General features: G+C 51.0%; 1 protein-coding gene across 2 annotated transcripts; it reads right to left on the reverse strand.

The window, feature by feature from the left end:
• Positions 1-22,988: 22,988 nt before the first annotated feature.
• RPS6KA6 (ribosomal protein S6 kinase A6) lies at positions 22,989-58,188 on the reverse strand. Of its 2 annotated transcripts, none has more exons than XM_072125828.1 (22): positions 57,953-58,188; positions 50,860-50,919; positions 48,661-48,777; positions 48,193-48,274; positions 47,594-47,674; positions 47,153-47,232; positions 42,630-42,736; positions 42,005-42,042; positions 41,445-41,587; positions 41,120-41,190; positions 39,605-39,693; positions 37,334-37,398; positions 36,643-36,745; positions 36,217-36,341; positions 36,020-36,145; positions 35,038-35,127; positions 34,052-34,213; positions 28,445-28,606; positions 27,221-27,297; positions 25,656-25,773; positions 25,430-25,570; positions 22,989-25,335 (listed from the first exon to the last, which is right to left on the reverse strand). In XM_072125828.1, exons 1-22 carry the CDS (start codon positions 58,022-58,024, stop codon positions 25,210-25,212), a joined length of 2,235 nt encoding a protein of 744 aa, XP_071981929.1. In that variant the 5' UTR covers positions 58,025-58,188; the 3' UTR covers positions 22,989-25,209. The 2 variants fall into 2 exon arrangements, with proteins under 2 accessions (XP_071981929.1, XP_071981930.1); XM_072125829.1 differs by lacking the exon at positions 57,953-58,188 and adding an exon at positions 53,064-53,087.
• Positions 58,189-60,948: the final 2,760 nt, after the last annotated feature.

The raw sequence follows: 60,948 nt of genomic DNA on the forward strand, positions 1-60,948 counted from the left end.
CCAATATAGTCACAGTGCCACGACAGAAGCCAATAAAGTCACAGGGCAACATTTTATTCAATATTGTAACAAAAGCCCAACAGAAGCCAAAATAGTGACTGCGGCCCCACAGTAGCCAATATGGTAACAGTTCTCCTACAGTAGCCAAAAGTCATGGGTACCACAGTAGCCAATATAGTAACAGATCCCCAATGTAGCTGATATATTTACAAATATTGCACTGTAGCCATAACAGTAAATTGCCCCAAAAGAAGCCAGTATAGTCACTGGGACTACACAGTATCAAATAGCCATTGGGTCCCACAGTAGTCAATATTGTAACAGTGACCCACAGTAGCCAATACAAGCAGTGATGGTACTGTAGCAAATGCGGCAAACTCCCTGCAGCCAATACAGTAACAGTACCATACAGTATCCATAATTGATGGTGGGATACTGAGACTCCAGGGACAAGGTCCCTTTCATATTAAAAAGAATGTCTGGGCCGATGACAGCAGTCCCAGTACCCCCCCCCCCCTCCAAACAGCTGCTGTGACATCACACATTACACATGAGACTGCACACATCATACATGATAGTAGGAGGGGATCTCAGAGAATTATTTGTGGAAAGTTTTACATGGGAGAAGCTGTAGATCCACTAGTCTCAGCAGCCAAAATCATTGACAGTTCCTAAAATCAGCAAAATGTGAACATCTGCCAATATATCACCTCATATCCCAGCCGGGAGGAAAAGGCTGAGGGGGGTGGAGCAATTTGAGCGCAGAAAGATAAAGGAGACCTCCAAATATGTGTTGTCATCAGCAGCGATCAGTGATGGACTAATCAATAACCATCTATAGGACTAGAACACCAATCTAATGCAACTGATACATACAGATTATACACCACCACTAGGGGGAGTTAACTACATACAGATTATACACCACCACTAGGGGGAGATCACTACATACACATTATACAGCCACCACTAGGGGGAGCTCACTACATACAGATTATACAGTCACCACTAGGGGGAGATCACTACATACAGATTATACACCACCACTAGGGGGAGCTCACTACATATAGATTATACAACCACCACTAGGGGGAGTTCACTACATACAGATTATACACCACCACTAGGGGGAGATCACTACATACAGATTATACACCAGCACTAGGAGGAGCTCACTTCATACAGATTATACAGCCACCACTAGGGGGAGCTCACTACATACAGATTATACAGTCACCACTAGGGGGAGATCACTACATACAGATTATACACCACCACTAGGGGGAGCTCACTACATATAGATTATACAACCACCACTAGGGGGAGCTCACTACATACAGATTATACACCACCACTAGGGGGAGCTCACTACATACAGATTATACACCACCACTAGGGGGAGCTCACTACATACAGATTATACATCCACCACTAAGAGGAGCTCACTACATACAGATTATACACCACCACTAGGGGGAGATCACTACATACAGATTATACACCACCACTAGGGGTAGCTCACTACATACAGATTATACACCACCACTAGGGGTAGCTCACTACATACAGATTGTACACCACCACTAGAAGGAGCTCACTACATACTGATTATACATCACCACTAGGAGGAGATCACTACATATTGATTATACAGCCACCACTAGGGTGAGCTCACTACATACAGATTATACACCACCACTAGGGGAAACTCTCTACGTACAGATTATACACCACCACTAGGGTGAGCTCACTACATATAGATTATACAACCACCACTAGGGGGAGCTCACTACATACAGATTATACACCACCACTAGGGGGAGATCACTATATACAGATTATACACCACCACTAGGGGAAACTCTCTACGTACAGATTATACACCACCACTAGGGTGAGCTCACTACATATAGATTATACAACCACCACTAGGGGGAGCTCACTACATACAGATTATACACCACCACTAGGGGGAGCTCACTACATACAGATTATACACCAGCACTAGGGGGAGCTCACTACATACAGATTATACACCACCACTAGGGGGAGATCACTACATAGAGATTATACACCACCACTAGGGGGAGATCACTACATACCGATTATACAGCCACCACTAGGGAGAGGTCACTACATACAGATTATACACCACCACTAGGGGGAGCTCACTACATACAGATTATACATCCACCACTAAGAGGAGCTCACTACATACAGATTATACACCACCACTAGGGGGAGATCACTACCTACAGATTATACACCACCACTAGAGGGAGCTCACTACATACAGATTATACACCACTACTAGGGGAGATCACTACATACAGATTATACACCACCACGAGGAGGAGATCACTACATACAGATTATACACCACCTCTAGGAGTAGATCACTACATACAGATTATACAGCCACCACTGGGGGGGAGCTCACTAAATACACATTATACACCACCACTAGGAGGAGCTCACTACATACAGATTATACACCACCACTAGGGGGAGCTCGCTACATACAGATTATACACCACCACTAGGGGGAGCTCACTACATACAGATTGTACACCAGCACTAGGGGGAGATCACTACATACAGATCATACACCACCACTAGGGGGAGATCACTACATACAGATTGTACACCACCACTAGGGGGAGATCACTACATACAGAATATACACCACCACTAGGAGGAGATCACTACATACAGATTATACAGCCACCACTAGGGGGAGCTCACTACATACAGATTATACATCACCACTAGGAGGAGCTCAATACATACAGATTATACACCACCACTAGGAGGAGATCACTACATATTGATTATACATCACCACTAGGGTGAGCTCACTACATACAGATTATACACCACCACTAGGGGTAGCTCACTACATACAGATTGTACACCACCACTAGAAGGAGCTCACTACATACTGATTATACATCACCACTAGGAGGAGATCACTACATATTGATTATACAGCCACCACTAGGGTGAGCTCACTACATACAGATTATACACCACCACTAGGGGAAACTCTCTACGTACAGATTATACACCACCACTAGGGTGAGCTCACTACATATAGATTATACAACCACCACTAGGGGGAGCTCACTACATACAGATTATACACCACCACTAGGGGGAGATCACTATATACAGATTATACACCACCACTAGGGGAAACTCTCTACGTACAGATTATACACCACCACTAGGGTGAGCTCACTACATATAGATTATACAACCACCACTAGGGGGAGCTCACTACATACAGATTATACACCACCACTAGGGGGAGCTCACTACATACAGATTATACACCAGCACTAGGGGGAGCTCACTACATACAGATTATACACCACCACTAGGGGGAGATCACTACATAGAGATTATACACCACCACTAGGGGGAGATCACTACATACAGATTATACAGCCACCACTAGGGAGAGGTCACTACATACAGATTATACAGCCACCACTAGGGGGAGATCACTACATACAGATTATACACCACCACTAGGGGGGAATCACTACATACAGATTATACAGCCACCACTAGGGGGAGCTCACTACATACAGATTATACACCACCACTAGGGGGAGCTCACTACATACAGATTATACACCAACACTAGGGGGAGCTCACTACATACAGATTATACATCCACCACTAAGAGGAGCTCACTACATACAGATTATACACCACCACTAGGGGGAGATCACTACATACAGATTATACACCACCACTAGTGGGAGCTCACTACATACAGATTATAGATCCACCACTAGGGGGAGATTACTACGTACAGATTATACACCACCACTAGGGGGAGATCACTACGTACAGATTATACACCACCACTAGGAGGAGATCACTACATACAGATTATACACCACCTCTAGGAGGAGATCACTACATACGTATTGTACACCACCACTGGGGGGAGCTCACTAAATACAGATTATACACCACCACTAGGGGGAGCTCAATACATACAGATTATACATCCACCACTAGGGGGAGCTCACTACATACAGATTATACACCACCACTAGGAGGAGCTCACTACATACAGATTATACACCACCACTAGGGGGAGCTCACTACATACAGATTATACACCACCAGTAGGGGGAGCTCACTACATACAGATTATACACCACCACTAGGGGGAGCTCAATTCATACAGATTATACACCACCACTAGGGGGAGTTCACTACATACAGACTATACACCAGCACTAGGGTGAGCTCACTACATACAGATTATACACCACCACTAGGGGGAGATCACTACATACAGATTATACAGCCACCACTAGGGAGAGGTTACTACATACAGATTATACAGCCACCACTAGGGGGAGATCACTACATACAGATTATACACCACCACTAGGGGGGAATCACTACATACAGATTATACAGCCACCACTAGGGGGAGCTCACTACATACAGATTATACACCACCACTAGGGGGAGATCACTACATACAGATTATACACCACCACTAGGGGTAGATCACTACATACAGATTATACATCCACCACTAAGAGGAGCTCACTACATACAGATTATACACCACCACTAGGGGGAGATCACTACATACAGATTATACACCACCACTAGGGGGAGATCACTACATACAGATTATACACCACCACTAGAGGGAGCTCACTGCATACAGATTATACACCACCACTAGAGGGAGCTCACTACATACAGATTATACATCCACCACTAGGGGGAGATTACTACGTACAGATTATACACCACCACTAGGGGGAGATCACTAAGTACAGATTATACACCACCACTAGGAGGAGATCACTACATACAGATTATACACCACCTCTAGGAGGAGATCACTACATACAGATTATACACCACCACTAGGGGGAGATCACTACATACAGATCATACACCACCACTAGGAGGAGATCACATCATACAGATTGTACACCACTAGGGGGATATCACTACATACAGATTATACACCACCACTAGGAGGAGATCACTACATATAGATTGTACACCACCACTAGGGGGAGATCACTACATACAGATTATATACCACCACTAGGAGGAGCTCACTACATACAGATTATACACCACCACTAGGGGGAGCTCACTACATACAGATTATACACCACCACTAGGGGGAGATCACTATATACAGATTATACACTACCACTAGGGGGAGATCACTACATACAGATTATACACCACCACTAGGGGAAACTCTCTACATACAGATTATACACCACCACTAGGGTGAGCTCACTACATATAGATTATACAACCACCACTAGGGGGAGCTCACTACATACAGATTATACACCACCACTAGGGGGAGCTCACTACATTCCGATTATACATTACCACTAGGGGGAGCTCACTACATACAGATTATACAGCCACCACTAGGGGGAGATCACTACATACAGATTATACAGCCACCACTAGGGGGAGATCACTACATACAGATTATACACCACCACTAGGGGGGAATCACTACATTCAGATTATACAGCCACCACTAGGGGGAGCTCACTACATACAGATTATACACCACCACTAGGGGGAGCTCACTACATACAGATTATACACCACCACTAGGGGGAGCTCACTACATACAGATTATACACCACCACTAGGGGGAGCTCACTACATACAGACTATACACCACCACTAGGGGGAGCTCACTACATACAGATTATACACCACCACTAGGGGGAGCTCACTACATACATATTATACACCATCAATAGGAGGAGATCACTACATACAGATTATACACCACCACTAGGGGGAGCTCACTACATACAGATTATACACCACCACTAGGAGGAGATCACTACATACAGATTATACACCACCACTAGGGGAAGATCACTACATACAGATTATACACCACCACTAGGGGGAGATCACTACATACAGATTATACACCACCACTAGGGGAAGATCATTACATACAGATTATACACCACCACTAGGAGGAGATCACTACATACAGATTATATATCACCACTAGGGGAAGATCACTACATACAGATTATACACCACCTCTAGGAGGAGCTCACTGCATACAGATTATACAGCCGCCACTAGGGGGAGATCACTACATACAGATTATACACCACCACTAGGGGGAGATCACTACATACATATTATACAGCCACCACTAGGAGGAGATCACTACATACAGATTATACAGCCACCACTAGGGGAAGATCACTACATACAGATTATACACCACCACTAGGGGGAGCTCACTACATACAGATTATACACCACCACTAGGAGGAGATCACTACATACAGATTATACACCACCTCTAGGAGGAGCTCACTGCATACAGATTATACACCACCACTAGGGGGAGATCACTACATACAGATTATACACCACCACTAGGAGGAGCTCACTACATACAGAGTATACAGCCACCACTATGGGGAGATCCCTACATACAGATTATACACCACCACTAGGGGAAGATCACTACATACAGATTATACACCACCACTAGGGGGAGATCACTACATACAGATTATACACCACCACTAGGAGGAGATCACTACATACAGATTATACACCACCACTAGGGGGAGATCACTACATACAGATTATACATCACCACTAGGAGGAGCTCACTACATACAGATTATACACCACCACTAGGGGGAGCTCACTACAGATTGTACATCCTTCTATCTTTCAGTGCTCGCACCTCTCCTCAGATAAGAGCTATTAACAGCCCCTGGCAGATCTGAAATGTCTCAATGTTTCATACTGCAGCTAAAAAATATCGGCATCATACAGTGACTTTAAGGGAATTTCTGTGCATTAATGGCAGGTGGCGGGTGGATACTGAATGGTAACTCCTGGTGATATATATTAAGTCTCTGTTGCCATTTCTATGACCAGAATTGACTTATATCAGGTTCTGTCTGGAGTCCAGTGATGTTCTGGAAGGATTGGGCTCTGATGTGCATTGCTTAAATATTCACTTCAATAAAAAACTGTATGTGCAGATCAGAGGTTTATTCTACTCTAAAAGTCATTTATAGTCTCTCTTCGCTGCGGAAAACAACATTGTAGTATGTAAGGAGCCGCACGTCTCATGCAGCAGTGCTAGACGTCACCGGGGGTCCTGCTGTAGTCCTGCTGGGGTCCTCTGTGTGCTCCTTGTGGTTGTCACCAGTAGATGAGTCTTGTCAGATGTCGTCCCGATAGATTCTTCATCCCTGGTCATTGTACTAGTGACAGATAGGGGGCGACTCTGACCAGCTGTCCTAACGAGGAGGAAGAGTGATGCACCCTGCGATACAGGAGAACATGAGAACCTCCTATACAGATGCCTCATCATGTTATACCCCAAAGCACTCACTATTCTGCTGCTGGTGCAGTCACTATGTGCATACATGACATTACTTATCCTGTACTGATCTTGAGTTACATCCTGTATTATACCCCAGAGCTGCACTCACTATTCTGCTGCTGGTGCAGTCACTGTGTACATACATGACATTACTTATCCTGTACTGATCCTGAGTTACATCCTGTATTATATCTCAGAGCTGCACTCACTATTCTGCTGCTGGTGCAGTCACTGTGTACATACATGACATTATTTATCCTGTACTGATCCTGAGTTACATCCTGTATTATACCCCAGAGCTGCACTCACTATTCTGCTGCTGGTGCAGTCACTGTGTACATACATGACATTACTTATCCTGTACTGATCCTGAGTTACATCCTGTATTATACCCCAGAGCTGCACTCACTATTCTGCTGCTGGTGCAGTCACTGTGTACATACATGACATTACTCATCCTGTACTGATCCTGAGTTACATCCTGTATTATACCCCAGAGCTGCACTCACTATTCTGCTGCTGGTGCAGTCACTGTGTACATACATGACATTACTTATCCTGTACTGATCCTGAGTTACATCCTGTATTATACTCCAGAGCTGCACTCACTATTCTGCCGCTGGTGCAGTCACTGTGTACATACATGACATTACTTATCCTGTACTGATCCTGAGTTACATCCTGTATTATACTCCAGAGCTGCACTCACTATTCTGCTGGTGAAGTTCCATTTGGAATGTAATGATGTCACCAGTCAGCAGTATATGACATCAATTCCTGGATGTGTGTTAGATTCGAGTTGCAATCATGGAGTCTCAGCTGAGGTATCATTAAGTTTTGGGAGATATTTTTGAAGTTTGTGGGGGACACTCATGTGTCTAAGCCTTGTGTGATTTTGTAGATACCCCATGAAGCTCCAGGACATGAGAGCTTTTACCATTCATGTAGAGACATCTCGCTGTCTGCTGCTGCAGTCTTCACTGATACAATGTAACAAATACACAACATCAGCAATACTGAGTCTGAATGCAAACGTTTGACAGTCACTGACAGCAAACAGAGGTGTTGAATATGAAAAAAATTATATGAGGTTATAGATCAGACACAGACAGGTCACAATAATTACCATCCCTTTAAATATCCTAATTTGCCTTGAATTTTAAAGGGATTTTTCACCTTGTAGTGAGGACATCAGACTCGTCAAGGAGAAGGAGGACGAGGAGTTTTATGAGGCATCTGATGAGGGGATCGATGTCAGAGAAGATTTACCTGAAGAGAAGAAAGAGACGGCTGGTAAGTGTCATGTGACGCTGGTGATTATATTCCTGGGGGTCACTGCCCGGGTCATGTGATCACACCCCCCCCCCCCCCCACAGCATTAATTCTGTGGTGCTCAGTATTCTCACCCTCACGTTTTTAGTTGTAGACTCCATCTTTGGTTCTTTACTTACCGAACCCCTACTGACATATCACCTTAGCTTCAAAAGACCGAGAGGACCCAGGAAAAACCACAAACCTTCCAGAACCTTCCTCTCTGCAAACGAGTCATACCAGGTATGTACACAGTGACTGCACCAGCAGCAGAATAGTGAGTGCAGCTCTGGAGTATAATACAGGATGTAACTCAGGATCAGTACAGGATAAGTAATGTCATGTATGTACCCAGTGACTGCACCAGCAGCAGAATAGTGAGTGCAGCTCTGGAGTATAATACAGGATGTAACTCAGGATCAGTACAGGATAAGTAATGTCATGTATGTACACAGTGACTGCACCAGCAGCAGAATAGTGAGTGCAGCTCTGGAGTATAATACAGGATGTAACTCAGGATCTGTACAGGATAAGTAATGTCATGTATGTACACAGTGACTGCACCAGCAGCAGAATAGTGAGTGCAGCTCTGGGGTATAATACAGGATGTAACTCAGGATCAGTACAGGATAAGTAATGTCATTTATGTACACAGTGACTGCACCAGCAGAAGAATAGGGAGTGCAGCTCTGGAGTATAATACAGGATGTAACTCAGGATCAGTACAGGATAAGTAATGTCATGTATGTGCACAGTGACTGCACCAGCAGCAGAATAGTGAGTGCAGCTCTGGGGTATAATACAGGATCTAACTCAGGATCAGTACAGGATAAGTAATGTCATGTATGTACACAGTGACCGCACCAGCAGCAGAATAGTGAGTGCAGCTCTGCAGTATAATACAGGATGTAACTCAGGATCAGTACAGGATAAGTAATGTCATGTATGTACACAGTGACTGCACCAGCAGCAGAATAGTGAGTGCAGCTCTGGGGTATAATACAGGATGTAACTCAGGATCAGTACAGGATAAGTAATGTCATGTATGTACACAGTGACTGCACCAGCAGAATAGTGAGTGCAGCTCTGGAGTATAATACAGGATGTAACTCAGGATCAGTACAGGATAAGTAATGTCATGTATGTACACAGTGACTGCACCAGCAGCAGAATAATGAGTGCAGCTCTGGGATGTAATACAGGATGTAACTCAGGATCAGTACAGGATAAGTAATGTCATGTATGTACACAGTGACTGCACCAGCAGCAGAATAGTGAGTTCAGCTCTGGAGTATAATACAGGATGTAACTCAGGATCAGTACAGGATAAGTAATGTCATGTATGTACACAGTGACTGCACTAGCAGCAGAATAGTGAGTGCAGCTCTGGGATATAATACAGGATGTAACTCAGGATCAGTACAGGATAAGTAATGTCATGTATGTACACAGTGAGTGCACCAGCAGCAGAATAGTGAGTGCAGCTCTGTGGTATAATACAGGATGTAACTCAGGATCAGTACAGGATAAGTAATGTCATGTATGTACACAGTGACTGCACCAGCAGCAGAATAGTGAGGGCAGCTCTGGAGTATAATACAGGATGTAACTCAGGATCAGTACAGGATAAGTAATGTCATGTATGTACACAGTGACTGCACCAGCAGAAGAATAGTGAGTGCAGCTCTGGAGTATAATACAGGATGTAACTCAGGATCAGTACAGGATAAGTAATGTCATGTATGTACACAGTGACTGCACCAGCAGCAGAATAGTGAGTGCAGCTCTGGAGTATTATACAGGACAGGTAATCTGAGCATTAGGGTTGTGCTGTAATATCTACCCTCTGATGATTCTCCTTCTGTCGCAGTTTTCCCCTATGGAGACGCTGGAGCAGAGTGAAGAAGAGTCGGATGTGTCGGAGGAGATTTCTTCCCTTCACCTGGGGGACGAGAAGCCGATCTTCATGAGATTTGGGGGGATGCTGTCGTTGCCAATGCCAGTTTCTGGGCCCCTATTTACTGACTTGGAGGGAGAGAGATACGATCAGCGCAGGAGGTGTCACTGACCACAGTCCTAGATGTACACAATAAAACACTCTGCAGCACATCGCGACTTCCACCTCTGCTTATTCCCCATCTTCTGATCCCGAGATCATCTCTGAGATCTCTGCTTGCTGTCAGTGAATGCAAACACTTCGGTCCTTGTCAGATCTTGGCTATAGGGTCAGACATCTCACACGCTGGAGCTAAATGACTTCTATATATAGTGCCACAGAATGCAGCTTGAGTAGTGACTAGAGTATAAAACATGGGACTCCAGAAGAACTACGACTTGAACAATGGATATGATTTTAGAAGGGGCTTTATATGTGATTGGAGTATAAAACAGGACACAACAGTAGATTTACGTACGCAGCTCTGACTGTGAGTGGAGAAGGACGCAGAAGATCAATGTAGCAGCAGAATTATATATGTGATTGTAGCATAAAGCAGAATTATGAATACAGCTCTGGGTTAGACTAGAGTCTATAATATGATTACAGCTCTGGATGTACAACGTTATACATTGTATTTTCTGTAGAGGTTAAATTGTCAGCTCCTGTGGTTTTGGTTCTGATGATGCCCTGTAGTGATGCAATGGCGCCCCCTGCAGTGATGGAGATGCCTGTCGCCCTGTGATATCAGGGGGTTAAGGTGTTTAGCATGCGCTTCTGTCTCAGGTATAATGTGTTTCTTTTATGGCGGTATGCAGCGGCGGTAATTAGGTGTCTCCATCTGCGCAGCTTTCTTGTCGAGACACGAAACGCAATAAATTATTGTTAGGGTTCCACTTTGCGGCAGTAAAGATAAAACAAAACAGCAAATTTTCTCTCCATTTTTCTGCATTTTAATTGCTCGCCATATTTCAGGGTTTTTATGGGGGTTTTATGTCTATTTATGTAGCTGCATGGCGCCGTCACTGCCGAGGAACACAACGCGCCTCTACCCCGAAACGCTGACATATTCAGGAATCTCCATGTTTATGGGGCAAGTTTGGGGAAGAAAAAAAAAAAAGTATCCACAGCTGCAATTTACAAATCTTCATGTAAGACGTCTACAGAATGTCACAGGTTCTGGACGAAGTGAAGATGCATCGGGGGTTAATACAACCAAGATGGAGTTTGTCCACACTGGAAAAAATTTATAAAGTTATACAACTAGGAGATAGACTGTTGTAGATGATCTTCCCTCTATGCTGTGTTTTGATCTGCTGCAGAAGATCTTCCCTACAAACTGTGCTCTCATCTGCTGTAGATGATCTTCCCTCCATGCTGTGCTGTGCTCTGCTGTAGATGATCTTCCCCATAGACTGTGCTCTGATCTTCTGTAGATGATACCTTATATACACTGTGTCGACATCTGCTATAGATGGTCTTCCCCCTATGCTGTACTCTGATCTTCTATAGATGATCTTCATCATAGACTGTGCTCTGATCTTCTATAGATGATATTCACTCTTCACTGTGCCGTGATCTCATGCAGAAGATCTTCCCCATAAACTGTGCTTTGATCTTCTGTAGATGATCTTCCCTCTACATTGTGTTGTGATCTGCTTTAAATGATCTTTTCTCTTTGCTGTGATCTGCTTTAAATTATCTTTCCTCCATGCTGTAGATGATCTTCCCCATAGACTGTGCTGTGATCTTCTGTAGATAATATTCCATCTACACTGTGTTGAGATCTGCTGTAGATGAATTTCCTAGTATGTTGTACTGTGAACTGCTATAGATGATCTTCTCTCTATGCTGTACAGTAAACTTCTGTAGATGATCTCCCATCTACACTGTGCTGTGATCTTCCCCATCGACTGTGCTCTGATCTTCTGTAGCTGATATCCTTTTATACTGTGTTGAGATCTGCTGTAGATTAATTTCCTACTAGGCTGTGCTGTAATCTGCCGTAGACGATCTTCCCCATACACTGTGCTGTGATCTGCTGTAGATGATCTCCCATCTACACTATGGTGTGATCTATTTTAGATAGCTCTACACAGTTTTGTGATCCTCAGTAGATTATCTACCGCTGTTGACGATGAACCTCCCGCTATACAGTTCTGTGATCTGCTGTAGACAATCCTCCCTATACCCTGTGCTGTGATCTGCTGTAGATGAACCTACCTCTATACAGTTCTGTGATCTGCTGTAGATGATCTTTTCTCTCCTATGTGCTGTGATGTGCTGTAGATGATCTTTTCTCTCCTATGTGCTGTGATCTGCTGTAGATGAACCTACCTCTATACAGTTCTGTGATCTGCTGTAGATGAACCTACCTCTATACAGTTCTGTGATCTGCTGTAGATGAACCTACCTCTATACAGTTCTGTGATCTGCTGTAGATGATCTTTTCTCTCCTATGTGCTGTGATCTGCTGTAGATGATCTTTTCTCTCCTATGTGCTGTGATGTGCTGTAGATGATCTTTTCTCTCCTATGTGCTGTGATCTGCTGTAGATGAACCTACCTCTATACAGTTCTGTGATCTGCTGTAGATGAACCTACCTCTATACAGTTCTGTGATCTGCTGTAGATGATCTTTTCTCTCCTATGTGCTGTGATCTGCGGTAGATGATCTTTTCTCTCCTATGTGCTGTGATCTGCTGTAGATGAACCTACCTCTATACAGTTCTGTGATCTGCTGTAGATGAACCTACCTCTATACAGTTCTGTGATCTGCTGTAGATGATCTTTCCTCTCCTATGTGCTGTGATCTGCTGTAGATGATCTTTCCTCTCCTATGTGCTGTGATCTGCTGTAGATGATCTTTCCTCTCCTATGTGCTGTGATCTGCTGTAGATGATCTTTCCTCTCCTATGTGCTGTGATCTGCTGTAGATGATATTTTCTCTCCTATGTGCTGTGATCTGCTGTAGATGATCTTTCCTCTCCTATGTGCTGTGATCTGCTGTAGATGAACCTACCTCTATACAGTTCTGTGTTCTGCTGTAGACAATCCTCCCTATACCCTGTGCTGTGATCTGCTGTAGATGACTCTCCCTCTATACAGTTCTGTGATCTGCTGTAGATGATCTTTCCTCTCCTATGTGCTGTGATCTGCTGTAGATGATCTTTCCTCTCCTATGTGCTGTGATCTGCTGTAGATGATATTTTCTCTCCTATGTGCTGTGATCTGCTGTAGATGATCTTTCCTCTCCTATGTGCTGTGATCTGCTGTAGATGAACCTACCTCTATATAGTTCTGTGTTCTGCTGTAGACAATCCTCCCTATACCCTGTGCTGTGATCTGCTGTAGATGAACCTACCTCTATACAGTTCTGTGATCTGCTGTAGATGAACCTACCTCTATACAGTTCTGTGATCTGCTGTAGATGATCTTTCCTCTCCTATGTGCTGTGATCTGCTGTAGATGATCTTTCCTCTCCTATGTGCTGTGATCTGCTGTAGATGATCTTTCCTCTCCTATGTGCTGTGATCTGCTGTAGATAATCTTTCCTCTCCTATGTGCTGTGATCTGCTGTAGATAATCTTTCCTCTCCTATGTGCTGTGATCTGCTGTAGATGATATTTTCTCTCCTATGTGCTGTGATCTGCTGTAGATGATCTTTCCTCTCCTATGTGCTGTGATCTGCTGTAGATGATATTTTCTCTCCTATGTGCTGTGATCTGCTGTAGATGATCTTTCCTCTCCTATGTGCTGTGATCTGCTGTAGATGAACCTACCTCTATACAGTTCTGTGTTCTGCTGTAGACAATCCTCCCTATACCCTGTGCTGTGATCTGCTGTAGATGAACCTACCTCTATACAGTTCTGTGATCTGCTGTAGATGAACCTACCTCTATACAGTTCTGTGATCTGCTGTAGATGATCTTTCCTCTCCTATGTGCTGTGATCTGCTGTAGATGATCTTTCCTCTCCTATGTGCTGTGATCTGCTGTAGATGATCTTTCCTCTCCTATGTGCTGTGATCTGCTGTAGATGATATTTTCTCTCCTATGTGCTGTGATCTGCTGTAGATGATCTTTCCTCTCCTATGTGCTGTGATCTGCTGTAGATGAACCTACCTCTATACAGTTCTGTGTTCTGCTGTAGACAATCCTCCCTATACCCTGTGCTGTGATCTGCTGTAGATGAACCTACCTCTATACAGTTCTGTGATCTGCTGTAGATGAACCTACCTCTATACAGTTCTGTGATCTGCTGTAGATGATCTTTCCTCTCCTATGTGCTGTGATCTGCTGTAGATGATCTTTCCTCTCCTATGTGCTGTGATCTGCTGTAGATGATCTTTCCTCTCCTATGTGCTGTGATCTGCTGTAGATGATCTTTCCTCTCCTATGTGCTGTGATCTGCTGTAGATGATCTTTCCTCTCCTATGTGCTGTGATCTGCTGTAGATGATCTTTCCTCTCCTATGTGCTGTGATCTGCTGTAGATGATATTTTCTCTCCTATGTGCTGTGATCTGCTGTAGATGATCTTTCCTCTCCTATGTGCTGTGATCTGCTGTAGATGATCTTTCCTCTCCTATGTGCTGTGATCTGCTGTAGATGAACCTTCCTCTATACAGTTCTGTGTTCTGCTGTAGACAATCCTCCCTATACCCTGTGCTGTGATCTGCTGTAGATGAACCTACCTCTATACAGTTCTGTGATCTGCTGTAGATGAACCTACCTCTATACAGTTCTGTGATCTGCTGTAGATGATCTTTTCTCTCCTATGTGCTGTGATCTGCTGTAGATGATATTTTCTCTCCTATGTGCTGTGATCTGCTGTAGATGATCTTTCCTCTCCTATGTGCTGTGATCTGCTGTAGATGATCTTTCCTCTCCTATGTGCTGTGATCTGCTGTAGATGATCTTTCCTCTATGTGCTGTGATCTGCTGTAGATGATATTTTCTCTCCTATGTGCTGTGATCTGCTGTAGATGAACCTACCTCTATACAGTTCTGTGATGTGCTGTAGATGAACCTACCTCTATACAGTTCTGTGATGTGCTGTAGATGATCTTTTCTCTCCTATGTGCTGTGATCTGCTGTAGATGATCTTTTCTCTCCTATGTGCTGTGATGTGCTGTAGATGATCTTTTCTCTCCTATGTGCTGTGATCTGCTGTAGATGAACCTACCTCTATACAGTTCTGTGATCTGCTGTAGATGAACCTACCTCTATACAGTTCTGTGATCTGCTGTAGATGATCTTTTCTCTCCTATGTGCTGTGATCTGCTGTAGATGATCTTTTCTCTCCTATGTGCTGTGATCTGCTGTAGATGAACCTACCTCTATACAGTTCTGTGATCTGCTGTAGATGAACCTACCTCTATACAGTTCTGTGATCTGCTGTAGATGATCTTTCCTCTCCTATGTGCTGTGATCTGCTGTAGATGATCTTTCCTCTCCTATGTGCTGTGATCTGCTGTAGATGATCTTTCCTCTCCTATGTGCTGTGATCTGCTGTAGATGATCTTTCCTCTCCTATGTGCTGTGATCTGCTGTAGATGATCTTTCCTCTCCTATGTGCTGTGATCTGTTGTAGATGATCTTTCCTCTCCTATGTGCTGTGATCTGCTGTAGATGATCTTTCCTCTCCTATGTGCTGTGATCTGCTGTAGATGATCTTTCCTCTCCTATGTGCTGTGATCTGCTGTAGATGATCTTTCCTCTCCTATGTGCTGTGATCTGCTGTAGATGATCTTTCCTCTCCTATGTGCTGTGATCTGCTGTAGATGATATTTTCTCTCCTATGTGCTGTGATCTGCTGTAGATGATCTTTCCTCACCTATGTGCTGTGATCTGCTGTAGATGAACCTACCTCTATACAGTTCTGTGTTCTGCTGTAGACAATCCTCCCTATACCCTGTGCTGTGATCTGCTGTAGTTGACTCTCCCTCTATACAGTTCTGTGATCTGCTGTAGATGAACCTACCTCTATACAGTTCTGTGATCTGCTGTAGATGATCTTTCCTCTCCTATGTGCTGTGATCTGCTGTAGATGATCTTTCCTCTCCTATGTGCTGTGATCTGCTGTAGATGATCTTTCCTCTCCTATGTGCTGTGATCTGCTGTAGATGATCTTTTCTCTCCTATGTGCTGTGATCTGCTGTAGATGAACCTACCTCTATACAGTTCTGTGATCTGCTGTAGATGAACCTACCTCTATACAGTTCTGTGATCTGCTGTAGATGATCTTTTCTCTCCTATGTGCTGTGATCTGCTGTAGATGATCTTTCCTCTCCTATGTGCTGTGATCTGCTGTAGATGATCTTTCCTCTCCTATGTGCTGTGATCTGCTGTAGATGAACCTACCTCTATACAGTTCTGTGTTCTGCTGTAGACAATCCTCCCTATACCCTGTGCTGTGATCTGCTGTAGATGACTCTCCCTCTATACAGTTCTGTGATCTGCTGTAGATGATCTTTTCTCTCCTATGTGCTGTGATCTGCTGTAGATGATCTTTCCTCTCCTATGTGCTGTGATCTGCTGTAGATGATCTTTCCTCTCCTATGTGCTGTGATCTGCTGTAGATGAACCTACCTTTATACAGTTCTGTGATCTGCTGTAGACAATCCTCCCTATACCATGTGCTGGAATCTGCTGTAGATGATCTTTCCTCTCCTATATGCTGTGATCTGCTGTAAATAATCTTCCCCATAATCTGTGCTGTGGCCGATCCTCTCTACTGTTGTAATGTGCTGCTGCTGATCTTTCCTCTATAATGTGAGATCTGCTGTAGTTGGATAAAGTAGCTCTAAACAGTAACATTTCTAAAAAGAGAAAAAAAAGTTTTAAACTTTGCAATTAAACTCATCTGACAGAACTATGTGATAGCAGCTCAGCTGTATGTGCCAGTTGCAGGTCCATTGTGTAACTTCTCCACTGGTAGATGTGTTCTCTAATGCATTGGGGCTCATTTACTAAGGGTTGCACTGGTCAGTTTCGTCAGACTGTACACCTTTTTCAGGGATGTACATGGCCTGTACAGGTATTTAACAAGTGTCTGCACTAGGATTTTGGCGCATGCGAGCCTTTTGTGGCGCAGCAGTGCTGCTTCCATACGACGCAAAGTGGGGGGCGGTGATTTGGACTGAGCGCAGGATTTAACTTTAAAATTGTGTTGCAAGACAATGCACTTACATGCACCAGGAAGAAGAAGGTGAACTCCGGGGACCTGAGCGGGGAAGAGACACATGCAGGATATCGGGCGCACGATCTTAGTGAATCGCGGCACAGTGCATTATCGCTGGACATGAACTTTCAATGAACTCTGCGGGTCCGGGTAAGTAAATGTGCCCCAATGTCTGCTCTTTACTGGAATCACTTGATGCACTGTTGGAAACTGGAGAGTCCCATCTATAGTGATGCTAGGATCCACATAAAGAGTGGGCAGTAATGCAAACCTGAGCAACGTCACTGTCATCACTGAGTTACTGCAGCAGAGCGCCACCATCCTATCCAAAAAGCCAAGTGCACAGCAGTGTTAGGGTCCTGTCTGACTTACAAAGTGACCGCACTATTTGCACAGAACTCATCCCCCAATATATAATAGATATATTCTGCTGTGGTCAGTGTTGCGTCACAGTGTGTCAGTATTTACATCTTTATAACTATAGTGATGCTCAGAGGGGAGGATGTTGATTTTTCATGGTCATTGGCCATGAAGGGGTTAACAGGTTTGGCATTTGCCGCCCGGACACATTCCCAGATGGATAATGGATTTATTGAGCTCGGATCACGTCTTATCACAAGGGGACGTTGATGTGGCACACAGAGGCGGATTATGCGCAGTGCCAGGAGCACGGCCTCCGGAGCGCCCCCTGGGTTTTCCTAAACACTTCACATAGTCTTAGGAGAAGCTTCGAGCGGCAGAGCAGCAACTTAAAGGGGAAGTACACAACATGCGGCAAAACCCCTCCTGTATCCACTGGCACCTGGGCTGAATTTCACCACAGAAACGCATCCGGAATGGACAGAAAATCATGGAGCCAAGCAGCAGGAAGCGGGCACGGGGCGTCAGGAAGCAGGAGAGGGCAGCAGGAAGACGGACAAGGCAGCAGGAAGTGGGCGCGGGGTAGTAGGAAGCAGAACGGGCAGTAGGAACCAGGACAGGGAAGCGGGTGTGAGGTGTAGCAGGATGTGGGGCAGCAAGAAGCAGGACAGGGTAGCAGGAAGTGGGCGCAGGGCAGCAGGGCATGGGCAGCAGGAAGCAGGACCGGGCAGCAGGAAGCAGGACAGGGCAGCAGGAAGCAGGACCGGGCAGCAGGAAGCAGGACCGGGCAGCAGGAAGCAGGACAAGGCAGCAGGACAAGGCAGCAGGAAGCAGGACCGGGCAGCAGAAAGAAAATTAGAGGTGGAAGGGAAAGCAGAGGACAAGTACCCGAGTCCTGAGTTTTATAGGATTCTACAACCAATGATTAGGGGGAAATAAGGAGAATTTCTAATCAATATCGTGTTCTGCATTATACACATACATTATAGGGTCAGGGCTGATCTGTAGGATTGGATACATGTTTCATACATTATAGGGTCGGGCTGCTCTATAGCATTGGATACATGTTTCATACATTGTAGGGTCAGGCTGCTCTATAGGATTGGATACAGGTCGCACACATTATAGGGTCAGGGCTGCTCTATAGGATTGGATACAGGTCGCACACATTATAGGGTCAGGGCTGATCTGTAGGATTGGATACATGTTTCATACATTATAGGGTCGGGCTGCTCTATAGCATTGGATACATGTTTCATACATTGTAGGGTCAGGCTGCTCTATAGGATTGGATACAGGTCGCACACATTATAGGGTCAGGGCTGCTCTATAGGATTGGATACAGGTCGCACACATTATAGGGTCAGGGCTGATCTGTAGGATTGGATACATGTTTCATACATTATAGGGTCGGGCTGCTCTATAGCATTGGATACATGTTTCATACATTGTAGGGTCAGGCTGCTCTATAGGATTGGATACAGGTCGCACACATTATAGGGTCAGGGCTGCTCTATAGGATTGGATACAGGTCGCACACATTATAGGGTCAGGGCTGATCTGTAGGATCGGATCACATTTCATACATTATAGGGTCAGGCTGTTCTATAGGATTGGATACAGGTCGCACACATTAAAGGGTCAGGGCTGATCTGTAGGATTGGATACATGTTTCATACATTATAGGGTCGGGCTGCTCTATAGGATTGGATACAGGTCGCACACATTATAGGGTCAGGGCTGATCTGTAGGATCGGATAGTATTTGTGTCTGAAGCACTCGGTTCAGTGGATCCTGCCACAGGATCTAATTTCCGGTGATTTATTAGGACTGTGGTCCCGCTCCGTGTGTGCGCACATAATGCAGTCTCCGGGGTCTTGGGACGTGACGTCCATCACCTCCCCCCACTCTCGCCCGGTTTGCCCTTTCCGTGTAGCGGTGGCTTGTTTAGCGTCTGGTAATTAGCTGCTGATTATGTTGTCGGCTTTCCAGGCAGGAACAGGGTAAATATCTTAATGAAGTCGTTAGAATTTTGTTGGGATGAGGGGGCGGGGCCTGGCCGATTCTTTCATATTCACAATCCACGATTTCTCATCCGCAACTTGTTAATTAGACGATTGTGAGGCCGGAGGAGGGTGGGGGCTCCCTGCCTCATCTACAGCTACACATGCGACCATCGCCCTATGCAGAGCTGGCCTTTCGTCACAATGTACTATGCTCTAATAGGGGAACGATACAGAACATCCAGAGACGACTGTAGACTTAACAACCCAGATCTGTATGTGCCCCAAACAGAACCTGTCAGGAGGAGTGACCCCGAGACTGCTGCCAGTGTTATGTATTGTCCCCGGGGAGATGTGTAATAACAGCTAGGTGTAAGTTAGTAGCAGCAGGACTGTGATATATGAAGTTATATACCAGGGTTGTACTGGGGATGTGTCCTCACACTGCTGTGCTCTGTGCCTACAGTGTAAGGTAGTGTAGTTAGTGACATGTGTAATCAGACCTTTGTGTAAGATGTTAGTAGCAGCAGGACTGTGACGTATGGATTGATAGGACACTGGACTTGCTCATCCTGTAGCTGAAGAATCAGACATGGACCCAGCAGGGGCAGCAGAAGCTGTGAGCTCACTCAGCCTTGTATGGATGCAGCTCTGGATGTGACTGGAGTATGAAAATTAAGAGGCTGAGAATAAATCCCAATCACATAGAAAGTCTCCATATTTCAGAGGCGCTCGGGGTCATGACAGATGGTTGGAGGCGATGAGGCGGCAACACGAGGAAAGGTGAAGCGCAGAGTTTATCTATCCGGGGTAATGGCGCGTGTAGTAGGAGGAGGGATCAATCCATCACACCGCTAACCGCCATGTCCAGCTCCTCGGATACAGCGCAGTGGTGCAGCCCTTATACTGATCTGTGTCAGTCTTCACTGCAGTCCTGGCCTTCTATTCATACACCTAGACTACAGCTCCTACCTGACAGCTTTCGGGTAGACAGAAGCAGTGTCATACCGCCCCCTAGTGGTCACCCCCCTGCACAGGAGAGTCACAGACCTAAGCCGTGGCGCTGTATACACTGGAGTGCAGTGTGACCTCATGTCTGCAGAGGGGGTTAGTAGAGACACCTCCGCATTCACTTCATTTGATTAAAATTGCCTTTAAGGATAGTTAAAGAATCAAGTAAATTCTACTTCCTGCTCCTTGAGGCTCCGCGCCGCGATATCTGTACAGGAAAGTGGAAGATTGATGCAGCGACGGTGGAGAAACGCAAGATATTAATACTGTCGCCGGCGCTTTAACGCTTATTTCTGCTAATTTTCAGAAAATTATTTTTGAGCAACTCAGAAGGAAGCGGAACATGTAGGGAGCATCACCATATGCATCATATGGCTGTAATATCCACACTGTCCCCCAGAGAGAACTCGCGGTACAAGGCACCTCTACATTATGGGCTGCAGTATGCAGTATGTCCACCAGAGGGAGCTCTGGTATTTTATGCTCCTTACTACACATTGCACCTGCCTGCAGCATACACACTGCCCAGCAGATGGAGCTAGTGGTACAAGCCAATAATAAGGCAGTAACCACACTGTCCATGAGAGGGCGCTGCTGGTGGGTCTTTCATGGATATTGAAGACGTTGCAATGGACTAAATTTTGACAAATATGAATTGTAAAAAGTAAATCCACTATAAAAATCCATCCTGATAAACCAGGGACATTACTCATTACATACCTGTGTTATCTGAGGCCTCCATCCTTCTAAAATCAACTTTTACAATTATGCTAATGAACCTAGTTTTACCAGAGCCCCTCCATACTGTAGCGTCATAGGCTGTTACACTGTCTCATCGCCCCTGCTCCTTCAGCCTGATGTAATCTCACACAGTATGAAAGGGAAGTGCTGGTGCACAGTGTAACAGCCTGTGAAGCTGCAGTTCAGAGGGGCTCTGGTTACTACGTGACACTACTACCTGTGTCTGGAATATGCAGTAGAATGAGGGGGCATCAGTCACCCAGCGCTGCCGCTCTGGGCACATCTATTGGACGGATCAGCAGAACTATTTTGGGTTTCACTTTCACTTAGGAAAAATAATGGAAATCAAATACTTCTGATGAATTGGTGACTTTGCATTTACCATAATTTATGATCAGGTATTGAAGGTTTTCCTTATATTACAGCAGAAGTGCAGAGGACTCTCCTCCAGGACACAGCCAGATTCACGGGTTATCGTGTTTGGGCAATATCACAAGTGATGAGGGAGGAACATAATAGGACAGGAGATCGGGCTGTGGGGTCCACATTGTACCCCAGAATCATCAGTGCCCCCCTGTGTGCCCCAAAATCCACCAGCTTCTCCTTGTGGACTGAACCAAAAACAATAAAACCAAAGAGCAACAATGTATCAGGATAACACTGCCCTCTACAGGCCAGAGGGGACACTGCACCCAGGAATAATACACAGGATCTGCGGCATCAACCTCCTTATGACACTTACCTGTGCACTGGGCCACGTTGTACCGGACGGCACCAGACTAAAGTCATAGAAAAAGCACTGAGACCCGGGCGATGACTGGAGGACAGTGAAGAACTGGAAGACTTAAAGGAAAGTAACAACAATTATCACATAAGCCAAACTGACCGAGCACAGCCAGAGAACTGGACTTCTGCAGGATGTGTCCCCCTGCCCCCATCAGAGACCATGGGGAGGAAGGGGGACCGGGACTCTAGTAGAGCCCACAAGAGCGGAAATAAAGATGCTACATGTAACTTTTTTTTTAAATTATTTATTTTTTTAACAAAAATAATTTATGTTGCGTTATTTCCTGCCTCATGCACGAAAAAGGCCATAAAATAAAATAAAAAACACGCAGAGGTGTCCTCACTGCTCTATCACAAGACGTCTTTATACAAACATGGCACAAGTCGGGGGACGCTGCAGGGTTGGCGGGGTGGGCATGGCTGACACCAGCGAGCCGTCCCGTCCTCCAGCCAAGCGATGGCTGCCGCAGCTGAACGCCCCGGGGCGACGCTCTTCGCCAAACACGGAGCGTCTACAGACAACACAGAAGAATCTACCGTACAGGACAATGGAGGGGGGTGGCGAATCACCGGGCGACAACACGCAGGACAAGCAAATTCACTACACGGATAAACCGACCGCCGATACTCACAGTATTGAAGCCTCCGACACCCATCAGACCTACAGGCGGAGGCAGCCCTTAATGTATCGTTCAAGTATCACACGGAACAACAGGGGCAGCGCGGGGAATCTACAGCCGACAGCGCAGCAGGGACTGAAGGTTTCTTATCTTAGAACAATTATATCTGGGGAATTTTGCTACTTAAAGGGGAATTCCACCTTTATTTATTATAGTAAAACAACAGAGGCATCACAACAGTGGGGGGTGTAGGTGGGCGCTGGGTACGGAGCCTCAATATCTTGGCGAGGCAGGTTATAGTACAGGAGCCAGGCTGCAGTGACTCAGATCAGCCACTATGCAGAGAGTGGCACTGTCTGTACCCATCACATCTGACCTGTGGGGTGCTGGACCCCCAATAATATGATATTGAGGACCAATTCTATAGGTGGGTCATGGATTTAATCCTGGGAATGTATTGACCCATACAGCACCCATCAGGGTGCTGTATGGGTGCGTAGGGAGTCTCATCTCCGGGACTGCTCGTCCCTGCTGTGATAAAGGTGATATTCCCCTTTAAGACTCTATAGACCTGGGTTTCCTGCACTGATACACTGTAACAAGTCCATCAGCTGTGTGAGCAATGACCTAAAGGAAGCCATGCAGGGGTCAGGCCCATAGACACCTCAACCCCCAGGGGCCTATGGAATAACACTGCTGTAAATGGGGAGGATCTAACCCCGTGCCCCAACACATGAGAGGGTCCAATACCAGACACAGACCCTCAGCTCTACTACAATCTACCACCCCCTACGTGACACCAATGGTACTGCGGGGGCACAGACCGACACACAACGGGGTAACGCTCTGCTACATTATTATACAGGATAAATCCGGCTTATACTCCTACCACAGCCAAAGCTGCGCACACAAATCTCAGCCTCACCATAAAAACAAGCCAATAAGTGACCGCAGCTCTGGATGTGACTAGAGGGCCAGTGTTCATCACCAGCCATCTGATTGTTAGCTCCGGGTGACATTACTGCCCTTTAACAAAGTTTCTCCCGCTGTGGGGGGTGGAATCCGCCGCATGGGGGGGTCACCAGAGACCATGCATAGATTTAAAGGGGAGAGGTCTAACCAAAACGCATTGCAGCCGCTCTGCCCAAACCCCACAACTTCACCATAGGAAAACTCTGCGCCCCTTTAAGAATTAGTAGGGACTTTAAATTGGCACCTCCTAAGGCATTAATGAGCCACTGGGCGGGCGCCATTCCTTCCCCTTTAAGGGCTCCTCCGTGCAGCCGACAGGATTCCTTCTCTCTCTCATTATTATTTTGGTTTCTGATTTCTACAAAAATATATAAAACTTTCCCACCACGGTAAAACCCTCTCCCGGTACCGACAGAATAAAATAACATCAAAAAAGGAGGACAGAAATTTGTACAATCCCTAGAAACGGAGCGCGACACACACACACACACACGACCTATGTACAAGCCCCCCATAAATTAATGCACAGCAAATCCACAGCCAGGTCTTGTGCAGGGGTCCGGAGGGCGGGCCGGTGACTACCAGCAGCACAGGCCGATACCTTATATAAAGCACTTGTTGTTCTGGGTCCATCACTCCCGGGATCATCTACGACTGCAGCGAGGGGTGTACACAGTGACGAGACAAGATCAGGAGCGCAGCCCCCTCTATGGGGGGACCCCCTGCTCCCCTATATACACAGTCCTGGGAGCAGGCGCAGGTGAGGGGGTGCAGTGCCGTACCCTGATAATGAAGTAATGATGAAGCACAGGATGACCCTCTCCCCCCGGACACCTGTACACAATATTCAAGTAATTAAGCTCCTCCCTCCTCAGCTTCGCCCTACAAGTCCGTAGACGTTCGCTTTTTCATGCTTCGCCTTTGCGCCAGGTTAGAGGCCGCGACCGGCTCCAGGACCGGCTGAAAGGTCTTGTGATTGAGCGCAGAGTAGGTGGCGGCCATCGCTCCCTGCAACGGGAAAGAAGAGGAGGTTACAGCGCAAGCCGAGGACATCTACATCCGTCACAGAACAGGACCCTCTGATCGGGGTACGGGGCGTTACCTTAACCAGGTGGGGCGCGTCCTGTCTGTTGAGCTGGTAATGGGGCAGCTGGTCTCGGCAGGTGATCCAGGAATGCTTCAGCACCTTCTCTGCGGTGTAACGCTGATGCGGATCCACGTGGAGCATGTGTGACAGCAAATCCTGGAGAAACGGGAGAGATGGGAATGAGGATGGAGTTACTGAACTAAAACCTAACACACACAGGAAAGAGGAGGGGTGCACTTACTTTTGCAGCATCAGACACTGTATCCCAATTCCCCCCACTCAGTGAGAAGTTGCCGCTTCCTATTCGCAGTAGGATTTCCTCCGGAGTGTCATTGGGGCCATTGGCAAAAGGCGTGTACCTGTTATTATAGAGCAGAAGCGCCGGGCATCAGTGGTGGCATGCTCGGTGCAGTGTCTGGGGTGTGCGCTGGAGGGCGGCATGCTCGGTGCAGTGTCTGGGGTGTGCGCTGGAGGGCGGCATGCTCGGTGCAGTGTCTGGGGTGTGCGCTGGAGGGCGGCATGCTCGGTGCAGTGTCTGGGGTGTGCGCTGGAGGGCGGCATGCTCGGTGCAGTGTCTGGGGTGTGCGCTGGAGGGCGGCATGCTCGGTGCAGTGTCTGGGGTGTGCGCTGGAGGGCGGCATGCTCGGTGCAGTGTCTGGGGTGTGCGCTGGAGGGCGGCATGCTCGGTGCAGTGTCTGGGGTGTGCGCTGGAGGGCGGCATGCTCGGTGCAGTGTCTGGGGTGTGCGCTGGAGGGCGGCATGCTCGGTGCAGTGTCTGGGGTGTGCGCTGGAGGGCGGCATGCTCGGTGCAGTGTCTGGGGTGTGCGCTGGAGGGCGGCATGCTCGGTGCAGTGTCTGGGGTGTGCGCTGGAGGGCGGCATGCTCGGTGCAGTGTCTGGGGTGTGCGCTGGAGGGCGGCATGCTCGGTGCAGTGTCTGGGGTGTGCGCTGGAGGGCGGCATGCTCGGTGCAGTGTCTGGGGTGTGCGCTGGAGGGCGGCATGCTCGGTGCAGTGTCTGGGGTGTGCGCTGGAGGGCGGCATGCTCGGTGCAGTGTCTGGGGTGTGCGCTGGAGGGCGGCATGCTCGGTGCAGTGTCTGGGGTGTGCGCTGGAGGGCGGCATGCGCGGTGCAGTGTCTGGGGTGTGCGCTGGAGGGCGGCATGCGCGGTGCAGTGTCTGGGGTGTGCGCTGGAGGGCGGCATGCGCGGTGCAGTGTCTGGGGTGTGCGCTGGAGGGCGGCATGCGCGGTGCAGTGTCTGGGGTGTGCGCTGGAGGGCGGCATGCTCGGTGCAGTGTCTGGGTTGTGCGCTGGAGGGCGGCATGCTCGGTGCAGTGTCTGGGTTGTGCGCTGGAGGGCGGCATGCTCGGTGCAGTGTCTGGGTTGTGCGCTGGAGGGCGGCATGCTCGGTGCAGTGTCTGGGTTGTGCGCTGGAGGGCGGCATGCTCGGTGCAGTGTCTGGGGTGTGCGCTGGAGGGCGGCATGCTCGGTGCAGTGTCTGGGGTGTGCGCTGGAGGGCGGCATGCTCGGTGCAGTGTCTGGGGTGTGCGCTGGAGGGCGGCATGCTCGGTGCAGTGTCTGGGGTGTGCGCTGGAGGGTGGTATAAGGTGTCTTGGGTGTTACATGGTGGGGTTCCTTACTGTGACAGTGTGCAACTATAAGAAAACAATCCAGAGCCCCCTGTTGCAGGTGGAAAGTGCTGCTCCAGGATTACAGACGCTGGATGAGATTTGTAGTGGTGCAGTGCCCTCTAGTGTCTATAACTAGGATTACTAGTGTATGAGACTTGCTGGTGATGGGAGGTCTTACCCTGCAAGCATCGTGTAAAGGAGGACACCGAGACTCCAGATGTCACAGGCCGCGTCGTATCCCTGCCTCATCAGGACCTGCAAGAGGGCACAATGTCAGAAACATACAGACTACACTACTGAGAATAACGGGAAGACCCCTATATACAGGGGACCCCTACATACAGGGGGGTCATCAGAGTATAGTGGGGGACCTCTACATACAGGGGTGGGGGGAATCACAGAATAGTGGGGGGGGGGGGGGGGGAATCACAGAATAGTGGGGGGGGGGGATCACAGAATAGTGGGAGGGGGGATCACCAGAATAGTGGGGGGGGGGGGGGAATCACAGAATAGTGGGGGGGGGGAATCACAGAATAGTGTGGGGGGGGGAATCACAGAATAGTGTGGGGGGGGGGAAATCACAGAATAGTGTGGGGGGGGAATCACAGAATAGTGTGGGGGGGGGGAATCACAGAATAGTGTGGGGGGGGAATCACAGAATAGTGTGGGGGGGGGAAATCACAGAATAGTGTGGGGGGGAAAATCACAGAATAGTGTGGGGGGGGGAATCACAGAATAGGGGGGGGGGAATCACAGAATAGTGGGGGGGGGAATCACAGAATAGTGGGGGGGGGGGAATCACAGAATAGTGGGGGGGGGGAATCACAGAATAGTGGGGGGGGGGAATCACAGAATAGTGGGGGGGATCACAGAACAGTGGGGGGGATCACAGAACAGTGGGGGGATCACAGAACAGTGGGGGGGATCACAGAACAGTGGGGGGGATCACAGAACAGTGGGGGGGATCACAGAACAGTGGGGGGGATCACAGAACAGTGGGGGGGATCACAGAATAGTGGGGGGATCACAGAATAGTGGGGGGGATCACAGAATAGTGGGGGGGATCACAGAACAGTGGGGGGGATCACAGAACAGTGGGGGGGATCACAGAACAGTGGGGGGGATCACAGAACAGTGGGGGGGATCACAGAACAGTGGGGGGGATCACAGAATAGTGGGGGGGATCACAGAATAGTGGGGGGGATCACAGAATAGTGGGGGGGATCACAGAATAGTGGGGGGGATCACAGAATAGTGGGGGGGATCACAGAATAGTGGGGGGGAATCACAGAATAGTGGGGGCACCTACATAGAGGGATCATACACACTAGTCATGGTAATCACACAGAATAGAGAGGACTCTAAAGTGTCAGCTCTGCAGCAGCTTTAACCATTTGTTTACCTCGGGGGCCACAAAGTTGGCGGTGTAGCAGGGGGTCAGGAGGAGGCCGTTGTCGCCCCTCAGCTGCTTAGCAAATCCAAAATCACATATCCGAATGGAGTCGGCGTTGCTGGAGTCGTCCATGTACAGGATGTTACTGGGCTTCAGGTCCCGGTGAACAACCTGCAAAAGGTAGAGAGATGATCCTGTGAGTACGCCCCGCAGTGCAGGAGCAGCAGCGCCCCCTGCGAGTACGCCCCGCAGTGCAGGAGCAGCAGCGCCCCCTGCGAGTACGCCCCGCAGTGCAGGAGCAGCAGCGCCCCCTGCGAGTACGCCCCGCAGTGCAGGAGCAGCAGCGCCCCCTGCGAGTACGCCCCGCAGTGCAGGAGCAGCAGCGCCCCCTGCGAGTACGCCCCGCAGTGCAGGAGCAGCAGCGCCCCCTGCGAGTACGCCCCGCAGTGCAGGAGCAGCAGCGCCCCCTGCGAGTACGCCCCGCAGTGCAGGAGCAGCAGCGCCCCCTGCGAGTACGCCCCGCAGTGCAGGAGCAGCAGCGCCCCCTGCGAGTACGCCCCGCAGTGCAGGAGCAGCAGCGCCCCCTGCGAGTACGCCCCGCAGTGCAGGAGCAGCAGCGCCCCCTGCGAGTACGCCCCGCAGTGCAGGAGCAGCAGCGCCCCCTGCGAGTACGCCCCGCAGTGCAGGAGCAGCAGCGCCCCCTGCGAGTACGCCCCGCAGTGCAGGAGCAGCAGCGCCCCCTGCGAGTACGCCCCGCAGTGCAGGAGCAGCAGCGCCCCCTGCGAGTACGCCCCGCAGTGCAGGAGCAGCAGCGCCCCCTGCGAGTACGCCCCGCAGTGCAGGAGCAGCAGCGCCCCCTGCGAGTACGCCCCGCAGTGCAGGAGCAGCAGCGCCCCCTGCGAGTACGCCCCGCAGTGCAGGAGCAGCAGCGCCCCCTGCGAGTACGCCCCGCAGTGCAGGAGCAGCAGCGCCCCCTGCGAGTACGCCCCGCAGTGCAGGAGCAGCAGCGCCCCCTGCGAGTACGCCCCGCAGTGCAGGAGCAGCAGCGCCCCCTGCGAGTACGCCCCGCAGTGCAGGAGCAGCAGCGCCCCCTGCGAGTACGCCCCGCAGTGCAGGAGCAGCAGCGCCCCCTGCGAGTACGCCCCGCAGTGCAGGAGCAGCAGCGCCCCCTGCGAGTACGCCCCGCAGTGCAGGAGCAGCAGCGCCCCCTGCGAGTACGCCCCGCAGTGCAGGAGCAGCAGCGCCCCCTGCGAGTACGCCCCGCAGTGCAGGAGCAGCAGCGCCCCCTGCGAGTACGCCCCGCAGTGCAGGAGCAGCAGCGCCCCCTGCGAGTACGCCCCGCAGTGCAGGAGCAGCAGCGCCCCCTGCGAGTACGCCCCGCAGTGCAGGAGCAGCAGCGCCCCCTGCGAGTACGCCCCGCAGTGCAGGAGCAGCAGCGCCCCCTGCGAGTACGCCCCGCAGTGCAGGAGCAGCAGCGCCCCCTGCGAGTACGCCCCGCAGTGCAGGAGCAGCAGCGCCCCCTGCGAGTACGCCCCGCAGTGCAGGAGCAGCAGCGCCCCCTGCGAGTACGCCCCGCAGTGCAGGAGCAGCAGCGCCCCCTGCGAGTACGCCCCGCAGTGCAGGAGCAGCAGCGCCCCCTGCGAGTACGCCCCGCAGTGCAGGAGCAGCAGCGCCCCCTGCGAGTACGCCCCGCAGTGCAGGAGCAGCAGCGCCCCCTGCGAGTACGCCCCGCAGTGCAGGAGCAGCAGCGCCCCCTGCGAGTACGCCCCGCAGTGCAGGAGCAGCAGCGCCCCCTGCGAGTACGCCCCGCAGTGCAGGAGCAGCAGCGCCCCCTGCGAGTACGCCCCGCAGTGCAGGAGCAGCAGCGCCCCCTGCGAGTACGCCCCGCAGTGCAGGAGCAGCAGCGCCCCCTGCGAGTACGCCCCGCAGTGCAGGAGCAGCAGCGCCCCCTGCGAGTACGCCCCGCAGTGCAGGAGCAGCAGCGCCCCCTGCGAGTACGCCCCGCAGTGCAGGAGCAGCAGCGCCCCCTGCGAGTACGCCCCGCAGTGCAGGAGCAGCAGCGCCCCCTGCGAGTACGCCCCGCAGTGCAGGAGCAGCAGCGCCCCCTGCGAGTACGCCCCGCAGTGCAGGAGCAGCAGCGCCCCCTGCGAGTACGCCCCGCAGTGCAGGAGCAGCAGCGCCCCCTGCGAGTACGCCCCGCAGTGCAGGAGCAGCAGCGCCCCCTGCGAGTACGCCCCGCAGTGCAGGAGCAGCAGCGCCCCCTGCGAGTACGCCCCGCAGTGCAGGAGCAGCAGCGCCCCCTGCGAGTACGCCCCGCAGTGCAGGAGCAGCAGCGCCCCCTGCGAGTACGCCCCGCAGTGCAGGAGCAGCAGCGCCCCCTGCGAGTACGCCCCGCAGTGCAGGAGCAGCAGCGCCCCCTGCGAGTACGCCCCGCAGTGCAGGAGCAGCAGCGCCCCCTGCGAGTACGCCCCGCAGTGCAGGAGCAGCAGCGCCCCCTGCGAGTACGCCCCGCAGTGCAGGAGCAGCAGCGCCCCCTGCGAGTACGCCCCGCAGTGCAGGAGCAGCAGCGCCCCCTGCGAGTACGCCCCGCAGTGCAGGAGCAGCAGCGCCCCCTGCGAGTACGCCCCGCAGTGCAGGAGCAGCAGCGCCCCCTGCGAGTACGCCCCGCAGTGCAGGAGCAGCAGCGCCCCCTGCGAGTACGCCCCGCAGTGCAGGAGCAGCAGCGCCCCCTGCGAGTACGCCCCGCAGTGCAGGAGCAGCAGCGCCCCCTGCGAGTACGCCCCGCAGTGCAGGAGCAGCAGCGCCCCCTGCGAGTACGCCCCGCAGTGCAGGAGCAGCAGCGCCCCCTGCGAGTACGCCCCGCAGTGCAGGAGCAGCAGCGCCCCCTGCGAGTACGCCCCGCAGTGCAGGAGCAGCAGCGCCCCCTGCGAGTACGCCCCGCAGTGCAGGAGCAGCAGCGCCCCCTGCGAGTACGCCCCGCAGTGCAGGAGCAGCAGCGCCCCCTGCGAGTACGCCCCGCAGTGCAGGAGCAGCAGCGCCCCCTGCGAGTACGCCCCGCAGTGCAGGAGCAGCAGCGCCCCCTGCGAGTACGCCCCGCAGTGCAGGAGCAGCAGCGCCCCCTGCGAGTACGCCCCGCAGTGCAGGAGCAGCAGCGCCCCCTGCGAGTACGCCCCGCAGTGCAGGAGCAGCAGCGCCCCCTGCGAGTACGCCCCGCAGTGCAGGAGCAGCAGCGCCCCCTGCGAGTACGCCCCGCAGTGCAGGAGCAGCAGCGCCCCCTGCGAGTACGCCCCGCAGTGCAGGAGCAGCAGCGCCCCCTGCGAGTACGCCCCGCAGTGCAGGAGCAGCAGCGCCCCCTGCGAGTACGCCCCGCAGTGCAGGAGCAGCAGCGCCCCCTGCGAGTACGCCCCGCAGTGCAGGAGCAGCAGCGCCCCCTGCGAGTACGCCCCGCAGTGCAGGAGCAGCAGCGCCCCCTGCGAGTACGCCCCGCAGTGCAGGAGCAGCAGCGCCCCCTGCGAGTACGCCCCGCAGTGCAGGAGCAGCAGCGCCCCCTGCGAGTACGCCCCGCAGTGCAGGAGCAGCAGCGCCCCCTGCGAGTACGCCCCGCAGTGCAGGAGCAGCAGCGCCCCCTGCGAGTACGCCCCGCAGTGCAGGAGCAGCAGCGCCCCCTGCGAGTACGCCCCGCAGTGCAGGAGCAGCAGCGCCCCCTGCGAGTACGCCCCGCAGTGCAGGAGCAGCAGCGCCCCCTGCGAGTACGCCCCGCAGTGCAGGAGCAGCAGCGCCCCCTGCGAGTACGCCCCGCAGTGCAGGAGCAGCAGCGCCCCCTGCGAGTACGCCCCGCAGTGCAGGAGCAGCAGCGCCCCCTGCGAGTACGCCCCGCAGTGCAGGAGCAGCAGCGCCCCCTGCGAGTACGCCCCGCAGTGCAGGAGCAGCAGCGCCCCCTGCGAGTACGCCCCGCAGTGCAGGAGCAGCAGCGCCCCCTGCGAGTACGCCCCGCAGTGCAGGAGCAGCAGCGCCCCCTGCGAGTACGCCCCGCAGTGCAGGAGCAGCAGCGCCCCCTGCGAGTACGCCCCGCAGTGCAGGAGCAGCAGCGCCCCCTGCGAGTACGCCCCGCAGTGCAGGAGCAGCAGCGCCCCCTGCGAGTACGCCCCGCAGTGCAGGAGCAGCAGCGCCCCCTGCGAGTACGCCCCGCAGTGCAGGAGCAGCAGCGCCCCCTGCGAGTACGCCCCGCAGTGCAGGAGCAGCAGCGCCCCCTGCGAGTACGCCCCGCAGTGCAGGAGCAGCAGCGCCCCCTGCGAGTACGCCCCGCAGTGCAGGAGCAGCAGCGCCCCCTGCGAGTACGCCCCGCAGTGCAGGAGCAGCAGCGCCCCCTGCGAGTACGCCCCGCAGTGCAGGAGCAGCAGCGCCCCCTGCGAGTACGCCCCGCAGTGCAGGAGCAGCAGCGCCCCCTGCGAGTACGCCCCGCAGTGCAGGAGCAGCAGCGCCCCCTGCGAGTACGCCCCGCAGTGCAGGAGCAGCAGCGCCCCCTGCGAGTACGCCCCGCAGTGCAGGAGCAGCAGCGCCCCCTGCGAGTACGCCCCGCAGTGCAGGAGCAGCAGCGCCCCCTGCGAGTACGCCCCGCAGTGCAGGAGCAGCAGCGCCCCCTGCGAGTACGCCCCGCAGTGCAGGAGCAGCAGCGCCCCCTGCGAGTACGCCCCGCAGTGCAGGAGCAGCAGCGCCCCCTGCGAGTACGCCCCGCAGTGCAGGAGCAGCAGCGCCCCCTGCGAGTACGCCCCGCAGTGCAGGAGCAGCAGCGCCCCCTGCGAGTACGCCCCGCAGTGCAGGAGCAGCAGCGCCCCCTGCGAGTACGCCCCGCAGTGCAGGAGCAGCAGCGCCCCCTGCGAGTACGCCCCGCAGTGCAGGAGCAGCAGCGCCCCCTGCGAGTACGCCCCGCAGTGCAGGAGCAGCAGCGCCCCCTGCGAGTACGCCCCGCAGTGCAGGAGCAGCAGCGCCCCCTGCGAGTACGCCCCGCAGTGCAGGAGCAGCAGCGCCCCCTGCGAGTACGCCCCGCAGTGCAGGAGCAGCAGCGCCCCCTGCGAGTACGCCCCGCAGTGCAGGAGCAGCAGCGCCCCCTGCGAGTACGCCCCGCAGTGCAGGAGCAGCAGCGCCCCCTGCGAGTACGCCCCGCAGTGCAGGAGCAGCAGCGCCCCCTGCGAGTACGCCCCGCAGTGCAGGAGCAGCAGCGCCCCCTGCGAGTACGCCCCGCAGTGCAGGAGCAGCAGCGCCCCCTGCGAGTACGCCCCGCAGTGCAGGAGCAGCAGCGCCCCCTGCGAGTACGCCCCGCAGTGCAGGAGCAGCAGCGCCCCCTGCGAGTACGCCCCGCAGTGCAGGAGCAGCAGCGCCCCCTGCGAGTACGCCCCGCAGTGCAGGAGCAGCAGCGCCCCCTGCGAGTACGCCGCAGTGCAGGAGCAGCAGCGCCCCCTGCGAGTACGCCGCAGTGCAGGAGCAGCAGCGCCCCCTGCGAGTACGCCGCAGTGCAGGAGCAGTAGCGCCCCCTGCGAGTACGCCGCAGTGCAGGAGCAGCAGCGCCCCCTGCGAGTACGCCGTTGTGCAGCAGCGCCCCATGGGAGTGGCACCTACCCCCTGGCAGTGCAGGTAGTCCACGGTCTTGGTGATTGTGTACAGGACGGCACCGGCCTCCCGCTCAGAGAAGAACTTCTGCCTCAGGATGCGGTCGAGCAGTTCTCCCCCCTTCATCAGCTCAGTTACCAGGTAAACATAGCGGCCATCATCGTCGTACACCTTCATTTACCACAACCAACAAGAGAAGGAGACAGTCAGCAGGAGGTGCAGGGGTGCGCGGACAGTCAGCAGGAGGTGCAGGGGTGCGCGGACAGTCAGCAGGAGGTGCAGGGGTGCGCGGACAGTCAGCAGGAGGTGCAGGGGTGCGCGGACAGTCAGCAGGAGGTGCAGGGGTGCGCGGACAGTCAGCAGGAGGTGCAGGGGTGCGCGGACAGTCAGCAGGAGGTGCAGGGTGCGCGGACAGTCAGCAGGAGGTGCAGGGGTGCGCGACAGTCAGCAGGAGGTGCAGGGGTGCGCGGACAGTCAGCAGGAGGTGCAGGGGTGCGCGGACAGTCAGCAGGAGGTGCAGGGGTGCGCGGACAGTCAGCAGGAGGTGCAGGGGTGCGCGGACAGTCAGCAGGAGGTGCAGGGGTGCGCGGACAGTCAGCAGGAGGTGCAGGGGTGCGCGGACAGTCAGCAGGAGGTGCAGGGGTGCGCGGACAGTCAGCAGGAGGTGCAGGGGTGCGCGGACAGTCAGCAGGAGGTGCAGGGGTGCGCGGACAGTCAGCAGGAGGTGCAGGGGTGCGCGGACAGTCAGCAGGAGGTGCAGGGGTGCGCGGACAGTCAGCAGGAGGTGCAGGGGTGCGCGGACAGTCAGCAGGAGGTGCAGGGGTGCGCGGACAGTCAGCAGGAGGTGCAGGGGTGCGCGGACAGTCAGCAAGAGGTGCAGGGGTGCGCGGACAGTCAGCAAGAGGTGCAGGGGTGCGCGGACAGTCAGCAAGAGGTGCAGGGGTGCGCGGACAGTCAGCAAGAGGTGCAGGGGTGCGCGGACAGTGAGCACTTACATCCTTCAAGGTGATTATGTTCGGATGTTGCCCATAACGCATCAAGATCTCGATCTCTTCTGACGGATCCCGCTTACTCTTGTCTATGATCTGGAAGAGACGGGAGCAGCTGATAACAGAGGACAACAGCAGAGGTCACAGGACACACATGAGAAGTTGTGTTATTCCTCAGGACTGGAGCACTGGATTTGTGGGTGTGGCAATAACAAAAAGTGCACAGTTTTAATTTAGAAAAATTTTCTATTTTACGCTATATACACTGCTTGCTATCTCTTGTATAATGCACTACAGGTATTATAGGTACAGGAACATGCAATACGGGTCCTGGGGGCTTCATTACACCCAGTGTACGACCCTGTGATTAATGCTGGGGGGAAGCTGATGGGAGCCCTCAGTCAATAGATGCCTGCAGCAACTAAGGGGTTAAAGGAAATCTAATATCAAAATCCACCAGGGACATTACTCATAGAACCAGGCAACGGAACTGTGGTATCCTCTTATATTTCTTATATGGCCTCCTTCCTTCTGAAATCAACTTTTAACATTATGGTAATGAGGCAGAAGGCTTCCGGGGGGGGTGGGGGTGGCGTTGTTGTAGCTTCACAGGCTGTTGCATTGTCTCCCCCCCCCCCCCTCTGATATAATCTCCCAAAGTGTGTGAAGCTTCCACATGGAGGGGCTCTGGTAACACCTCTAGAGCACTTCAGGCTCATTAGAATAATTGTGTAAGTTGATATAAGAAGGAAGAAGATCATGGATAAGAAATAGAAGAAGATGCCACAGTCCCGCTGCCTGGATCTATGAGTAATGTCTTTGATTTATCAGGATGGATTTTCATGGTAGATTTCCTTTATATCACCCAGAACCAAACAGACCAGACCCATCTGCTGTCGCCAACTTCTGGTTCTCTGCAGGTCAAAGGGGCGACTGAAGCTGAAAGTTTTAGGTGCACAGTAATCATGTAGATTTGGCCGCTCGGTACCTTGACGGCATATTCCATATTCGTGGCCCTATGCACACAGCGCTTGCAGATTGAGTAGGAGCCGACACCGATGTCTTCCTTCAGGTCGTAGACGTCCGTGAACTGAGCCCGGCTTCCATGGAATTGCTACAGGAAAGACAAAGGTAAGCAGTGGCCCCTGATGCAGGTGAGACCCGGCTGCGCCCCTCCCCCATTACCTGTACGATCGGCAGGACGTTCGCCACAGAAGAGATTTTATGCTCCTCGATGGAAGAAGGGGCCACAAAGCTGAAGCCCTTGAAGAGCTGGTGCGCGTTGGCGCTGGGCGGGACACCGGGAGAATCTGCAGGGCGAGAGCGGAGCGTTACAAACCAGAACCTCATGGGTGGCTTCATCTCTCTCCCTCCTGCCATCGGCTGTAGCAGGAGGCTCAGAGAGAGATTACTAAGTTCTATCACAATGTTACATCTATGGCAAAGCTTTGATTAATCTTCTGTGGTGCCCCTAGGGGGAGCTCCACCAGGATGCGGCTCAGTAGTGACTCTAGGATCTGATCTGGATCAGTCATGTTCACAGTCACTCAGTGCCATCACATACAGATCTCCTATACACAAAGATCTCTAGGAATTCTACGCATTTCTTACCTTTTGGCGTTTTTGCTGTGAACTCCGGATCAAAGCAGAACGTGTCCTCAGGTTTCCCGGACGCTGGTTTAAATGGAGGCTGAATTTCCCTTCTGTACAACTTCTAGACAAAGGCAAATTAGAGAAAGCAGGTCAGATAAACCCTATAACCCCAGAGCATCACAGATATCCCAGAGCCCCAACAACTAGTCCTTGAAGAGGTCACACTCATACAGCTGGAGAGATACTACAATGTGTCGGTGTTGGTTGCAGCTGGAGGGATGCTACAATGTGCCAGTGTTGGTTGCAGCTGGAGAGATGCTACAATGTGTCAGTGTTGGTTACAGCTGGAGAGATGCTACAATGTGTCAGTGTTGGTTACAGCTGGAGAGATGCTACAATGTGTCAGTGTTGGTTACAGCTTGAGAGATGCTACAATGTGTCAGTGTTGGTTACAGGTGGAGAGATGCTACAATGTGTCAGTGTAGGATAACCACTGCCAGCGACAAACATCAGCACGAATTTCTCCAAGATAACTGCACTTGCCTACGCCGATACACTGTAACAATCCATCAGCTTTGTGACTCATTTATAGATTTCTAACTAGAGCACACAATGTACTAGAGTTACCTGGTCATTAACAGAAAAATATGGCAACATCCTAATCTGTGTCTGCCAGGACAAGAAGGAGCAAAAGTGAACTCAAACTTACATTCCAGTCAATTGTCGCAAAAAACGGATGCCGTTTGATTTCTTCTACCCGGTCCAGGCCGGCCCCTGGGAACATAAGACGATAGCACATTGAAGTCTGGATAAAAAAAGCCGCCTGCGCCAGTGTGAAAACAGTCCTGATACAATGTAGCTAAATATTAACCCCTTAACGCTGAAGCCACTTTTCACCTTCCTGACACAGCCCATTTTTTCAAATCTGCCACTATAAATGGTTATAACTTCGGAACGCTTTAACATATCCAAGTGATTTTAAAATTGTTTTCTCGTGACGCTTTGTACTTCATGTTAGTTGAAAAATTTTGGTGGTATGTTTTGCATTTATTTAAGAGAAAATCAGATGTTTGGTGAAAATTTGGAAAAATTCTTGATTTTCGAACTTCAAAATGTTCTACTTTTTCCATACATAGTCATAACCGCAAAAAAACGTAATAACTAACATTCACTAAATGTCTAATTTATGTGGACATGGTTTTTTATACATACTCTTATATTTGTAGGATGTTATGGGCCTTTGAACGTTAGGTGCGATTTTTCACATTTTCATAAAAAACGCAAAATCCTGCTATTGAGGGACCTGCTCAGGTTTTAAATCACTTTGAGAGGCCCAAATAAAAGTAAAACCCCATAAGTTACCCCATTATAGAAACTACACCCCTCAACGTACGTAAAACAACTTTTATGAAGTTTATTAACCCTTTAATTATTTTACAGGGGTTAAAACAAAATCGGATACAATTTTGAAAGTAAACTTTTTTGGCTAAATGAATGTGTTTTTCAAAAAATTTACAAATTCTCAGTGGATAAAATACCAAAACTCTCCACAAAATTTGATACCCTATCCCTCCAGCGTATAACAATACCCCATATGTGGTGGTGACCTGCTGTATGGGCACACTCCAGGGCATGGGGGGAGCTGCGCCATTCAGAGCAGATTATGCATTGTCACTTTTTATTGGCTATACAATCTTTATTTTTTGGGTAATTTGGACATATTAGGGGCTTATTTTTTGCGACATGAGATGCACTTTACAAATAATTAATTTTCGTGGGTCTTTAGCTTATTGAAGAGATTTTATTAACTCTTGAATGTATGGAGGAAAAGAAAATTGTCAATTTTGGTTTAATTTTTTTTCGTATTTTTTGGGGGTCGTACACCGTACACTAACAATACTATAATATCTTTATTCTACAGGTCACTACGGTTACGGTGATACCTCATTTATACAGTTTTTCATTTATTTTTACAATTTTACTGGATAAAAACTAATATAGAGGAAATCTCATTTGTTTTTGCATCGCCATCTTTTCGGAGACGTAACTTTAATATTTTTTGGTTGACAGAGCTAGTTTTGGGCTTATTTTTTACAAGTTGAGTTGTTCTTTTCAGTGGTACCATTTTGGCGCACGTAACTTTTTTTGATCGCTTTTCAGAACATTTTTGTGAAGAGATTTTATGAAAAATGTACATTTTTGGCGTTTTTTACGGGTTTTGTTTTTACGGCGTTCAACTTTATTTAATTAATTCTTTTTATTAAAAAAATGATTTTATGTAGTGTTTTTAACATTTTTTATTAACTTTTACAGGTTAGCTTGAACAAGTGATCCACTGATCACTTGTTCAAGCTCTTCTTCACATTACACAGTGTAATACTGCGCTGCGCATGCTCAGTGTGTTACAGCCGGGTCCTGTCAGAAGGCAGGACCCGACTCCCGGCAGGAGGATCGCGCAGCCCCGGGCACCGGCAGTCCCGGGGCTGCGATCGGAGCAGTGGACCCCCCCGGTATGCGCCGCGGGGGGGTCCGATTCTTCTCAAATGCCCCTAGCACGCCGCGGTCGCGATGTCAGGGGTTAACACTCGCGATCGGAGAAATCTCCGATCGCGGGTGTTAGAGGCGGGTGTCGGCTATAATATATAGCCGACACCCGCAGCTTCTGGCGCGGGCTCCGTTCTGGAGCCGGCGCCAGAAGCATGACGTACTATTACCGCATTTTGAGGGAACGCACCTCCCGCTATGCAGTAATAGTACGTCAAATGTCGGGAAGAGGTTAATGCAGCTTGCAATTTATGGAAGCCAAAAGGTTTCTATTCACTGACAGCCAACAGTCAGTATTAGAACCCTGCAACAATCAGATGTTCCGGCTGCTTATTGGTGGCAGATCCTATACAAACCGTGGGCAATGTCATTGGGAGGTCATGAGGCCAGGATAGAGGTCGGATGTAAAGCGCACATGAGGGTCTTTGGGACTCACCTAATCGGTTTAGAGGATTCCGTTTGAACAACATTCGGAGGAGGCTCTGAGCTTCAGGGCTTAGGAACTGCGGCATCCCCAGCTTTGATCTGAAAAGAGGTCGGAAAGGTTAAAATGGACAAGAAACGTTTCAGCAGCCACGAGCAAGACCCCGGGGTCAACTAATACCTCCCCATCTGACGACACATAGAAGATCCCACAGCTGAGGAATATGTGGGTGCAGGGAACGTGGAGACCCCGATAAGACTGAGCACCTGTCAACTGATTTGTGACAATGTATCTGTACAGCCAGCAGATGAGACTACACTGATCTGTTACAATGTATCTGTGCAGACAGCAAATGAGACTGCACCGATCTGTCACAATGAATGATTTGTAAAGCGCTACAGAATTTGATGGCGCTATATAAATAAAGATTATTATTACTATATTATTATTATCTGCACAGACAGCAGATCATCAGACTGCACCAGTCTGTTACAATGTATCTGCGCAGACAGCAGATCATCAGACTGCACTGGTCTGTTACAATGTATCTGCACAGACAGCAGATCATCAGACTGCACTGGTCTGTTACAATGTATCTGCACAGACAGCAGATCATCAGACTGCACTGGTCTGTTACAATGTATCTGCACAGACAGCAGATCATCAGACTGCACTGGTCTGTTACAATGTATCTGCACAGACGACAGATCATCAGACTGCACCGGTCTGTTACAATGTATCTGCACAGACGACAGATCATCAGACTGCACTGGTCTGTTACAATGTATCTGCACAGACATCAGATCATCAGACTGCACTGGTCTGTTACAATGTATCTGCACAGACATCAGATCATCAGACTGCACTGGTCTGTTACAATGTATCTGCACAGACATCAGATCATCAGACTGCACTGGTCTGTTACAATGTATCTGCACAGACATCAGATCATCAGACTGCACTGGTCTGTTACAATGTATCTGCACAGACAGCAGATCATCAGACTGCACTGGTCTGTGACAATGCATCTCTGCAGACAGCAGATCATAAGATTGCACCGGTCTGTGACAATGTATCTGCGCAGACAGCAGATCATCAGACTGCACTGGTCTGTTACAATGTATCTGCACAGACATCAGATCATCAGACTGCACTGGTCTGTTACAATGTATCTGCACAGACATCAGATCATCAGACTGCACTGGTCTGTTACAATGTATCTGCACAGACATCAGATCATCAGACTGCACTGGTCTGTTACAATGTATCTGCACAGACAGCAGATCATCAGACTGCACTGGTCTGTGACAATGCATCTCTGCAGACAGCAGATCATAAGATTGCACCGGTCTGTGACAATGTATCTGCGCAGACAGCAGATCATCAGACTGCACTGGTCTGTGACACTGTATCTGTGCAGATACTCTGATATGCAGCTATATAAAGGTTTAACCACTTAGTGACCTTGCCATTCTGTGCATTTCTTATTTTCCTGTCTCTAAGGCACAATGACGGCTCGATTCTTACTTTAGGATCATGTTCATTGTCTCGTTACGATCTTTTCCTTGGAAGGGCAACGTCCCGGTCAGCATCTCAAACTACAAGACATAAGTAAGAGGATGAGCCCCCCCCCCACAGCACTGCCTCATCCTGCTCTGGGGTTTCTCTAGTTACTAAAGTTTATCATTTTTCATTAACAATTTGATAAAAACATATGAGGACATGACAGAGGAACATAAGATAAAACCGGCACTTTGTGATAAATTTTTGGGTTTTGGTTGTAGTTTGGGTGGTTCACTATCACTGATCTAGGGGAACTGTTAAGGCTTATGAGATTACACTGTGCACATACCATAAGGACCCCAAAAGACCACCAGTCTGCACTCTGCGTGTGGCCTCGTCTGTTCACCACTTCTGGGGCCATATACTCTACGGTACCACAGAAGGAGTATGCTTTCTTCTCATGGTCCACCGATTCTTTACTGAGGCCAAAATCTGGGGGGGAAAAAAAAGACATATGCAAAAAAAGTGCCCACTATGGAAACCCCCAAGATCCAGACTGCTGCCTCTGTGAAAGACAGATACAGAAACACCAGGGGGCGCCATCTGCCAATAGGTGCTGTTCACATCCCCTGATGCCAGGTCTGTTACATTGTAACCAATAGAAAGTCTTTATCATTACACACCCATCATCCAGATGGACGCCCTCTTCTCCAGGCAGAACAACAGTCAGAGTGAACAAAACCTGAAATATCTGCATATTCCAGCCTCTCAAAGTACTGGGCAATGAAGCCCCCAATAACTTGAGCCACAGCTACATCTGCGGGGAGGAAGGTGACAGCAGATGTTCCCAGCCAACAAAAGACTCAGGAGATGAGGAAAATAAAATGAAAGATCTGCTCCGCTACCTACCTGTCAGCTTGATATGTCCGGCTTCATCCAGCAAAATACTGAAAGTTAAAATCAAAAATTCACCATAAGACATAAAAGGAATTGGGTAGGAAAAGTCACTAAAGTAAAAAAGAAGATGTAACACGAAAAGAAATGAAATTTTGGGTGATGTAGAATACAGAGAGAAAAGTAGGGGGCGCTGCAAACACCAGGGACTACATGCACAGAACCCCAAATATTGGAGGATGCAACTACGGAAGGTGCAGAATAGAGAGAGAAGAGTAGGGGGCGCAGCAGAGACAGGGGACTAACATAGAACCCAGGACTCCAAATACTGAGGGGGAGGGGGGTGCAATTATACAGGGGGCAGAATACAGGGAATTCAAATTCTTGGGGGGGGGGGGGGTGCAACTGTACAAGGTGCAGAATACAGAGAGAAGAGGAGGGGGTGCTGCAGAGAACACAGGGCCCCAAATACCAGCGAGTGCAAGTATACAGGGGGCTACATAGAGAAGAGAGGACCCCAAATACTGTACAGGGGGCAGAATATGGCTAGGGACAAGGGGACTACACACAGAGAACATATACAAGATGCACGTGGAAGTGGAGCCTGGAGAAGGGACAGAACTGAAAGGGTTGACTTTACTTTTCTGGCTTGAGGTCCCGGTAGACGATTCCCAGGCTGTGTAGGTGATCCAGCGCCAGGGCCAGCTCTGCCAAGTAGAACTTCACATCTTCCTCTGTAAACATAACCTAATAAGAACTGTATAGATTTACTTTATGTTCTATCAGCAAAGAAAACAGCCCCCAAACCCATCTTCATACCCTACATCAGTTATAAGGAAGTGATACAAACACAGCAAAATCCTCAGGTAAGTGCACACCACACACTCTGCATAATGTGAAGCCAACCCCAAAGCCCCAGATTGAGGCAGATTATAGCTGAAACGGGCTTGAGGGGGCAGTTGTCATCTCTGGTACAATATTGGGCGAGTGTTGGATACATCTGTGACCAGCATTCCAGTTGTGTTACTTTGTCTCCATCATCTGTGTTGGTTGTGTTTACAGTCTTGTGCTGCCCTCTTGTGGTTGTTTCAGGACTTATTCTCACCCCCATCTCTACATCAGTGGTTCTCAACCTTTCTAACACTGTGACCCCAGCAAAAAATGTGGGCCAGCAACACCCCGGAACCTGGGGAATAGATCAGGCGCACTCAGGCTCAAACCTTATTAACTAAATGGTCATAACATAAGGATATTTTAACGGCACCTACAGATCCAGAGTTACCAGAATCACCCGCAAGTAATGTTTTGTTTGCATTGTACTATGTCATGGTGTACGCCTATGATACTACTGTAACACAATAAAACACAGCTATGGAGACACACATGCTGTAGGGTAGGCGGGTGGTAGTATGATTGAGCAACTACTGGAAGAAAGTGTTTCCAATACTGTTACAATTTTATTTTGTGTACCAAATAATTGTGTGTAATGCAGCTGTATATTTATTTCATGATTCTGTTCAATAAACCAGTTAAAAGAAATGCTGTGACCCCACAATACAGTTCATCATGGTGCAGTGAGCCTAAACCAAGTACAAGAATATAACTACTATAATACTGCCCCCTATGTACAAGAATATAACTATAATACTGCCCCTATGTACAAGAATATAACTACTATAATACTGCCCCCTATGTACAAGACTATAACTACTATAATACTGCCCCCTATGTACAAGACTATAACTACTATAATACTGCCCCCTGTGTACAAGAATATAACTACTATAATACTGCCCCCTATGTACAGGAATATAACTACTATAATACTGCCCCCTATGTACAGGAATATAACTACTATAATACTGCCCCCTATGTACAAGACTATAACTACTATAATACTGCCCCCTATGTACAAGACTATAACTACTATAATACTGCCCTTTATGTACAAGAATATAACTACTATAATACTGCACCCTATGTACAGGAATATAACTACTATAATACTGCCCCCTATGTACAAGAATATAACTACTATAATACTGCCCCTATGTACAAGAATATAACTACTATAATACTGCCCCCTATGTACAAGAATATAACTACTATAATACTGCCCCCTATGTACAGGAATATAACTACTATAATACTGCCCCCTATGTACAGGAATATAACTACTATAATACTGCCCCCTATGTACAGGAATATAACTACTATAATACTGCCCCTATGTACAAGAATATAACTACTATAATACTGCCCCCTATGTACAAGAATATAACTACTATAATACTGCCCCATATGTACAGGAATATAACTACTATAATACTGCCCCCTATGTACAGGAATATAACTACTATAATACTGCCCCCTATGTACAGGAATATAACTACTATAATACTGCCCCCTATGTACAGGAATATAACTACTATAATACTGCCCACTATGTACAAGAATATAACTACTATAATACTGCCCCCTATGTACAAGAATATAACTACTATAATACTGCTCCCTATGTACAAGAATATAACTACTATAATACTGCCCCCTATGTACAAGAATATAACTACTATAATACTGCTCCCTATGTACAAGAATATAACTACTATAATACTGCCCCCCTATGTACAAGAATATAACTACTATAATACTACCCCCTATGTACAAGAATATAACTACTATAATACTGCCCCCTATGTACAAGAATATAAATGAATTGATAAAAGAAAAAAAAACTGCTGATATGATTTATTGAGAAGCGCTTGTATATAGGACGTCTCAATGATAGGCAGAAGTTCCGTACACGTCCCGCAGGTGATGTGACCCCATGAGGCACGTGCTCCTGTACGGGCTCCTGTATATATTCACCCTTAGCCCAGTTTCCGGCCGTGGTATTTGGGCTCCTGAGCGGAGGTCCAGCAGGTCGCACAGCGCCGCAGGTTATTAGGATTCATGTCTGCAGCTGCTGCGGTGACGGCCGCCGCTCTGCATCTTATAAAGGTCGGGGGGAGCACGGCCATGATTCATTCTTCCCCCAAGACCTAAAAATACTCACACTGCCGAAAAGTCTGAAACTAATAACATGAGCTGAAATTGAGTAATGAGATCTCAGCGGTGGCGGCGGCCATAAGAATGGCGCCCCCCGCTGGTTATACTCTCACAGTAAATAATTCAATTACACCCCCCCCGACGCTCCGACCTTTCAAAGAAAAACATTACAGAAACCAAATTCTGCTAACATTTACGTGAAGGAAGCGGATTGTAAAGACAGAGCGCAGCGTCAGACTACAGGAGCAGGGCATGCTGGGAATGTTAAGGGAGGGGGGCATATACAAACATCTCCTGCCGCTAGGTACAACACGCCGACATAAACCCCGCTCCAGGGCTTGTCTGTGCGAGAAGTCATATGACCACATGTACAGGGATCCGTGTTGGGACACAAGGGGGGATCCTCTCACTATTCTGCTGCTGGTGCAGTCATTACTTATCCTGTACTGATCCTGAGTTACATCCTGTATTATACTCCAGAGCTGCACTCACTATTCTGCTGCTGGTGCAGTCACTGTGTACATACATGACATTACTTATCCTGTACTGATCCTGAGTTACATCCTGTATTATACTCCAGAGCAGCACTCACTATTCTACTGCTGGTGCAGTCACTGTGTACATACATGACATTACTTACCCTGTACTGATCCTGAGTTACATCCTGTATTATACACCAGAGCTGCACTCACTATTCTGCTGCTAGTGCAGTCACTGTGTACATACATGACATTACTTATCCTGTACTGATCCTGAGTTACATCCTGTATTATACTCCAGAGCAGCACTCACTATTCTGCTGCTGGTGCAGTCAGTGTGTACATACATGACATTACTTATCCTGTACTGATCCTGAGTTACATCCTGTATTATACCCCAGAGCTGCACTCACTATTCTGCTGCTGGTGCAATCACTGTGTACATACATGACATTACTTATCCTGTACTGATCCTGAGTTACATCCTGTATTATACCCCAGAGCGGCACTCACTATTCTGCTGCTGGTAGTTACGGTGTACCTACATTAACTTACTACACCAGTAAAATAGTGAATGCAGCTCTGGAGTATAACATAGGATAAGTATAATGATATTGAGGGTGGTATATTTCCCACTACATTTAATATCTGTTGGACTCTTCATAACTTGCAGTAACAAATTGAATTACAGGTAAGTGGTGGCAGTGCTCGCTCTTTAGCCACGCTTATTACCAATTAATTACCATAATTAGCGCATCATGACAGACGTCTCTGTGTAATGTGATTTTCTATTTGCGGCTTTAGCGACGTCCACACTCCGGTAAGATGGAGAGCACAGCGGAAACAATTGTGTGCCGGACCCCAGACTCCATATACAGTAATCCTATAGCCAGTATATACATTACATCAAACCTTATACCTTAACGATAACCTTACAAGTGCTTTTATACCCCATCTCTCTAGGAAAGCCCTAACTGCATGAACCATCAGATCATACAGGAAGTGTAGAAGATGTGGATGCAGCCCCTGGCCCGGCCTCTGCACCTGAACTCCCCCTCAAACTAATACTCGGGTATAAGCAGAGAATCCTAATTTTACCACAAAAAAACCCAAAAAACTGGGGAAATGCAGCTGCTACTCGAATAAAATGTTCACAGCAGAGCCCCCCTTTAATGAAATGTTCACAGCAGAGCCCCCCTTTAATGAAATGTTCACAGCAGAGCCCCCCTTTAATGAAATGTTCACAGCAGAGCCCCCCTTTAATGAAATGTTCACAGCAGAGCCCCCCTTTAATGAAATGTTCACAGCAGAGCCCCCCTTTAATGAAATGTTCACAGCAGGACCCTCTTAGATATCTACAGCAGGGCCCCCTTTTACAGACTGTCCACAGCGACATCACACCAGGCATGTGTACCCGGGCCGGAAGGAGAAGAAGGAGCCGGGGTGCGGGAAGAAGAAGAAGCTGGACGATGAGTATAGTTTTTTTCTTTAAAGACTGATGGCGGATCTTCATATAGGGCCTGGGTATTGGCGGACCCGCCTATTCGAAGATCTGTCATTGTTAGTGACCCCTGGAATCAACCCCAATTTGTGGACTGTCATGTAGACAATTGGTTCAAAAGCAGATAGTTACCTCTTTGGATAATCGTGTGAAAACGTCACCTCCCCTGAGAAAATCCAGGATTAGGTATAATTTCCCTTCTGTCTGAAAGGCTGAAATACAAGGAGAGGATGAGTTACATCAGCCAGACCCACCACAACACCCCTGACCCTCCCCGCTGTCCCCCAGACTGTAAAGGATCTGCTACTCCCTTGCATTACCCAGCCGGCGGTATCTAGAGGACCTCCTTAGGCCACATGCACACGACTGCAACAGCGGCCCTGACCCTACATGAACCTGATCACAGCCACAAATGCGGTCTGTGACACCTGATGACAGTGCGGCGAGTCCAGCATGTTCACTGCACCCTGACCTGGCCGGCAGCTCGACTTTCTATGGAGAGGGGAGGGGGAGCGCTCACCACCCTCATATGCACCCAACATGAGGCCTTACACATGAGTCCCCACCACTTACCATAGTGCAACTTGACAATAAACGGATGGTTCACCTCCACCAGGATGTCACGCTCCATCTTTGTCCGGACTCTGTCTCTTACTGAGAGAGGAAAAAATAAATAAGCAAAAATTAAATGATAAATCTCTACCAGACCCCAGGAGCTCCCAATCTAATGTCATCCCTGACCCCAGGAGCTCCCAATCTAATGTCATCCCTGACCCCAGGAGCTCCCAATCTAATGTCAATATCACACACAATGTCTCCCTCCATCATCCCTGACCCCAGTAGCTCCCAATCTAATCTCCCCATCACACAAACACACACACATGTCACTCTCCAACATCCTAAGGAGCTCAAAAACTAAACTCTGTAACACACACAATGTATTGCTCCCTTCAACCCTGACACCAGGAGCTCACAAGCCAATGTCAGTATCACACTCACACAATGCATCACTCCCAACATCCCTGACCCTAGGAGCTCACAATCTAGTCTCCCTACCACACACAATGTATGACACACTTCATCTCTGCTCCTGGGAGTGATACATTGTATTTATACTCAGTGTAGTATGCAGGCATGACGTGCATCCCATAACTTCTGCCTCGACCTCTCACCTTTAAGAGACGCCTTCTTTAACACTTTCATTGCATACAGTTGGCTGGAGTCTGGTCCCACAGTTTTACGCACAAGAAAAACCTATGTAATGAATATAAAGTGTTATAGGGTCAGTCATGGTAGAGCCCTCTGCTGTACTCATCATGCCGCCATATACTTCCCTGTATCTGAGCTGCGGCCACTATCACAGACCATAATACTAACCACACAGCTGATGCGACACTAGGCCACATCCCATTATACAGCCTCCAATACTGGAGGGGTCACTATAAAATACACTTAAACCAGCAAAAGATAAGCCCCCAGTCATCTACGTTCCTGGAAAAGAATTGTTACGATTCCAGGAAAGTGATAAAAAAAATAGAAAAAAAAACTTATAAAAATAATCATTTAAAACCAAAAAATATCTCCAGGCAATATAAAACAGTGTGAGGGCCTGGATTGTGAAAAGTTCAGCAGCCGCTTACTTTTCCAAATGATCCCTGTCCCAGGACCTTCAGCAGCTCGAACTGTGTGGGGTCGGCCTTCTCGCAACCCTCCTTCACGTGGTGGGTAATGGGAATCTCCTTGACAGTTCCTTCATCCTGAGAAGAGAGGAAGGGGAGACGTTCAGAAATTACCTTGGAATTATTTTAGAAATTTTTATACCCAAGAGCCTCAACAGTGATCTTCATAAGGCTGCATTCACACACATGTATGGGGGACGTATATATATACGTCCCCCATACACTTCTATGGGCTCACGGCATGGTACGGTAGCGGTACGGTGCAGCACACGTGCGGCACTGTACCACTCCATAGCCCGGGAAGAGATAGGACATGTCCTATCTTTTCCCGTATTACGGCGCCGTGGCCCATATGTTCCTAAGGAGAGGGGCGGGGGTGAGCTGCGCTCACCTCCTCCTCTCCCCGCACGCCGGCCTACTACGGTGCTGCGGGCAGCGGTAGTGTGCATGTAGCCTTACAGACGTATGATACTGATTTATGGTGGTATTTCCACAGAACTCAATATGTCTCTACATAGATGTACTGCTGTGAGCAAATATTATATAAATGAAATAAAGAAGATTGTTGTTGAGGCCTTTAGGTATAGGGTGCTCTGTATTGTGCTGCTGCCTCTGTACCAAGGGTCCTGGGCTCCAGAAGTCCCACTAAATTGTTTTATGGCAAAAAGCAAAACCTGTTGCAGGACTGTCACTAAAGGAACCAAATTCCACCAATCCTAACAACCTAAATATATAAATACAGCTCTTTAATCACCAGGAATAAGACTGTTGAGAAGAGACTGGGTATGTAAGTGTGAGTCGTGTGACTGCTGAGATGAAACTATCCCCATACTGTACAGAAGAGAAGGGGAACCGTGTGAGTGCCGAGAGGAGACTGTCCCCATACTGTACAGAAGAGAAGGGGAGTAGTGTGACTGCTGAGAGGAGACTGTCCCCTTACCATACAGAAGGGGAGTCATGTGACTGCTGAGAGGAGACTGTCCCCATACTGTACAGAAGAGAAGGGGAGTAGTGTGACTGCTGAGAGGAGACTGTCCCCTTACCATACAGAAGGGGAGTCATGTGAATGCTGAGAGGAGACTGTCCCCATACTGTACAGAAGAGAAGGGGAGTAGTGTGACTGCTGAGAGGAGACTGTCCCCATACTGTACAGAAGGGGAGTCATGTGACTGCTGAGAGGAGACTGTCCCCATACTGTACAGAAGAGAAGGGGAGTAGTGTGACTGCTGAGAGGAGACTGTCCCCATACTGTACAGAAGAGAAGGGGAGTAGTGTGACTGCTGAGAGGAGACTGTCCCCATACTGTACAGAAGAGAAGGGGAGTAGTGTGACTGCTGAGAGGAGACTGTCCCCATACTGTACAGAAGAGAAGGGGAGCCGTGTGACTGCTGAGAGGAGACTGTCCCCATACTGTACAGAAGAGAAGGGGAGCCGTGTGACTGCTGAGAGGAGACTGTCCCCATACTGTACAGAAGAGAAGGGGAGTAGTGTGACTGCTGAGAGGAGACTGTCCCCATACTGTACAGAAGAGAAGGGGAGCCGTGTGACTGCTGAGAGGAGACTGTCCCCATACTGTACAGAAGAGAAGGGGAGCCGTGTGACTGCTGAGAGGAGACTGTCCCCATACTGTACAGAAGAGAAGGGGAGCCGTGTGACTGCTGAGAGGAGACTGTCCCCATACTGTACAGAAGAGAAGGGGAGCCGTGTGACTGCTGAGAGGAGACTGTCCCCATACTGTACAGAAGAGAAGGGGAGCCGTGTGACTGCTGAGAGGAGACTGTCCCCATACTGTACAGAAGAGAAGGGGAACAGTGTGACTGCTGATAGGAGACTGCCCCCTTACCATACAGAAGGGGAGCCGTGTGACTGCTGAGATGAAACTGTCCCTATGCTGTACAGAAGAGAAGGGGAACCGTGTGAGTCCTGAGAGGAGACAGAAGAGAGGAGGAACATTTTCTGCCTTGTCGAAAATAACCTTCTCATCAACAAAAGGAAAGGTTCAAAGACTCCTGCAGGATGTCAAAATTTTTACTATGAAAACTTCCCATGAAAAGCATGCTGGGGCCTAAAGACAACCGCAACAGCATACTGGTGGCCACCAAGGGGTTAACGACATTTGTAGTTTATAATAGAATCAATAGGTCAGCAAAGTGGACTCACAAAAGGTAGTAGGGGGTCCCCTTCATCCATCGGCTCGTCCATCATCTTCAGACCATTTACCTGCAACAAAAAAGGAAAGTCATAAACGAAACGTAACAATGTGTGAAGATTTCCTCACAGTAATTCAAAGAAACAAGAAGGTGCAGAAATACAGTCACCCAGCTCCACATAACAACACATAACTAACCTACCACCAGCGCAACACAGGAAGAAACTTATCTGACTACAGTAATAACATCTTGCTAGGATTATCTGCAGCAACTCCATGTGCAGCTAGGTGTCTCCATAGTAACAGACTACAATCCCCATGTGGTCAGACCCCACAATCAAACCCCTATATGCATTTTCCAATACACAGTCAGTAAGAGGTAAATGGTAAAGTAAATCCACGGTGCCTGCACCAACAGCAGAATAGTGAGTGCAGCTCTGGGGTATAATACAGGATGTAACTCAGGATCAGTACAGGATAAGTAATGTCATGTATGTACACAGTGACTGCACCAGCAGCAGAATAGTGAGTGCAGCTCTGGGGTATAATACAGGATGTAACTCAGGATCAGTACAGGATAAGTAATGTCATGTATGTACACAGTGACTGCACCAGCAGCAGAATAGTGAGTGCAGCTCTGGAGTATAATACAGGATGTAACTCAGGATCAGTACAGGATAAGTAATGTCATGTATGTACACAGTGACTGCACCAGCAGCAGAATAGTGAGTGCAGCTCTGGAGTATAATACAGGATGTAACTCAGGATCAGTACAGGATAAGTAATGTCATGTATGTACACAGTGACTGCACCAGCAGCAGAATAGTGAGTGCAGCTCTGGAGTATAATACAGGATGTAACTCAGGATCAGTACAGGATAAGTAATGTCATGTATGTACACAGTGACTGCACCAGCAGCAGAATAGTGAGTGCAGCTTTGGGGTATAATACAGGATATAACTCAGGATCAGTACAGGATAAGTAATGTGATGTATGTACACAGTGACTGCACTAGCAGCAGAATAGTGAGTGCAGCTCTGGGGTATAATACAGGATGTACTTCAGGATAAGTAATGTCATGTATGTGCACAGTGACTGCACTAGCAGCAGAATAGTGAGTGCAGCTCTGGGGTATAATACAGGATGTACTTCAGGATAAGTAATGTCATGTATGTACACAGTGACTACACCAGCAGAATAGTGAGTGCAGCTCTGGGGTATAATACACAATGTAATAAGTACAGAAGCTCTGAGGTGGGACAGGATATGGATAGTATATAGACCCATTTGGAGCCTGGGCCTCTCCTGTGTAGGATGTGCAGAGCTGGAAGCGGCTGAGAGATGATCTCATACTGCAGAGACTGAGGAAGCCGAAGAACGTCACAGAACATCTCTGCAGCCAAAGTCCCAAAGGATCACATCAAAGACGTAAATACCCATTACACTCCAAAAAAAGTCCTTTCTGCACAAAATCTGCCAAAAACAAAGACATAAAACAACTTCTGACTAATGCGGAGAGGATGTCAGAGACACCGGAGAACCACCTAAGGGATCAGGGAACTCCAATATAAGCCTGTAGGAGGATTCCCCATTCTAGGTGTCACCTGCAGGAAATATTACCCCTTTTTGACCAAGGAAGAACTCTAACCCCCCTGCAGTCACCAGAGACCCCCCTGACAGCCTGATCCTGGGGTGCAGGTCACGTGGCTGCCGGAGCAGGCTGGATGACAGATGGACGTGTCTCTGCCTGAAGAGGAAGCCGCTAATTAAAATGTACCCAGATTTAGGCACAGAGGGAGAAGCCGACCTGCTGGATGGGATCTCCCTGCCGGAATGACTCTGCAATTATCCCGGTGACCTCCACCCACCGCCGGCTCCGCTGTGACAGCAGGGACATCCAGGAGGGTATCTACACATATATACTGTATCCAGGTCTACAGCATAGAGCTGTAACACAGGGGTGTCCTCTGTGCATTGTAGGACCACAAGCCTCCCCCCCCCCCCAGAGATATACACATCCTCTAGCTATGCTCGGCCTCCCCCACCACCATTTCAGACCTCGGAGACCCCCACAACAGGACATGACAGGCCCAAGAAGATTAGAGGTCCCCCTGTCCCTACCAGAAAAGTAACCGGAAGACCCAAGAATACAGAAAATCAGGAAGAAAGAGACAAAAGACCAAGAAGGGCATCCCCCAGCATGTCCCATACTCACCGCCCTCATGTCCTGCAGGTGCTGCGGTGGAGAAGACACCTGAGCGGCCGGGGCTCCTCCTAACACTACACTCATCCCACACCCAATGACGGCTCCCGGGAAAAGGTGGAAAATGGGAGTTTATCTAAAAATAGCGCAGCTGACAACAGAGAGGAAAAGAGAGGATATGCCAGCAGAGGGAAATAACTTATTCATTGTAAGTTTATTGAGACATATGATAACATCAGCCCACAGGCCACCCCACGACAGAGACAGACAGCCGCCTCAGAGGTCCCACAAGACAGAACTGACCCACCTGTCCGCCGCAGAGAGCCCCAACAACAGAGCTGGACAGCCCGCCGCAGAGAGCCCCAACAACAGAGCTGGACAGCCCGCCGCAGAGAGCCCCAACAACAGAGCTGGACAGCCCGCCGCAGAGAGCCCCAACAACAGAGCTGGACAGCCCGCCGCAGAGAGCCCCAACAACAGAGCTGGACAGCCCGCCGCAGAGAGCCCCAACAACAGAGCTGGACAGCCCGCCGCAGAGAGCCCCAACAACAGAGCTGGACAGCCCGCCGCAGAGAGCCCCAACAACAGAGCTGGACAGCCCGCCGCAGAGAGCCCCAACAACAGAGCTGGACAGCCCGCCGAAGAGAGCCCCAACAACAGAGCTGGACAGCCCGCCGAAGAGAGCCCCAACAACAGAGCTAGACGGCCCGCCGAAGAGAGCCCCAACAACAGAGCTAGACAGCCCGCCGAAGAGAGCCCCAACAACAGAGCTGAACGGCCCGCCACAAAGGATCCAATACAGAGCTGGACAGCCCGCCGAAGAGAGCCCCAACAACACAGCTGGACAGCCCGCCGAAGAGAGCCCCAACAACAGAGCTGGACAGCCCGCCACAAAGGATCCAATACAGAGCTGGACAGCCAGCTGCAGAGAGCCTCCAACAACAGAGATGGACGGCCCGCCATAGAGGATCCAATACGGAGCTGGACGGCCCGCTGAAGAGAGTCCTGACAACAGAGCTGGACGGCCCGCCGCAGAGCGCCTCCCCTACAACAGGGCTAGCCCGTCACAGAAGTCCCACAAAAGAGCCAGCGCCAACCTGTGGCCTTGTCCCCCTCTGGAAATCTGTACGTGATATGTCCCATATGAACTTTACATGAATGTCATTGGAGTGACCTGACACCACATCCCGGTACAGAGCGGCCGCGGGAGCAGCTGACATCTCACGTCCTGCACCCGGGGATTACAGATCTGCTCAACGTAGGGGGCGCCACATTCCTGGAGCGCAGGCGCTGAATGCGTCTGTAGTAGCAGTATATCGCTCCAGCCACTCTGAACCAAGAGGAAGGGATATAAAATAAGCAACATGATGCAAGGAGACCACCGGCTGTGTAGCGTCACCCCCAGATACAGTGTGGTCCCCCATCCGCACAGCAGTGCACAGTGTCACCCCCGTATACAGTGTGGTCGCCCCCATCCCCACAGCAGTGCACAGTGTCACCCCCGTATACAGTGTGGTCGCCCCCATCCACACAGCAGTGCACAGTGTCACCCCCGTATACAGTGTGGTCGCCCCCATCCACACAGCAGTGCACAGTGTCACCCCCGTATACAGTGTGGCCCCATCCCCACAGCAGTGCACAGTGTCACCCCTGAATACAGTGTGGTCCCCCCATCCCCACAGCAGTGCACAGTGTCACCCCCTGATATTGTGGTGCCTCCATTCCCACATCAGTGCACAGCATCACCCCCAGATAGTGTGGCCAGCCTATTCTCACAGTAGTGCAAAGTGTCACCCCCCGATAGAGTGCCCCCCCTACCCCCATTCCCACAGCAGTGCACAGTGTCACACCCTGTTGAATACAGATGAAAGCACAATTCACTCATCTGGTTCTCTGCTGTCGTGAATCGTACCACAAAGCACTAGGTGCAGCAAGACAGGATAAACCTCAAGTAAAACCATGGCAGAGATCTGTGTCACAAAGACCCCCACTATTCCGGGGAAACATTCAAACTAACTTCATGTGGTTGAGTAACTACAACTCCCAGCATGCTCCAGTCACTTCTATAAAGGTTCAAAGATCATCCAGTTAGTTTGAATGCTGGGAGTTGTAGTTTTACACTAATACACTGTAACAGACTCCTCAGCAGCATATTCAGAACTATTCCAGGACAGACCTGAAGCCTGTGAAAGAACGTTCCCATTCAAGGACAGCAAGCAGAGATCTTGAAGTCTGTAGGTAAGTTGCAGAAGGTTTCACTCAATTCTAAGAAGCCTCCATCCGATACAGAGCAGAAACAATGCGATTTCCTACTGGGTTGTATGTGGCATCCGTGTAATGGGCGAAGTAACCGTGACACAACATAATGTATTGTCCCTGGAGAGATGTGTAATCAAATCTTTATGCAAGTTGTTAGTAGCAGCAGGACTGTTAATTATGTGTTTTTATTCCAGGATTGCAGCTTCTCCGAGTGCAATGTGGATGTGCACTCACACTGCTGTGCTCTGTGCTGCTCGGTGCAGTCGGTATTAGGCATTGTCTCTGGAGAGATGTGTTAAAATGATATGTGCTTCATATATACAAGGTCTGGAAAGAGATAGCAGCCAGATCCCCCGTCACTGCTCATCACTCCAAAGCCTCCCACCTGTATGAATCATCTCCAGGCCGGAGGGGGGCCCGCCAGACAGCCGCCGGAGGGGGGCCCGCCAGACAGCCGCCGGAGGGGGGCCCGCCAGACAGCCGCCGGAGGGGGGCCCGCCAGACAGCCGCCGGAGGGGGGCCCGCCAGACAGCCGCCGGAGGGGGGCCCGCCAGACAGCCGCCGGAGGGGGGCCCGCCAGACAGCCGCCGGAGGGGGGCCCGCCAGACAGCCGCCGGAGGGGGGCCCGCCAGACAGCCGCCGGAGGGGGGCCCGCCAGACAGCCGCCGGAGGGGGGCCCGCCAGACAGCCGCCGGAGGGGGGCCCGCCAGACAGCCGCCGGAGGGGGGCCCGCCAGACAGCCGCCGGAGGGGGGCCCGCCAGACAGCCGCCGGAGGGGGGCCCGCCAGACAGCCGCCGGAGGGGGGCCCGCCAGACAGCCGCCGGAGGGGGGCCCGCCAGACAGCCGCCGGAGGGGGGCCCGCCAGACAGCCGCCGGAGGGGGGCCCGCCAGACAGCCGCCGGAGGGGCCGGAGAAGACATGCCAAAAGTGACCGAGCCACCAACAGCTGCGGAGAGGGGAGGGGCTGGTGGAGAGGTCACCAACAGCAGCAGGAAGGGGAGGAGCCAGGTAGGAAGGGGGCACCAACTGCAGAGTAGAGGGGAGGTGCCACCTGCACCACCCAAATGAACTGAAAGGGAATTCCTTCTGACACCAGGAGCTTGATATTTCAAGAAGCCAATCAATATCCCCCGGAAGGCAGGAACATCTGTTAATTATCCTCATTAATTCCCAGAGCCGGCAGCAAGCAGAGCAATCGGGAAAGCCGGACATAGTGTTATCAGGGAAGAAAACGTCATCACTGCTGCTTAATTATTCCAAGTGTTTCTATAATAACCAATGTAATAGGACATTCGGAAACATAGTGTCCCCCGATTCCAAGTTCTCTGCTGGCTGTTATCGTGCTGAGGGTTCGGTACAATGTATCATGTTTAGACAATCGCATGGCAGCGGAACAAATTGCTAGTCCTTAGATATTGCTACAATGTATCACCCTGGAAGCCTAGAGTCTGAGCACAGTTTTCCTGCCATGGGCAATACAGGGAGCGAGTGATGGTCGTCTTGCAGCGGAGTCTGTGCTGATCCAGCAGGGGGTGACCACACAGCGACCCGGGGGGGCTCTGCATTGACTTTTCTGCTGTGTGAACCTACACACAGTGACAAAACCTCTGAATAAATATGTCAGGGCAGGTTGTGAGCCTTGGCCATCACTAAAAGCAATTAGGGGATCCTATATCTGCACAGAGTGATATAGAACAGGATATCGGGGTTCCCCTTGGGAAGCGGAGAGAAGCGAAAGGTCCCTAAAATCCTCCCCCGTGATGACCATCGCAGTGCAGAGTAGTCATCGACTGCAGCCAATCAGACTGCGGCTACAGGCCCTGTAGGCAATGAAAGCAGCTTCCTGATTGGCTGCACACTTTCAGCACTGTGCTCACTTAAAGACTCACATTGTACAACGTTATAGTATATGAAGGTGGCATCAATGATTACTGTACAAATGGTCCGAGCACATTAACCAGTCATTATACACAACATATATGCACACCAACAGGTGAACATCTGCACAAACAGGAAACATGTGACCGAGCTCTGAGCCATGATTGTTATCATACTGCGCACAGGGGGCCCCCGCAGAACGCATGACAGGGGTGCGGGGCAGGGGTGCGAGGGGGGCCCGCATGACGCGGGGCAGGGGTGCGAGGGGGGCCCGCATGACGCGGGGCAGGGGTGCGAGGGGGGCCCGCATGACGCGGGGCAGGGGTGCGAGGGGGGCCCGCATGACGCGGGGCAGGGGTGCGAGGGGGGCCCGCATGACGCGGGGCAGGGGTGCGAGGGGGGCCCGCATGACGCGGGGCAGGGGTGCGAGGGGGGCCCGCATGACGCGGGGCAGGGGAGCGAGGGGGGCCCGCATGACGCGGGGCAGGGGTGCGAGGGGGGCCCGCATGACGCGGGGCAGGGCGCGAGGGGGGCCCTCATGACGCGGGGCAGGGCGCGAGGGGGGCCCGCATGACGCGGGGCAGGGCGCGAGGGGGGCCCGCATGACGCGGGGCAGGGTGCATGGGGCCCGAATGACACGGGACAGGGTGCATGGGGCCCGAATGACACGGGGCAGGGTGCATGGGGCCCGAATGACACGGGGCAGGGTGCATGGGGCCCGCAGGGCGCGAGGGGCACACATGACAGAGCACAGGGGACACACCTCGCTCCCGCCGGTCCCGTACACCTCCATGTTCATCCCCGGATCCTCCAGATGGCTGAGCCGCTGCGGCATCCCCCTCCCGGGCGGCTCGGTCCACGCACCCCCCGCCAGCTCCTATCGGGGGAGCGGAGAGGTGAGATTCCCACCTCCGGAGCCGCCTGTATCCGGTCCCTGCAGCCACAGGCTCCGCCAATATGGCGGCCGCCGTCACCTGTGCAGCATGGAAACCGGAGGGGGGGGGGGGGGCGTCAGCGTGACGTCACTGAGGAGATCCCCAGCCTGGCGACTGCGGCGGGAGCGCGCATGCAAATGATGAGGGCGGGGCTTTAGGATGATGCAAGTAAAGGGCGGCTGCTACAGATGTTGTGGTGGGCAGAGCCTGGAGAGCGAGAGCTGGTGAGTGGCGGGAAACTGCGCGTGTGGAGAGACCGGTGAGAGGAGCCGCCAAATACTGATCCTAAGCACCCACCTCACCTGTAATACTGACCCCCTGCACCCCACAACCCCCCTCACCTGTAATACTGACCCCCTGCACCCCACAACCCCCCTCACCTGTAATACTGACCCCCTGCACCCCACAACCCCCCTCACCTGTAATACTGACCCCCTGCACCCCACAACCCCCCTCACCTGTAATACTGACCCCATGCACCCCACAACCCCCCTCACCTGTAATACTGACCCCCTGCACCCCACAACCCCTCCTCACCTGTAATACTGACCCCCTGCACCCCACAACCCCCCTTCACCTGTAATACTGACCCCCTGCACCCCACAACCCCCTCACCTGTAATACTGACCCCCTGCACCCCACAACCCTCCTCACCTGTAATACTGACCCCCTGCACCCCACAACCCTCCTCACCTGTAATACTGACCCCCTGCACCCCACAACCCCCCTCACCTGTAATACTGACCCCCTGCACCCCACAACCCCCCTCACCTGTAATACTGACCCCCTGCACCCCACAACCCCCCTCACCTGTAATACTGACCCCCTGCACCCCACAACCCCCCTCACCTGTAATACTGACCCCCTGCACCCCACACCCCCCTCACCTGTAATACTGACCCCCTGCACCCCACACCCCCCACACCTGTAATACTGACCCCCTGCACCCCACAACCCCCCTCACCTGTAATACTGACCCCCTGCACCCCACAACCCCCCTTTACCTGTAATACTGACCCCCTGCACCCCACAACCCTCCTCACCTGTAATACTGACCCCCTGCACCCCACAACCCCCCTCACCTGTAATACTGACCCCCTGCACCCCACAACCCCCCTCACCTGTAATACTGACCCCCTGCACCCCACAACCCCCCTCACCTGTAATACTGACCCCCTGCACCCCACAACCCCCCTCACCTGTAATACTGACCCCCTGCACCCCACACCCCCCTCACCTGTAATACTGACCCCCTGCACCCCACACCCCCCACACCTGTAATACTGACCCCCTGCACCCCACAACCCCCCTCACCTGTAATACTGACCCCCTGCACCCCACAACCCCCCTTTACCTGTAATACTGACCCCCTGCACCCCACAACCCCCCTTTACCTGTAATATTGACCCCCATCACCTGTAATACTGACCCCCTGCACCCCACACCCCCCTCACCTGTAATACTGACCCCCTGCACCCCACAACCCCCCTCACCTGTAATACTGACCCCCTGCACCCCACAACCCCCCTCACCTGTAATACTGACCCCCTGCACCCCACAACCCCCCTCACCTGTAATACTGACCCCCTGCACCCCACAACCCCCCTCACCTGTAATACTGACCCCCTGCACCCCACAACCCCCCTCACCTGTAATACTGACCCCCTGCACCCCACAACCCCTCCTCACCTGTAATACTGACCCCCTGCACCCCACAACCCCCCTTCACCTGTAATACTGACCCCCTGCACCCCACAACCCCCCTCACCTGTAATACTGACCCCCTGCACCCCACAACCCCCTCACCTGTAATACTGACCCCATGCACCCCACAACCCTCCTCACCTGTAATACTGACCCCCTGCACCCCACAACCCTCCTCACCTGTAATACTGACCCCCTGCACCCCACAACCCCCCTCACCTGTAATACTGACCCCCTGCACCCCACAACCCCCCTCACCTGTAATACTGACCCCCTGCACCCCACAACCCCCCTCACCTGTAATACTGACCCCCTGCACCCCACAACCCCCCTCACCTGTAATACTGACCCCCTGCACCCCACACCCCCCTCACCTGTAATACTGACCCCCTGCACCCCACACCCCCCACACCTGTAATACTGACCCCCTGCACCCCACAACCCCCCTCACCTGTAATACTGACCCCCTGCACCCCACAACCCCCCTTTACCTGTAATACTGACCCCCTGCACCCCACAACCCCCCTTTACCTGTAATATTGACCCCCATCACCTGTAATACTGACCCCCTGCACCCCACACCCCCCTCACCTGTAATACTGACCCCCTGCACCCCACAACCCCCCTCACCTGTAATACTGACCCCCTGCACCCCACAACCCCCCTCACCTGTAATACTGACCCCCTGCACCCCACAACCCCCCTCACCTGTAATACTGACCCCCTGCACCCCACAACCCCCCTCACCTGTAATACTGACCCCCTGCACCCCACAACCCCCCTCACCTGTAATACTGACCCCCTGCACCCCACAACCCCTCCTCACCTGTAATACTGACCCCCTGCACCCCACAACCCCCCTTCACCTGTAATACTGACCCCCTGCACCCCACAACCCCCCTCACCTGTAATACTGACCCCCTGCACCCCACAACCCCCTCACCTGTAATACTGACCCCATGCACCCCACAACCCTCCTCACCTGTAATACTGACCCCCTGCACCCCACAACCCTCCTCACCTGTAATACTGACCCCCTGCACCCCACAACCCCCCTCACCTGTAATACTGACCCCCTGCACCCCACAACCCCCCTCACCTGTAATACTGACCCCCTGCA

The sequence above is a fragment of the Engystomops pustulosus genome, chromosome 9 (assembly GCF_040894005.1).
Source record: "Engystomops pustulosus chromosome 9, aEngPut4.maternal, whole genome shotgun sequence".
Classification (NCBI taxonomy): domain Eukaryota; kingdom Metazoa; phylum Chordata; class Amphibia; order Anura; family Leptodactylidae; genus Engystomops; species Engystomops pustulosus.

What these genes read in the sequence shown, in the direction of transcription:
- RPS6KA6 (XM_072125828.1), bottom strand. Translation starts at nt 58,024, where the DNA reads ATGCCGCAGCGGCTCAGCCATCTGGAGGATCCGGGGATGAACATGGAG. An exon ending in AAAGAAGGCGTCTCTTAAAG is followed by an intron (nt 47,675 to 48,192) that starts GTGAGAGGTCGA and finishes TTCCTCTCTCAG; the next exon opens with TAAGAGACAGAGTCCGGACA. An exon ending in CGGACATATCAAGCTGACAG is followed by an intron (nt 41,588 to 42,004) that starts GTAGGTAGCGGA and finishes TTTCCCCCCCAG; the next exon opens with ATTTTGGCCTCAGTAAAGAA.